The sequence below is a fragment of the Rutidosis leptorrhynchoides genome, chromosome 7, assembly GCF_046630445.1.
Source record: "Rutidosis leptorrhynchoides isolate AG116_Rl617_1_P2 chromosome 7, CSIRO_AGI_Rlap_v1, whole genome shotgun sequence".
In the NCBI taxonomy this organism is placed as follows: Eukaryota; Viridiplantae; Streptophyta; class Magnoliopsida; order Asterales; family Asteraceae; genus Rutidosis; species Rutidosis leptorrhynchoides.
In genome coordinates, this window is record NC_092339.1 from 340,109,274 (window position 1) to 340,181,362 (window position 72,089).

Here is a 72,089-nt window from a genome sequence, read left to right on the forward strand (position 1 = left end):
TAGCAAACTTGAAAGTATTCTTGATTTTATGAAACTAGAACTTTTGGAATTTATGAAGAACACTTAGAACTTGAAGATAGAACTTGAGAGAGTTCAATTAGATGAAGAAAATTGAAGAATGAAAGTGTTTGTAGGTGTTTTTGGTCGTTGGTGTATGGATTAGATATAAAGGATATGTAATTTTGTTTTCATGTAAATAAGTCATGAATGATTACTCATATTTTTGTAATCTTATGAGATATTTCATGCTAGTTGCCAAATGATGGTTCCCACATGTGTTAGGTGACTCACATGGGCTGCTAAGAGCTGATCATTGGAGTGTATATACCAATAGTACATACATCTAAAAGCTGTGTATTGTACGAGTACGAATACGGGTGCATACGAGTAGAATTGTTGATGAAACTGAACGAGAATGTAATTGTAAGCATTTTTGTTAAGTAGAAGTATTTTGATAAGTGTATTGAAGTCTTTCAAAAGTGTATAAATACATATTAAAACACTACATGTATATACATTTTAACTGAGTCGTTAAGTCATCGTTAGTCGTTACATGTAAGTGTTGTTTTGAAACCTTTAGGTTAACGATCTTGTTAAATGTTGTTAACCCAATGTTTATAATATCAAAAGAGATTTTAAATTATTATATTATCATGATATTATGATGTACGATTATCTCTTAATATGATATATATACATTAAATGTCGTTACAACGATAAACGTTACATATATGTCTCGTTTCAAAATCATTAAGTTAGTAGTCTTGTTTTTACATATGTAGTTCATTGTTAATATAATTAATGATATGTTTACTTATCATAATATCATGTTAACTATATATATAACCATATATATGTCATCATATAGTTTTTTTTTTACAAGTTTTAACGTTCGTGAATCACCGGTCAACTTGGGTGGTCAATTGTCTATATGAAACCTATTTCAATTAATCAAGTCTTAACAAGTTTGATTGCTTAACATGTTGGAAACATTTAATCATGTAAACATAAATCTCAATTAATATATATAAACATGGAAAAGTTCGGGTCACTACAGTACCTACCCGTTAAATAAATTTCGTCCCGAAATTTTAAGCTGTTGAAGGTGTTGACGAATCTTCTGGAAATAGATGCGGGTATTTCTTCTTCATCTGATCTTCACACTCCCAGGTGAACTCGGGTCCTCTACGAGCATTCCATCGAACCTTAACAATTGGTATCATGTTTTGCTTAAGTCTTTTAACCTCACGATCCATTATTTCGACGGGTTCTTCGATGAATTGGAGTTTTTCGTTGATTTGGATTTCATCTAACGGAATAGTGAGATCTTCTTTAGCAAAACATTTCTTCAAATTCGAGACGTGGAAAGTGTTATGTACAGCCGCGAGTTGTTGAGGTAACTCAAGTCGGTAAGCTACTGGTCCGACACGATCAATAATCTTGAATGGTCCAATATACCTTGGATTTAATTTCCCTCGTTTACCAAATCGAACAACGCCTTTCCAAGGTGAAACTTTAAGCATGACCATCTCTCCAATTTCAAATTCTATATCTTTTCTTTTAATGTCAGCGTAGCTCTTTTGTCGACTTTGGGCGGTTTTCAACCGTTGTTGAATTTGGATGATCTTCTCGGTAGTTTCTTGTATAATCTCCGGACCCGTAATCTGTCTATCCCCCACCTCACTCCAACAAATCGGAGACCTGCACTTTCTACCATAAAGTGCTTCAAACGGCGCCATCTCAATGCTTGAATGGTAGCTGTTGTTGTAGGAAAATTCTGCTAACGGTAGATGTCGATCCCAACTGTTTCCGAAATCAATAACACATGCTCGTAGCATGTCTTCAAGCGTTTGTATCGTCCTTTCGCTCTGCCCATCAGTTTGTGGATGATAGGCAGTACTCATGTCTAGACGAGTTCCTAATGCTTGCTGTAATGTCTGCCAGAATCTTGAAATAAATCTGCCATCCCTATCAGAGATAATAGAGATTGGTATTCCATGTCTGGAGACGACTTCCTTCAAATACAGTCGTGCTAACTTCTCCATCTTGTCATCTTCTCTTATTGGTAGGAAGTGTGCTGATTTGGTGAGACGATCAACTATTACCCAAATAGTATCAAAACCACTTGCAGTCCTTGGCAATTTAGTGATGAAATCCATGGTAATGTTTTCCCATTTCCATTCCGGGATTTCGGGTTGTTGAAGTAGACCTGATGGTTTCTGATGCTCAGCTTTGACCTTAGAACACGTCAAACATTCTCCTACGTATTTAGCAACATCGGCTTTCATACCCGGCCACCAAAAATGTTTCTTGAGATCCTTGTACATCTTCCCCGTTCCAGGATGTATTGAGTATCTGGTTTTATGAGCTTCTCTAAGTACCATTTCTCTCATATCTCCAAATTTTGGTACCCAAATCCTTTCAGCCCTATACTGGGTTCCGTCTTCCCGAATATTAAGATGCTTCTCCGATCCTTTGGGTATTTCATCCTTTAAATTTCCCTCTTTTAAAACTCCTTGTTGCGCCTCCTTTATTTGAGTAGTAATGTTATTATGAATCATTATATTCATAGATTTTACTCGAATGGGTTCTCTATCCTTCCTGCTCAAGGCATCGGCTACCACATTTGCCTTCCCCGGGTGGTAACGAATCTCAAAATCGTAATCATTCAATAATTCAATCCACCTACGCTGCCTCATATTCAGTTGTTTCTGATTAAATATGTGTTGAAGACTTTTGTGGTCGGTATATATAATACTTTTGACCCCATATAAGTAGTGCCTCCAAGTCTTTAATGCAAAAACAACCGCGCCTAATTCCAAATCATGCGTCGTATAATTTTGTTCGTGAATCTTCAATTGTCTAGACGCATAAGCAATCACCTTCGTTCGTTGCATTAATACACAACCGAGACCTTGCTTTGATGCGTCACAATAAATCACAAAATCATCATTCCCTTCAGGCAATGACAATATAGGTGCCGTAGTTAGCTTTTTCTTCAATAACTGAAACGCTTTCTCTTGTTCATCATTCCATTCAAATTTCTTCCCTTTATGCGTTAATGCAGTCAAGGGTTTTGCTATTCTGGAAAAGTCTTGGATGAACCTTCTGTAGTAACCAGCTAGTCCTAAAAACTGGCGTATGTGTTTCGGAGTTTTCGGGGTTTCCCACTTTTCAACAGTTTCTATCTTTGCCGGATCCACCTTAATACCTTCTTTGTTCACTATGTGACCGAGGAATTGAACTTCTTCCAACCAAAATGCACACTTTGAAAACTTAGCGTACAATTCTTCCTTCCTCAATACTTCTAACACCTTTCTCAAATGTTCACCGTGTTCTTGGTCATTCTTTGAGTAAATAAGTATGTCATCAATGAAAACAATGACAAACTTGTCAAGGTATGGTCCACACACTCGGTTCATAAGGTCCATGAACACAGCTGGTGCATTAGTTAAACCAAACGGCATGACCATAAACTCGTAATGACCGTAACGTGTTCTGAAAGCAGTCTTTGGAATATCATCTTCTTTCACCCGCATTTGATGATACCCGGAACGTAAGTCAATCTTTGAATAAACAGACGAGCCTTGTAGTTGATCAAATAAGTCGTCGATTCTCGGTAGTGGGTAGCGGTTCTTGATGGTAAGTTTGTTCAACTCTTGGTAGTCGATACACAACCTGAATGTACCATCTTTCTTCTTGACAAACAAAACAGGAGCTCCCCACGGTGATGTGCTTGGTCGAATGAAACCACGCTCTAAAAGTTCTTGTAATTGGCTTTGCAGTTCTTTCATCTCGCTGGGTGCGAGTCTGTAAGGAGCACGAGCTATTGGTGCAGCTCCTGGTACAAGATCTATTTGAAATTCAACGGATCGATGTGGGGGTAATCCCGGTAATTCTTTCGGAAATACATCGGGAAATTCTTTTGCAATGGGAACATCATTGATGCTCTTTTCTTCAGTTTGTACTTTCTCGACGTGTGCTAGAACAGCATAGCAACCTTTTCTTATTAGTTTTTGTGCCTTCAAATTACTAATAAGATGTAGCTTCGTGTTGCCCTTTTCTCCGTACACCATTAAGGGTTTTCCTTTTTCTCGTATAATGCGAATTGCATTTTTGTAACAAACGATCTCCGCTTTCACTTCTTTCAACCAGTCCATACCGATTATCACATCAAAACTCCCTAACTCTACTGGTATCAAATCAATCTTAAATGTTTCGCTAACCAGTTTAATTTCTCGATTCCGACATATATTATCTGCTGAAATTAATTTACCATTTGCTAATTCGAGTAAAAATTTACTATCCAAAGGCGTCAATGGACAACTTAATTTAGCACAAAAATCTCTACTCATATAGCTTCTATCCGCACCCGAATCAAATAAAACGTAAGCAGATTTATTGTCAATAAGAAACGTACCCGTAACAAGCTCCGGGTCTTCCTGTGCCTCTACCGCATTAATATTGAAAACTCTTCCACGGCCTTGTCCATTCGTGTTCTCCTGGTTCGGGCAATTTCTAATAATGTGGCCTGGTTTTCCACATTTATAACAAACTACATTGGCATAACTTGCTCCGACACTACTTGCTCCGCCATTACTCGTTCCGACACCATTTGTTCCTTTCGTTCTATTAACCCCTGGTCCGTAGACCTCACACTTCGCCGCGCTATGACCATTTCTTTTACACTTGTTGCAAAATTTGGTGCAGAACCCCGAGTGATTCTTTTCACACCTTTGGCATAGTTGCTTCTGATTGTTGTTGTTGTTGCGGTTATTATTGTTGTTGGGATGATTGTTGTAGTTGCTGTTGTTGTTGTTGTTGTTGTTGTTGGGCCGTTTGTTGTAGTTGCGATTGATGTTGCGATTGTTGGGATAATTGTTGCGATTATTGTTGTAATTGCTGTTGTTGTTGTATTGGTGATTCTTATCACCGTTTTCCTCCCACTTTCTTTTGACTTGCTTCACATTGGCCTCTTCAGCAGTCTGTTCTTTAATTCTTTCTTCAATCTGGTTCACTAGTTTGTGAGCCATTCTACATGCCTGTTGTATGGAGGCGGGCTCGTGTGAACTTATATCTTCTTGGATTCTTTCCGGTAATCCTTTCACAAACGCGTCGATCTTCTCTTCCTCATCTTCGAATGCTCCCGGACACAATAGGCACAATTCTGTGAATCGTCTTTCGTACGTGGTAATATCAAATCCTTGGGTTCGTAACCCTCTAAGTTCTGTCTTGAGCTTATTGACCTCGGTTCTGGGACGGTACTTCTCATTCATCAAGTGCTTGAATGCTGACCACGGTAGTGCGTACGCATCATCTTGTCCCACTTGCTCTAGATAGGTATTCCACCATGTTAATGCAGAACCTGTGAAGGTATGCGTAGCGTACTTCACTTTGTCCTCTTCAGTACACTTACTTATGGCAAACACCAATTCAACCTTCTCGGTCCACCGTTTCAATCCGATCGGTCCTTCGGTTCCATCAAATTCCAAAGGTTTGCAGGCAGTGAATTCTTTGTAGGTGCATCCTACACGATTTCCTGTACTGCTAGATCCAAGGTTATTGTTGGTATGTAGTGCAGCCTGTACTGCGGCTATGTTTGAAGCTAGAAAAGTACGGAATTCCTCTTCATTCATATTCACGGTGTGTCGAGTAGTCGGTGCCATTTCCTTCAAAATAGTTAAATGGAACAAGTTAATCATACAGAATATTAAGAGTAGTTAATAGTATTTCGTAGCATAATATGAACTCATTTATAAAAGCTTTTTCTTCATATTAGCGTTTTATAAGTTTAAATTCGGGTAGTACCTACCCGTTAAGTTCATACTTAGTAGCTAATATACAATTCAACTACTACAATTCTATATGAAAAACTGATTATAATAATATTTCGCGTTCAAACTTTTATACAATATTTTACAAACTTACAATACCGCTTATTTTACATAAAGCATGAAATATAGCACACAATAACTTTGATACAAGATAGTTGTGAAGACAATTCTAGCTAGTACACAAGTCGTTCAGCAAAGGCAATAAAGACACGTAATTCATACGTCCAGAAACAAGTCATGCATTCTGGTTTTACTAGGACTACTTCCCATCCTTGGTCTTGTGCAACATAACCGTTATGGCCGTTGATAAGACAGCGTGTTGTAACGTCATCAAAGGGACGAGGGTTACGTAATGTCCAACAGTCCCGTAATAATCTAAAAACCTCATTTCTTACCCCAATTACCGACTCCGTCACTTGTGGAAACGTTTTGTTTAATAGTTGTAGCCCGATGTTCTTGTTCTCACTTTGGTGAGAAGCGAACATTACTAATCCGTAAGCATAACATGCTTCTTTATGTTGCATGTTAGCCGCTTTTTCTAAATCACGAAGTCCAATATTGGGATATATTGAGTCAAAATAATTTCTTAACCCGTTGCGTAAAATAGCATTTGGGTTCCCCGCAATATATGCGTCAAAGTAAACACATCGTAACTTATGGGTTTCCCAATGTGATATCCCCCATCTTTCAAACGAAAGTCTCTTATAAACCAAGACATTCTTGGAACGTTCTTCGAATGTCTTACAAACTGATCTCGCCTTAAATAGTTGTGCCGAAGAATTCTGGCCGACTCTAGACAAGATTTCATCAATCATGTCTCCGGGTAGGTCTCTTAAAATATTGGGTTGTCTATCCATTTTGTGTTTTTAAACTGTAAAATAGACAAGAGTTAGATTCATAAAAAAAATACTTATTAATACAAGCAATTTTTACATATATCATAAAGCATAAGAACACTATATTCCATATATTACACCACACGAATACAACTATCTTATTCCGACTCGCTCGTTTCTTCTTCTTCGGTTTTGGTTCGTTTTGCCAAGTTTCTAGGGATATATGATGTTCCCCTAATACGAGCCGTCGTTGTCCACATTGGTTTAGAAAAACCTGGTGGTTTAGAGGTTCCCGGGTCATTGTTACAACTTAAGGACTTCGGGGGTTGACGATACATATAAAGTTCATCGGGGTTGGAATTAGATTTCTCTATTTTTATGCCCTTTCCCTTATTATTTTCTTTTGCCTTTTTAAATTCAGTTGGGGTAATTTCTATAACATCATCGGAATTCTCGTCGGAATCCGATTCATCGGAGAATTGGTAATCCTCCCAATATTTTGCTTCCTTGGCGGAAACACCATTGACCATAATTAACTTTGGTCGGTTGGTTGAGGATTTTCTTTTACTTAACCGTTTTATTATTTCCCCCACCGGTTCTATTTCTTCATCCGGTTCCGATTCTTCTTCCGGTTCCGATTCTTCTTCCGGTTCCGACTCTTCTTCCGGTTCCTCTTCGGGAACTTGTGAATCAGTCCACAAATCATTCCAATTTACATTTGACTCTTCATTATTATTAGGTGAGTCAATGGGACTTGTTCTAGAGGTAGACATCTATCACATAATATCAAACACGTTAAGAGATTAATATATCACATAATATTCATATGTTAAAAATATATAGTTTCCAACAAAAATGTTAAGCAATCATTTTTAAAGAAAACACGGTCGAAGTCCAGACTCACTAATGCATCCTAACAAACTCGATAAGACACACTAATGCAAATTTTCTGGTTCTCTAAGACCAACGCTCGGATACCAACTGAAATGTCCCGTTCTTATTGATTAAAAACGTTCCATATTAATTGATTTCGTTGCGAGGTTTTGACCTCTATATGAGATGTTTTTCAAAGACTGCATTCATTTTTAAACAAACCATAACCTTTATTTCATCAATAAAGGTTTAAAAAGCTTTACGTAGATTATCAAATAATGATAATCTAAAATATCCTGTTTACACACGACCATTACATAATGGTTTACAATACAAATATGTTACAACAAAATAAGTTTCTTGAATGCAGTTTTTACACAATATCATACAAGCATGGACTCCAAATCTTGTCCTTATTTAAGTATGCGACAGCGGAAGCTCTTAATAATCACCTGAGAATAAACATGCTTAAAACGTCAACAAAAATGTTGGTGAGTTATAGGTTTAACCTATATATATCAAATCGTAACAATAGACCACAAGATTTCATATTTCAATACACATCCCATACATAGAGATAAAAATCATTCATATGGTGAACACCTGGTAACCGACAATAACAAGATGCATATATAAGAATATCCCCATCATTCCGGGACACCCTTCGGATATGATATAAATTTCGAAGTACTAAAGCATCCGGTACTTTGGATGGGGTTTGTTAGGCCCAATAGATCTATCTTTAGGATTCGCGTCAATTAGGGTGTCTGTTCCCTAATTCTTAGATTACCAGACTTAATAAAAAGGGGCATATTCGATTTCGATAATTCAACCATAGAATGTAGTTTCACGTACTTGTGTCTATTTTATAAATCATTTATAAAACCTGCATGTATTCTCATCCCAAAAATATTAGATTTTAAAAGTGGGACTATAACTCACTTTCACAGATTTTTACTTCGTCGGGAAGTAAGACTTGGCCACTGGTTGATTCACGAACCTATAACAATATATACATATATATCAAAGTATGTTCAAAATATATTTACAACACTTTTAATATATTTTGATGTTTTAAGTTTATTAAGTCAGCTGTCCTCGTTAGTAACCTACAACTAGTTGTCCACAGTTAGATGTACAGAAATAAATCGATAAATATTATCTTGAATCAATCCACGACCCAGTGTATACGTATCTCAGTATTGATCACAACTCAAACTATATATATTTTGGAATCAACCTCAACCCTGTATAGCTAACTCCAACATTCACATATAGAGTGTCTATGGTTGTTCCGAAATATATATAGATGTGTCGACATGATAGGTCGAAACATTGTATACGTGTCTATGGTATCTCAAGATTACATAATATATAATACAAGTTGATTAAGTTATGGTTGGAATAGATTTGTTACCAATTTTCACGTAGCTAAAATGAGAAAAATTATCCAATCTTGTTTTACCCATAACTTCTTCATTTTAAATCCGTTTTGAGTGAATCAAATTGCTATTGTTTCATATTGAACTCTATTTTATGAATCTAAACAAAAAAAGTATAGGTTTCTAGTCGGAAAAATAAGTTACAAGTCGTTTTTGTAAAGGTAGTCATTTCAGTCGAAAGAACGACGTCTAGATGACCATTTTAGAAAACATACTTCCACTTTGAGTTTAACCATAATTTTTGGATATAGTTTCATGTTCATAATAAAAATCATTTTCTCAGAATAACAACTTTTAAATCAAAGTTTATCATAGTTTTTAATTAACTAACCCAAAACAGCCCGCGGTGTTACTACGACGGCGTAAATCCGGTTTTACGGTGTTTTTCGTGTTTCCAGGTTTTAAATCATTAAGTTAGCATATCATATAGATATAGAACATGTGTTTAGTTGATTTTAAAAGTCAAGTTAGAAGGATTAACTTTTGTTTGCGAACAAGTTTAGAATTAACTAAACTATGTTCTAGTGATTACAAGTTTAAACCTTCGAATAAGATAGCTTTATATGTATGAATCGAATGATGTTATGAACATCATTACTACCTTAAGTTCCTTGGATGAACCTACTGGAAAAGAGAAAAATGGATCTAGCTTCAATGGATCCTTGGATGGCTCAAAGTTCTTGAAGCAAAATCATGACACGAAAACAAGTTCAAGTAAGATCATCACTTGAAATAAGATTGTTATAGTTATAGAAATTGAACCAAAGTTTGAATATGATTATTACCTTGTATTAGAATGATAACCTACTGTAAGAAACAAGGATTTCTTGAGGTTGGATGATCACCTTACAAGATTGGAAGTGAGCTAGCAAACTTGAAAGTATTCTTGATTTTATGAAACTAGAACTTTTGGAATTTATGAAGAACACTTAGAACTTGAAGATAGAACTTGAGAGAGTTCAATTAGATGAAGAAAATTGAAGAATGAAAGTGTTTGTAGGTGTTTTTGGTCGTTGGTGTATGGATTAGATATAAAGGATATGTAATTTTGTTTTCATGTAAATAAGTCATGAATGATTACTCATATTTTTGTAATCTTATGAGATATTTCATGCTAGTTGCCAAATGATGGTTCCCACATGTGTTAGGTGACTCACATGGGCTGCTAAGAGCTGATCATTGGAGTGTATATATCAATAGTACATACATCTAAAAGCTGTGTATTGTACGAGTACGAATACGGGTGCATACGAGTAGAATTGTTGATGAAACTGAACGAGAATGTAATTGTAAGCATTTTTGTTAAGTAGAAGTATTTTGATAAGTGTATTGAAGTCTTTCAAAAGTGTATAAATACATATTAAAACACTACATGTATATACATTTTAACTGAGTCGTTAAGTCATCGTTAGTCATTACATGTAAGTGTTGTTTTGAAACCTTTAGGTTAACGATCTTGTTAAATGTTGTTAACCCAATGTTTATAATATCAAAAGAGATTTTAAATTATTATATTATCATGATATTATGATGTACGAATATCTCTTAATATGATATATATACATTAAATGTCGTTACAACGATAAACGTTACATATATGTCTCGTTTCAAAATCATTAAGTTAGTAGTCTTGTTTTTACATATGTAGTTCATTGTTAATATAATTAATGATATGTTTACTTATCATAATATCATGTTAACTATATATATAACCATATATATGTCATCATATAGTTTTTTTTTTACAAGTTTTAACGTTCGTGAATCACCGGTCAACTTGGGTGGTCAATTGTCTATATGAAACCTATTTCAATTAATCAAGTCTTAACAAGTTTGATTGCTTAACATGTTGGAAACATTTAATCATGTAAACATAAATCTCAATTAATATATATATAAACATGGAAAAGTTCGGGTCACTACATAAATACCTTGCAAAATCGTCTATGCCGGTCCATTTCCACGCCGCGATCAATAACCGTCATCCCGCGGGATAACACTTGAACTGGGATTCCTTTTAAACCACTTCTGATCTTGAAACACGGCAAACTCCGCGCCGCGGTGAAGACATGTCGCGCCGCGCCCCAAAACTGCATCTGAAACATTGTTTAACCCCTATTCTGATGACGAATCACGTTGATCTCCGCGCCGCGACTTAGGGCATCGCGCCGCGACCTTAAGTGTAACCTGACATCTCGTTTATTTTGCTCTTTTTCCTCACTTAAGCTAACTCAAGACCATGATACCCAATATGTACTTTACACTTCCAACCTCGATGCACCAATAATAATAATCGATTACATAATACCTCAAAAAACGCCATAAAACGCAACTCCTCTATATTTAGCTCTTTAAACTCGAATGTTTTCATTATTATCAAAATAACCACCAAATCGCATCCGAAAGGACAAAAATGTGATTGATATCGCTAAGGAAAACATATATAAAATATGCGATATCAGAGACACCAACGTGTCTTCATCACCTACACAAGCTCCCTTAATGGCACGAGATTCGACTTTCTCTTTGAGATTCAAGTGTAACCCTTCTTTTATAAATAAGAACAAAAAAGGTCTCAATGGATCTCCCTCTCTCAAAGCTCTTCTCAAAATGAATTCACTTTTTAGGCTTCCGTAAACAATCACTGATGTTGTCGCACACATCGATATCCATTCATGCCAAATCTGACTGAAACCCATCTTTGACATCGTGGCGTCCAAATAATCCAAACAAACAGAATCGTACGCCTTTTCAAAATTGATTAAAAATCATCAAATTTTTTATTCTTCTTCTTGTACCATTCCAATGTCTCGGAATAAATCAACAGACCTCCTTAATTTGACGACCCATAAATCCGTAATAAAAGCAAATAGTTCCTCGCTAATGATTTTACTAATCACTTTCGTCAACCACTTAGTCATGATCTACGTGATAATCTTATTTTGGACATAATAACATAAATCGGTCGAAAATCTTTGACCAACGTTGGGTTAGCTACCTTCAGAATTAGAGAAATAAATGTGGCAGAAGCACCTTAATACTATTAAAAGTTATAGATTGTTATAAATATATAATTACCTAAAAATAAGTTGTTACGTATATAACCTACATGCTCTATATTACTTAAAACTTGTGTGTATATATATACAGATATACGAGCTAACGACAAAACATAAACAAAGTATATATCAAAATATGATCATCGGATATATTGACTGAAATATCGATAAAATATGGATGGAAATATATCCCGCCATTAAGAATAAGAAATATTAAAAAACTAATGCAATTAAAAGATGAAATTGTAAAAGTAAATGTCATTTGTTGAAAAGAAATACTATATCTAATGAAATAGTACGATATATAACTAAGAGTATATTATACTTCTATATTTAATTAAGTATTTCGGGTGAAATCGAGTATATGAATGGTCTATAATTTGTCATTTATATCCGATCCACTAAACATGCATTTAGATCATTTATACGCGCTCTAAGTGGACCGTGTCGAATGAATATCCATCAGATCAGATATTAATTGCCATCCTTACTAGATATGCATGTACAAAAACTTGAAAATAGTAGTGGTAAACTTAATTATGAAATCACCACTACTTTTTTTCATGTCTTATGACTTATTTGCTTCAATTTCAGTAAAGATGAGAAAATGAAATAGCAAAACAATAATTTTCCGTTACCTCTTACCACAAGGGATGTGAGCGGAGTGAGAGCAGGTCCTCGTCCAAAGACGACATGTGTTTGTCCTTAATACGTAGGATATTTGGGAACTTTTCAAGATCTTTTTTTTAGAACGGAAACTCGCATACCTTAACACTTATAATTCACCAATATGTTCACGGCGAGGCTTGGACCCCAACCTCTTTGATTGAAAGACTCATCAAATAATGATAGGCTATAAGCTCTTTGATAGAATTTCGAAGATCTAGCCGATGATACCAAATTACTTTTCAAATAATCGAGCTAGTCAAACAATTTGTACTTAATTTCTTGTACTTATTTTTCTTGTACTAGCTTTTATTGATTTCTGACTTGTTTCACACCAGAACATTTTTGTTGCTGTATTGCAAACATTATAAAGAACTTGAGTTTTGCGCTTTAATATTGAACTTTTGATTGAGGGTTTAATAAAATCTTTATGTGTTAGTACATTATAACAAATGAAAGAAATTTAGAGATTAACTAGTTTTTGGTTTAGACTTTAGATGGAAGTGAATGCTTTCTGGGGTGTAACGATAAGTTTTGGGATTGACTGCTAATGCCACTAAAGAAGGTGAGCATATGACTAAAGTTAACAAGATATTTAAATAACGAGTATAGTTAAATAATAATTGAAATGACACTTTCACCCTCACATGTTTAGCATATGATTGAAGTAAACGAGATATATTAACGATTGTTAAACCACTATGAAGATGCAGTTAAGTAATATGGCCCAACCCAATCATATAGATGGACTTGAGTTCATTAGGGTAAATTAGGTTTGAATATATTGTTTTATACTTTACAAATATTGTATCTATGTATGTATGTATAATAGAGAATAACTTACGGGTTTTATTATTCTACATGGATACTCATTATCTAACAACTAAAACCACTATGGCGATGCACACAAAAAAGTTTAAAGATATCCTTATAATCTGAAATAAACTAATGTGACTATTTATGTAAATTTTTCTGTCAAAAAGTAAGTAGTATTTTTTTTAAGGTAAAATAGTTAAGTAAAAATAATAAAAGATTTATATGTTTAGCTACTCTCTCTTATCCATCGGCCACGTTTGTAATTGTAATGGTCCCTTCATTCCCAACTCCACAACACCTGAATATGATTGGCTACGTATATTTACAAATATTATTATTGTACTTTTAAGAATGATATTCAACGAATGCTAACACCTCTACTAATTATTATTTTATATTTTTGAAAAAATATACTCCGTATATAATCAATCATATCTATCTATCTTCTATAGTATCATATAAATTTCTAAAATAATAATGTTATAAATAAGGATTATTCAAGCTTAAAAGAAATTAAAAATAAATTGAAAAAAATCTAAGCCCGTTTATGATGTCATTAAAATAATTAATTATATTTAATAAAAATATTAGTAACATTTTAGTTGTATAAAAAATGAAACATTATGTACAACCTTAAAATAAAACACCCCTTGACCATATGTATAATATCTGAAGCATTATGTACAATCTTATGATAAAATACTCCATAACCATATGTACAATACTTGAAGCATTATGTATAACCTTATAATAAAACACCCCATGACCATATGTATAAACTTTAAAACAATTTGTACAATCTTTTACAAAACACATCATTAACACATGTACAAACTTTAAAGCAAAGCATATTGTACAACATTCATATAATAATTGTATTTTGCTTTTTGAAAAAATGTCAAGAGGCATTTGTTATTTACTAATAATTATTACTAAAAAAACAAATACTCATTTTTAAAGCAAATTTTATTATTATAATTATAATTATAATTATTATATTATTATTATTCAAACACGTATTCTCTTTACGGGATTAATTACGTTACATATGTATGCGAAATACATGTCTTAATAAAAGGTTGTAATGTAGGCTTTATAACAAGAAAAATAGTGATTGTGATGAAATTGGAAGAGGGTGGTGGAAAAATAAATGTAGTTCATTACAAAATAAATGTTTGTAAAAACAACGACAAGTTTCTTAGTCGGAACCCTTGGTTTCACGGTTCATTAAACTAAATGACTTTAGTATTTACATTCACTTAATACCTAAACATATTATTAAAATGTTTCGTTTAAACACACGCGTGATTCTGTGGGTCATTTCACTAGTCTATATATGTATGTGTAGTATTATTAACATTATTTTACATTAACACTTATATACTAAAATGTAAAGACCCGTCCTAATCCATAAGAACGAATACAATAACATATGATTACATCGCGAGGTATTTGACCTCTATATGATACATTTTACAAACATTGCATTCGTTTTAAAAGACAAACTTTCATTACATCGAAAGTTGACAGGCATGCATATCATTTCGTAATATCCATCTATAAATGACCTAATCTGTCATTTAATTAATCATAATCTTTACTGAACTCAATGACTTGAATGCAACGTCTTTTGAAATATGCCATGAATGATTCCAAGTAATATCTTTAAAATGAGCTAATGCACAGCGGAAGATTTCTTTAATACCTGAGAATAAACATGCTTTAAAGTGTCAACCAAAAGGTTGGTGAGTTCATTAGTTTATCATAATAATTCATTTCCATCATTTTAATAGACCACAAGAATTTCCTTTCCATTTCTCATAAATATACGTCCCATGCATATAGACAAAAATCATTCATATGAATTGAACACCTGCTAACCGACATTAACAAGATGCATATAAGAATATCCCCATCATTCCAGGACATCCATCGGACATGATATAAAAACTCGAAGTACTAAAGCATCCGGTAATTTGGATGGGGTTTGTTACGCCCGATAGATCTATCTTTAGGATTCGCGTCAATTAGGGGTGCACTAATTCTCAAAATTAGTGATGTTCCCTAATTCTTAGGCTACCAAGCAAAAGGGGCATATTCGGCTTCGATCATTCAACCATATAATGTAGTTTCGATTACTTGTGTCTATTAAAATGATGGAAATGAATGATTATGATAAACTAATGAACTCACCAACCTTTTGGCTGACACTTTAAAGCATGTTTATTCTCAGGTATTAAAGAAATTTTCCGCTGTGCATTAGCTCATTTTAAAGATATTACTTGGAATCATTCATGGCATATTTCAAAAGACGTTGCATTCAAGTCATTGAGTTCAGTAAAGATTATGATTAATTAAATGACAGATTAGGTCATTTATAGATGGATATTATGAAATGGTATGCATGCCTGTAAAATTTCGATATAATGAAAGTTTGTCTTTTAAAACGAATGCAATGTTTGTAAAATGTATCATATAGAGGTCAAATACCTCGCGATGTAATCATATGTTATTGTATTCGTTCTTATGGATTAGGACGGGTCTTTACATGTGGTATCAGAGCGGTGGTCTTAACGAACCAGGTCTGTATTAGTGTGTCTAACTGATAAGTCGTTAGAATGCATTAGTGAGTCTGGACTTCGACCGTGTCTGCATGTCAAAAGTTTGCTTATCATTTTCATCGGAAAATTACCTGTTTATTATTCTTAGTCTAGACACGTTTTGCTGCATTGATTGCATGAATAGTGTATAGACAAAAATTCATATCTTAGCGTATCTACTAAATCATATCTTATCGTATCTATTACTGTAAACTTTGCCTGACATATTCCGTAAATTCCTCCGTAATCTACGAAATCTTTTGTTCTATATATATGGATATTCTATGTAATTAGAATATCATTCGATAGCCAGAAAATCATTACATATCGAAAAATCCTTTATCCAATCGTACGAAATGGAATTCGTCATCAATTCAAGTCCCTCGGATTCCGAAATGGAATCCCACTCAAGCTCCGAAAGCAGTGTGACCGGAATGGATCAACCAATCAGTCATCATCTATTCTGGATGAATTGGGGATGGGTTCGTAGCCTCCTCAATCATTGGAGACAAGAAGAAGGTGATCCCTTCCATCCACCACATTGCCCTCTTGACTAAGAACCTGAAGCACTTACCGGCGAACCAATCCGAAACACCATTTTCTCTCTCATTTCCAGAGTATCTCGTCACGATTATATCCTACATAAAATTCTAGATTTTATTTATCCGCTCGTCCGAACCGATAATCACCCCGGTGTAATAGAAGAAGTCAACGAGCTTCGCGATCGGGTAGTGGCTTTGGAGAATATGGTGCAAAGATTACAAACACCAGCAGCAGCACCAGCAGCATAACCAATGCCACCATCATCAACGCCAAAAGTACCATTACCACCTCCAACCACAACCGCGTTGTAAACCTCAACTTCACAATCTGTCCCACGAGCATCAACGTCATACGCACCATAGATACCAAGGAGTACCAACAACAATAACTGACGAAGTATTAATTCATAACTTCATTGGAGAAACATTCCGCGACGATTATGTAATCTCTAAAGTCTTAGAGATTATCTAATCTAGCCCTAACCATAAATCAGTTAAGCGAATCAAAATGATAGAAGGAAGAGTAGAAACCCTAACAAAAATGGTGTGTGGTTAACAAGCTAAACTTGTTTTACCAACAGCATCAACAGTACCGTCAGCGTCACCAGCATCGTCGGTGCAGTCAACATCAGAATCAACAACACCTATAACACCACAAACTCCGTCAGTTCAAGAATCACTGTGGACATCATTACGAATCAATAACGCGTATATTGTATCAACGAGTTATGAAGAATTAACTCATTCCCTCTGAAGAAATTATATGTATATTTTATATCTATATATTTTGAAATAAAAATAAATCTTTCCGTGCTAAGCTATTGTGTGTGAATCTTAACTACTCGGTTAATTCATATTACAAATATGCAATAATGTACGTCCTTCGCCCGCAACTTAACCATCGTTAACTACGATCTCTGTCTCAATTCAACAAATTCCAAGTCAAAATAAATCAAGTATATATTTGATTTTACACTTTCAACTTCAATATATCCGAAACTTTTCAGATAACATCATTCGTACTTTACGAAGTTCACAAGAATTTAACAAAAACCAACATCACGCCTCAACAAATAACGAAGTATTGATTCATAATTTCAATATTATTGAAGAAATACTTATGTAATCTCTAAAGCCTTCAAGGGATTATTCAATTCTAGTTCCAACCGTAAATTGAATGAGTTTAATTTAGTATTAACTCATTAAAATCTATGTTACATCTGAAGAGAATATATACATATATATTTTCATAAAGACTGTAATAAAATTCTTTTGTACAAAATATTAATTGTGAATTTTTTTTACCGGGTAGGTAATACCCGAGAGATATATGTATATATTCACAATTAATATGTTACATTTTTCGAATCTGATTAAGCAAATTATCAACTATACTTCCTACTTTCACAATAATATACATTCTTTCATAGAAATCAAAACAATCATACTCATTCAAACTCAATTACATATTCTGATTTTGAAACCTCAGAATTCAATTCTAGATATAACCGGTACCATCACTTTTAGAATCCTACATCTTTCAAAGCTATACTTTGACTTCAAAACTGTGTTAGAACATCAAATGTATATTAACGATTACAATCTGTGTTCAAATCCTTCAAAAATTACTGAAGACACTTCAAATAATGAGCAATCGAGATGATGATCCAACCACATATTACCCACAGTTATGTACTTAAAAAGCTCTCGAAACCAAAGTCATAATTCAACACATATCTGTGTCAGATCCTTTGGCATTTATTAGCAAAAATAACTTTGTAATTCCTTTTCAAAGTAGCAAATTCTATCACAGCTCCAGTAAGACAAACTTCGATTTTTCATTCGGAGTAGCCTTATCATAATCTTGATATATATGATTACCCTTTTGTTACCGAAGAACCTTTCATATTCCACCACATTAGCAATAAACTTATTCACAACTTCACTGATCTTTGACCTTCCGAAGAATCATTATATTTATCGAAACCCCATCATTTACTCATTCGCATCTTGTAACAAGAATTGCCATACGAATCATCGGGAATTAGCAATCAGTATTTTGAAATCTCGCAGCATGCCTACGCCAACAGTTATATGTGTACATACAACGTCTATCTCCTGGATTTACATACTTTAAATGTGAAGTTTCTGAAAAACACCTTGAACTACGAACTAGTTCTTGAAATGCTGACGAAGCAGCAACAACTGTAAACGATCTTAACAAGTAAAAAGTTTGATGATAAAGAATAGTGTATTGGCAAAGCTCAGAAAAATAGAAGTTTTGGAACTGGAAAACGGATTGAGCAAAGTATGAAAGGGGCTGTGGACAAATCACAAGGACGAAACCTATATTCAAAGAATCCAAATGATTCAGTATCTGCTGAAGTCATTAAAAAATATCTTGCTCCTGATCAAAAACCCATGCGGACAATATTCTTCATCATTCTCTGATATTAGAAATCCTAAGACATCATCATATCTTTCATTATAAATATCCTCCATATTTCTAAAGATATTTTCATAATTATTCTTATCTGAAATTATTTACCTCTTCGCGCTATCTGTATTACATCATAAAAGAAACTATTTTAGTTTCTATATTCTGAAACATTCGAGTTTAAAATAGGAATATTTTTGAAGTAGTGTTGGGAGCTGAAACATCAGTTAGTATAATATAATGACACTTGATCAACGTGATTATATTACAGTAAGTCATGCTGAGTTTCTAAATAGAACGTGATGATTCACAGATCATAACATCATCATGTGCCATGTTATACGACTCTTGTATTCTATTTAACCTCTAAAATATCAAGAAAATATTTCTTGATGATTCGGCCTTTTTTGAGGTATTCTGGTAATTTGACAAGTCAAGATTGTGCCATTACGATTTTCTTCCTAGAACATTAACAATGTTTATTCCAAAATTTATATCTGCGAATTCTGAACCATTACAAACGATGCTTAATCGCAAGAATAAGAAACGAAAGGACAAAACTCCGAAATAAAAATTGGGGTATAAATCGCAGCAAATAAAAGAGAGCATTAACTGTGGATGACAATGATTATAGAAGACAGAAGCAGCGACTTTGAAATATAAGGGAAGATATAAAGCCCAACGACAAACCACAAATTATAAACCATATATATCGATGCATATGGCAATATAAAGGCACGGGAGAACTAAAAACACTATAAAACCAAGTGTATAGTAGAAGTAAATAGATTCTTCTGACGGTAGATGAAAAAGAAGAATGACCGATATGAAGGTTAGGAATATATCAAGAAGTAGAACTGGATGGAGCATATTGATGAATGCTTTAAAGTATGAGTTGAGAGAGAAATAATGGAAGGTGTGAGTTAAAAGGAAACGAAGAAGGTGGATTTATAGTAAAATATCTGACAGAGCAATCAAAACAGATGATCGCATTTAAAGCAGATCCTAATTCCCTTGATTATCGAAGAATCAATGAAATGTCCCGTTCTTATTGATTAAAAACGTTCCATATTAATTGATTTCGTTGCGAGGTTTTGACCTCTATATGAGACATTTTTCAAAGACAGCATTCATTTTTAAAACAAACCATAACCTTTATTTCATAAATAAATGTTTAAAAAGCTTTACGTAGATTATCAAATAATGATAATCTAAAATATCCTGTTTACACACGACCATTACATAATGGTTTACAATACAAATATGTTACATCGAAATCAGTTTCTTGAATGCAGTTTTTACACAATATCATACAAACATGGACTCCAAATCTTGTCCTTATTTTAGTATGCAACAGCGGAAGCTCTTAGTATTCACCTGAGAATAAACATGCTTTAAACGTCAACAAAAATGTTGGTGAGTTATAGGTTTAACCTATATATATCAAATCGTAACAATAGACCACAAGATTTCATATTTCAATACACATCCCATACATAGAGATAAAAATCATTCATATGGTGAACACCTGGTAACCGACATTAACAAGATGCATATATAAGAATATCCCCATCATTCCGGGACACCCTTCGGATATGATATAAATTTCGAAGTACTAAAGCATCCGGTACTTTGGATGGGGTTTGTTAGGCCCAATAGATCTATCTTTAGGATTTGCGTCAATTAGGGTGTCTGTTCCCTAATTCTTAGATTACCAGACTTAATAAAAAGGGGCATATTCGATTTCGATAATTCAACCATAGAATGTAGTTTCACGTACTTGTGTCTATTTTGTAAATCATTTATAAAACCTGCATGTATTCTCATCCCAAAAATATTAGATTTTAAAAGTGGGACTATAACTCACTTTCACAGATTTTTACTTCGTCGGGAAGTAAGACTTGGCCACTGGTTGATTCACGAACCTATAACAATATATACATATATATCAAAGTATGTTCAAAATATATTTACAACACTTTTAATATATTTTGATGTTTTAAGTTTATTAAGTCAGTTGTCCTCGTTAGTAACCTACAACTAGTTGTCCACAGTTATATGTACAGAAATAAATCGATAAATATTATCTTGAATCAATCCACGACCCAGTGTATATGTATCTCAGTATTGATCACAACTCAAACTATATATATTTTGGAATCAACCTCAACCCTGTATAGCTAACTCCAACATTCACATATAGAGTGTCTATGGTTGTTCCGAAATATATATAGATGTGTCGACATGATAGGTCGAAACATTGTATACGTGTCTATGGTATCTCAAGATTACATAATATACAATACAAATTGATTAAGTTATGGTTGGAATAGATTTGTTACCAATTTTCACGTAGCTAAAATGAGAAAAATTATCCAATCTTGTTTTACCCATAACTTCTTCATTTTAAATCCGTTTTGAGTGAATAAAATTGCTATGGTTTCATATTGAACTCTATTTTATGAATCTAAATAGAAAACATATAGGTTTATAGTCGGAAAAATAAGTTACAAGTCGTTTTTGTAAAGGTAGTCATTTCAGTCGAAAGAACGACGTCTAGATGACCATTTTAGAAAACATACTTCCACTTTGAGTTTAACCATAATTTTTGGATATAGTTTCATGTTCATAATAAAAATCATTTTCCCAGAATAACAACTTTTAAATCAAAGTTTATCATAGTTTTTAATTAACTAACCCAAAACAGCCCGTGGTGTTACTACGACGGCGTAAATCCGGTTTTATGGTGTTTTTCGTGTTTCCATGTTTTAAATCATTAAGTTATCATATCATATAGATATAGAACATGTGTTTAGTTGATTTTAAAAGTCAAGTTAGAAGGATTAACTTTTATTTGCGAACAAGTTTAGAATTAACTAAACTATGTTCTAGTGATTACAAGTTTAAACCTTCGAATAAGATAGCTTTATATGTATGAATCGAATGATGTTATGAACATCATTACTACCTCAAGTTCCTTGGATAAACCTAATGGAAATTAGAAAAATAGATCTAGCTTCAAAGGATCCTTGGATGGCTTGAAAGTTCTTGAAGCACAATCATGACACGAAAACAATTTCAAGTAAGATTTCTACTCGAAATAAGATTGTTATAGTTATAGAAATTGAATTAAAGTTTGAATATGATTATTACCTTGTATTAGAAAGATAACCTACTATAAGTAACAAAGGTTTCTTGATCTTGGATGATTACTTGGAATGGATTTAGAAAACTTGGAAGTAAACTTGCAATCTTGGAAGTATTCTTGATTTTATGAAACTAGAACTTTTGGAATTTATGAAGAACACTTAGAACTTGAAGATAGAACTTGAGAGAGATCAATTAGATGAAGAAAATTGAAGAATGGAAGTGTTTGTAGGTGTTTTTGGTCGTTGGTGTATGGATTAGATATAAAGGATATGTAATTTTGTTTTCATGTAAATAAGTCATGAATGATTACTCATATTTTTGTAATTTTATGAGATATTTCATGCTAGTTGCCAAATGATGGTTCCCACATGTGTTAGGTGACTCACATGGGCTGCTAAGAGCTGATCATTGGAGTGTATATACCAATAGTACATACATCTAAAAGCTGTGTATTGTACGAGTACGAATACGGGTGCATACGAGTAGAATTGTTGATGAAACTGAACGAGGATGTAATTGTAAGCATTTTTGTTAAGTAGAAATATTTTGATAAGTGTCTTGAAGTCTTTCAAAAGTGTATGAATACATATTAAAACACTACATGTATATACATTTTAACTGAGTCGTTAAGTCATCGTTAGTCGTTACATGTAAATGTTGTTTTGAAACCTTTAGGTTAACGATCTTGTTGAATGTTGTTAACCCATTATTTATTATAACAAATGAGATTTTAAATTGTTATATTATCATGATATTATGATATATAATATATCTTAGTATGATATATATACAGTTAAATGTCGTTACAACGATAATCGTTACATTTATGTCTCGTTTCGAAATCATTAAGTTAGTAGTCTTATTTTTACATATGTATTTCATTGTTAATACACTTAATAATATATTTACTTATCATTTAACATAATTAACCAAGTGTATCAATATCTTAATATGATTCATATGTACCTAGTAAGACGTTGTTATAACGATAATCGTTATATATATCGTTTTCGAGTTTCTTAAATTAATAGTCTCATTTTTTATGTATATAACTCATTGTTAAAATACCTGATGAGATACAAACTTATAATAAAATCATGTTAACTATATATATAACCATATATATGTCATCGTATAGTTTTTACAAGTTTTAACGTTCGTGAATCACCGGTCAACTTGGGTGGTCAATTGTCTATATGAAACCTATTTCAATTAATCAAGTCTTAACAAGTTTGATTGCTTAACATGTTGGAAACACTTAATCATGTAAATAACAATTTTATTTAATATATATATATATAAATATGGAAAAGTTCGGGTCACTACAGTACCTACCCGTTAAATAAATTTCGTCCCGAAATTTTAAGCAGTTGGAGGTGTTGACGTATCTTTGGAAATAAATGAAGGTATTTCTTCTTCATCTGATCTTCACGCTTCCAGGTAAACTCAGGTCCTCTACGAGCATTCCATCGAACCTTAACAATTGGTATCTTGTTTTGTTTAAGTCTCTTAACCTCACGATCCATTATTTCGACGGGTTCTTCAATGAATTGAAGTTTTTCATTGATTTGGATTTCGTCCAACAGAATAGTGAGATCTTCTTTAGCAAAACATTTCTTCAAATTTGAGACGTGGAAAGTGTTATGTACAGCCGCGAGTTGTTGAGGTAGCTCCAGTTGGTAAGCTACTGGTCCGACACGATCTATAATCTTGAATGGTCCAGTGTACCTTGGATTTAGTTTCCCCCGTTTACCAAATCGAACAACGCCTTTCCAAGGTGAAACCTTAAGCATGACCATTTCTCCAATTTCAAACTCTATATCTTTTCTTTTACTGTCCGCGTAGCTCTTTTGTCGACTCTGGGCGGTTTTCAATCTTTGTTGAATTTGGATGATTTTCTCGGTAGTTTCTTGTATTATCTCTGGACCCGTAATCTGTCTATCCCCCACTTCACTCTAACAAATCGGAGACCTGCACTTTCTACCATAAAGTGCTTCAAACGGTGCCATGTCAATGCTTGAATGGTAGCTGTTGTTGTAGGAAAATTCTGCTAACGGTAGATGTCGATCCCAACTGTTTCCGAAATCAATAACACAAGCTCGTAGCATGTCTTCAAGCGTTTGTATCGTCCTTTTGCTCTGCCCATCAGTTTGTGGATGATAGGCAGTACTCATGTCTAGACGAGTTCCCAATGCTTGCTGTAATGTCTGCCAGAATCTTGAAATAAATCTGCCATCCCTATCAGAGATAATAGAGATTGGTATTCCATGTCTGGAGACGACTTCCTTCAAATACAGTCGTGCTAACTTCTCCATCTTGTCATCTTCTCTTATTGGCAGGAAGTGTGCTGACTTGGTGAGACGATAAACTATTATCCAAATAGTATCATAACCACTTGCAGTCCTTGGCAATTTAGTAATGAAATCCATGGTAATGTTTTCCCATTTCCATTCCGGGATTTCAGGTTGTTGTAGTAGACCTGATGGTTTCTGATGTTCAGCTTTGACCTTAGAACACGTCAAACATTCTCCTACATATTTAGCAATATCGGCTTTCATACCTGGCCACCAAAAATGTTTCTTAAGATCCTTGTACATCTTCCCCGTTCCAGGATGTATTGAGTATCTGGTTTTATGAGCTTCTCTAAGTACCATTTCTCTCATATCTCCAAATTTTGGTACCCAAATTCTTTCAGCCCTATACCGGGTTCCGTCTTCCCGAATATTAAGATGCTTCTCCGATCCTTTGGGTATTTCATCCTTTAAATTTCCCTCTTTTAAAACTCCTTGTTGCGCCTCCTTTATTTGAGTAGTAAGGTTAGTGTGAATCATTATATTCATAGATTTTACTCGAATGGGTTCTCTGTCCTTTCTGCTCAAGGCGTCGGCTACCACATTTGCCTTCCCCGGGTGGTAACGAATCTCAAAGTCGTAATCATTCAACAATTCAATCCACCTACGCTGCCTCATATTCAGTTGTTTCTGATTAAATATGTGTTGAAGACTTTTGTGGTCGGTATATATAATACTTTTGTCCCCATATAAGTAGTGCCTCCAAGTCTTTAATGCAAAAACAACTGCGCCTAATTCCAAATCATGCGTCGTATAATTTTGCTCATCTTCAATTGTCTAGACGCATAAGCAATCACCTTCGTCCGTTGCATTAATACACAACCGAGACCTTGCTTTGATGCGTCACAATAAATCACAAAATCATCATTCCCTTCAGGCAATGACAATATAGGTGCCGTAGTTAGCTTTTTCTTCAATAATTGAAATGCCTTCTCTTGTTCATCCTTCCATTCAAATTTCTTCCCTTTATGTGTTAATGCAGACAAGGGTTTTGCTATTTTGGAGAAATCTTGGATGAATCTTCTGTAGTAACCAGCCAATCCTAAAAATTGACGTATATGCTTCGGAGTTTTTGGGGTTTCCCACTTTTCAACGGTTTCGATCTTTGCCGGGTCCACCTGGATACCTTCTTTGTTCACTATGTGACCGAGGAATTGAACTTCTTCCAACCAAAATGAACACTTTGAAAACTTAGCGTACAATTTTCTTTCCTCAATACTTCTAGCACTTTTCTCAAATGTTCTTCGTTCTCTTGATCATTCTTTAAGTAAATAAGTATGTCATCGATTAAAACAATGACAAACTGATGTTTCGCAAGGTGTATATAAAATAGCTTTATATTTTAGCAGAAAATACTATTAAATACGATACAATTTTACACAAGATATTTATTTATTTATAGAATGGATATACTTAAACCTTGCTACAACACTTATAGGCAGTGTACCTAATCGTACAGTAGTGTAGTTTTTAGTAAGTCCGGTTCGTTCCACAGGGAAAATCTTTAAACAAAGCTTAACGCTATATTAGTTTACTTTTATAAAAATACAAATATATATATAAGTAATATTATTATTATAAAGGGGGGTTTTTACCATTTAATGACCGGTTTGTCGATTTTAAAACTTTAGTCGCAGTTAAAACCAAATGTAAAATATTAAAAATAAATACAAGACTTAAATTAAAGCGTAAAGTAAATAACGATAATGAAATTGCGAATAATAAAAGTGCGATAAAATGAACTTGCGATAATTAAAAAGTACGATAATTAAAAGTGCAATTAAATACAATAACAATAAATAAAAATGCGATAATTAGAAGTGCAATTAAATATAAAATAAAGGAAATTAAATATGAAATAAAAGAATTATGCTTATTTAAACTTCCGTAATCATGATGTTTGACGTGTTGATTTTAGTTTTATGCCCATGGGTTAATTGTTCTTTGTCCTGGATTATTTAATATGTCCGTCTAGTTTTTGTCCATAACAGTCCATCAGTCATAAATTTAAAGTGCGAGTGTCCTCGTCAAATTATCCTTATACCCGGAGTTAAATATTCCAACTAATTGGGGACTTAAACTGTAACAAGATTTTAATACTTTGTTTAATAATTACACCAGGATGTCGACTGAGTGTAACCCAAGGTTTTAATATTTTGTTATCAATTATACCAAGTGTCCTTGTACATAATTTCACCCCTGTTTTAATTATTCTAGTGGCTATTAATTCATTCCCGTGTCCGGTTAAATGAACGATTATTCGTACATATAAATACCCCGCCAATCGTGTCCGATCGAGTGTATATGGTAATTTATAGGGACGCCCAATTGTAAATCTTTATATTAACATTAACAAACTATCATTTAGTTAAACAAATATAAAGCCCATTAATAGCCCATAGTCTAATTTCCACAAGTGTCGTTCTTTTGTCCAAACCCCAATTATGGTACAAAGCCCAATTACCTAATTTTAGTAATTAGCCCAACATCATGATTACTTCGTTTTAAATAAGCATAATAATAACTTAGCTACGAGACATTAAATTAAAAAGGTTGAACATAACTTACAATGATTAAAAATAGCGTAGCGTTACACGGACAGAATTTTGACTTACACCCTTACAATATTCGCTAACATACCCTTATTATTAGAATTTAAAATTAAAATTAAAATTAAAATATAAATTATATATATAATACGTTTTTGAGAGAAGAAGAAAAAGGATGATAAAGATGATCAGAATTCGGTTGGCTTTATAGGGAGTTTCAGAACTTGGGGCTCCGCGACTCGCGGCATTTTTTGCCTTCAAACTCCGCGAGTCACGGAGTTTGAAATTACAGCTCACAAACTTTGGAGTCTTTCTTGCCGACGAATTTATAAATAAATATAATATATTAAATAATTATAAGAATTATTTAAATATTATATTATATTTATGTGCATAGTTGACTTGTAATTTTTAGTCCGTTGCGTCGAGCGTTGAGAGTTGACTCATGTCCCGGTTCCGGATTTTCGAACGTCCTTGCGTACAATTTAATATCTTGTACTTTGCGTTTTGAATCTTGTACTATTGTAATTTCGAGACGTTTCTTATCAATAATTGGAACCTCTTTGATTGTCTTTTGTTCTTTTGAGCTTTTTGGTCGTTTGCGTCTTCAATTCGTCGAATCTGTCTTTTATCTTCACCTTTTATTATTTAAACGAATATCACTTGTAAATAGAACAATTGCAACTAAAAGCTTGTCTTTCTTGAGGAATAATGCTATGAAATATATGTTCGTTTTTAGCATTATCAAATATTCCCACACTTGAGCGTTGCTTGTCCTCAAGCAATATCATCTTGAAATACTAGAATCACTTCTTTATTCTTCACACTTTGTACATCAGTGATTTCTATACGGCGGTATAAACAATGGTAGTAACGATATGGTTTACAGTCCCACATGACTATAAAAATTTAGATCCATTAAGGAAATTGGATCTTTATGAAAACATTTGATCTTTTGAAAATTAAATCTAGCTTTTACCCTAGAAGTTTTCCGGAATAACCCTTTACCGGTGTTTGTAAAATATTTTTGTGGGTTTGGTGGGTTTCAGATTTGAAAATTTTAGCTCAAAACTTGCGGTTTTGTGTCACCCACTTGCTAACCTTGTATTTGGAAAGCAACACGTCCAGTTTACTTGTCCTGTATATTACCTTTCGGTAAACTACCGTCCGATTGTAAAGGAAAGCGTTGAACAAGCAACTGTTAAGGCAATGTCCCCTGACATGCTTTTAATTATGGTCTATAACGTGTCAGACGCAATTACTATCCTTGGTAGGAGCAATAGTAAAGCTCACCCTTATAATTTGTAGGTTTGGCACAAGGTCCTGTCTTTGACCACTATGCAAGCACCGTTCTTACGGTTGACACCCGATTTAGTTCAGGTGACCTAATGAATTCCAGGTGAATTCCTAGGATTTTACGTTCAATGGAAATGAACGCATTAAAAATAGGGTTTTCAGAAAATAAATCGGTTTGTAATTTTGATCAAAATATTTTCTCGTTCAAGCTCGAGTTTAGATATCATCGAATTCCATGAGTTTGAATTCTCAATCTTTAAGGTCAATGATGTGGTAGCGGAGTGGTATAAAATAGTTATTAATTTACTACGAAAATACTATTAAATACGATACAATTTTACACAAGATATTTATTTATTTATAGAATGGATATACTTAAACCTTGCTACAACACTTATAGGCAGTGTACCTAATCGTACAGTAGTGTAGTTTTTAGTAAGTCCGGTTCGTTCCACAGGGAATCTTTTTTAAACAAAGCTCAACGCTATATTAGTTTACTTTTATAAAAATACAAACATATATATAAGTAATATTATTATTATAAAGGGGGGTTTTTACCGTTTAATGACCGGTTTGTCGATTTTAAAACTTTAGTCGCAGTTAAAACCAAATGTAAAATAATAAATAAATACAAGACTTAATTTTAAGCGTAAAGTAAATAACGATAATGAAATTGCGAATAATAAAAGTGCGATAAAATAAACTTGCGATAATTAAAAAGGACGATAATTAAAAGTGCAATTAAATAACAATAAATAAAAGTGCGATAATTAGAAGTGCAATTAAATATAAAATAAAGGAAATTAAATATGAAATAAAAGAATTATGCTTATTTAAACTTCCGTAATCATGATGTTTGACGTGTTGATTTTAGTTTTATGCCCATGGGTTAATTGTCCTTTGTCCTGGATTATTTAATATGTCCGTCTGGTTTTTGTCCATAACAGTCCATCAGTCATAAATATAAAGTGCGAGTGTCCTCGTCAAATTATTCTTATACCCGAAGTTAAATATTCCAACTAATTGGGGATTTAAACTGTAACAAGATTTTAATACTTTGTTTAATAATTACACCAGGTTGTCGACTGAGTGTAACCCAAGGTTTTAATATTTTGTTATCAATTATACCAAGTGTCCTTTGTACATAATTTCACCCCTGTTTTAATTATTCTAGTGGCTATTAATCCATTCCCGTGTCCGGTTAAATGAACGATTATTCGTACATATAAATACCCCGCTCATCGTGTCCGATTGAGTGTATATGGTAATTTATAGGGACGCCCAATTGTAAATCTTTATATTAACATTAACAAACTATCATTTAGTTAAACAAATATAAAGCCCATTAATAGCTCATAGTCTAATTTCCACAAGTGTCGTTCTTTTGTCCAAACCCCAATTATGGTACAAAGCCCAATTACTCAATTTTAGTAATTAGCCCAACATCATGATTACTTCGGATTAAATAAGCATAATAATAACTTAGCTACGAGACATTAATGTAAAAAGGTTGAACATAACTTACAATGATTAAAAATAGCGTAGCGTTACACGGACAGAATTTCGACTTACACCCTTACAACATTCGCTAACATACCCTTATTATTAGAATTATAATTAAAATTAAAATATAAATTATAAATATATATATATATTTTACGTATGAGGAGAAGAAGAAAAAGATGATGATTACGATCAGAATGCGCGAGCTTTATAGGGAGTTTCTGAAATTGGGGCTCCGCGACTCGCGGCATTTTTGCCTTCAAACTCCGCGAGTCGCGGAGAATGAAATTACAGCTCACAACTTTGGAGTCTTTCTCTGCCGACGGTTTTTATTTATAAATATAATATATATATATATAATTAATATAATTAATTATATATTATATTATATTTATATACATAGTTAACTTGTAATTTTTAGTCCGTTGCGTCGAGCGTTAAGAGTTGACTCTGGTCCCGGTTCCGGATTTTCGAACGTCCTTGCGTACAATTTAATATCTTGTACTTTGCGTTTTGAATCTTGTACTCTTGTAATTTCGAGACGTTTCTTATCAATAATTGGAACTTCTTTGATTGTCTTTTGTACTTTTGAGCTTTTTGGTCGTTTGCGTCTTCAATTCGTCGAATCTGTCTTTTGTCTTCACCTTTTATTATTTAAACGAATATCACTTGTAAATAGAACAATTGCAACTAAAAGCTTGTCTTTCTTGAGGAATAATGCTATGAAATATATGTTCGTTTTTAGCATTATCAAATATTCCCACACTTGAGCGTTGCTTGTCCTCAAGCAATATCGTCTTGAAATACTAGAATCACTTCTTTATTCTTCACACTATGTACATCAGTGATTTCTATACGGCGGTATAAACAATGGTAGTAACGATATGGTTTACAGTCCCACATGACTATAAAAATTTAGATCCATTAAGGAAATTGGATCTTTATGAAAACATTTGATCTTTTGAAAATTAAATCTAGCTTTTACCCTAGATAAGTTTTCCGGAATAACCCTTTACCGGTGTTTGCAAAATATTTTTGTGGGTTTGGTGGGTTTCAGATTTGAAAATTTTAGCTCAAAACTTGCGGTTTTGTGTCACCCACTTGCTAACCTTGTATTTGGAAAGCAACACGTCCAGTTTACTTGTCCTGTATATTACCTTTCGGTAAACTACCGTCCGGTTGTAAAGGAAAGCGTTGAACAAGCAACTGTTAAGACAATGTCCCCTGACATGCTTTTAATTATGGTCTATAACGTGTCGGACGCAATTACTATCCTTGGTAGGAGCAATAGTAAAGCTCACCCTTATAATTTTTCGGTATGGCACAAGGTCCTGTCTTTGACCACTATGCAACCACCGTTCTTACGGTTGACACCCGTTTTAGTTCAGGTGACCTAATGAATTCCAGGTGAATTCCTAGGATTTTACGTTCAATGGTAATGAACGCATTGAAAATAGGGTTTTCAGAAAACAAATCGGTTTGTAATTTTGATCAAAATATTTTCTCGTTCAAGCTCGAGTTTAGATATCATTGAATTCCATGAGTTTGAATTCTCAATCTTTAAGGTCAATCTCTAGGATTGAGTAATATCAGTCTTAAAAGCTGATTTTTAATCTTTAAGGAGATTATCCTTTCTGGGGATCTGATTCATTAGTCTTATCCAGCTAATTTGCATGGTGCCCCCCCATTGTACGAGATAAATCCTTCTCATGGTTAGGATAAATCTGACCACTTGGTGACCCTGTTTAATGCTGAGGTCCGTGGATTTCCTGCTGATTTTAGTGATGACTTTTCTGGATTTTTCGTCAACCTACAGCTGGTCTGGACGACAACTTCATGACCTAAATCAAGAAGCGCGTTTCTTTTTCGGAAGATCTTACTTCCTTTTAATGATGGAATTGATTCATCGTGTAGATCCATCTTTTGTTTTCTTTCATCGGGTAAAACAGTTTAGTTTAGTCCAAAGCAAAAGTATTTTCAGTTATTTGTTACAGATATATGTGACATATGTTTAAGATAACTTGGTAAATTTTCCCACACTTGGCTTTTATTTTCCTTTTTATCGTCCTCTATTCCATTTTAAATGAATTTTAACATTTTGGTTTGTTTCTCAATTTATGTCCTTTTTGAGGTAACAATAATTTCGGTGTTAAAACCTAATTTTATCGTTCATAAATATGTATAAACATGATTTTGAGTTCATTTAATTGAAAATTTTGAAAAATTTTACTAGAATTGGGTAGTCAGTATATAAGACTAGGGCTGTTCTTTATTATCAGAGAGCACTAGATTCTAATACAACTACTACTTTACTAGTATTTTTAATGGTAACTAAGTGTATAAAGTAAAAAATTTTAAAATCCGAAAGAATTTAACCCCTTCCCACACTTAAGATCTTGCAATGCCCTCATTTGCAAGAAATCAGTAATAATTTAAATTATTGAGGGTGATTTGTGTGAAAATGATTAAATTTTTACCAAAGTTTTCAAATATATTGGCGTTTGTTTGCTGAATGATAAATGGTGCACATCATTTGTTCATTCCGTCTTGTTGTTATTTCACATATATTTTGCATCTTGTCGTCAAAATTAGTTGCTTTTGCTGAACTTAATGCCTGTCTTTGAAAATGCGTTGTTTTACCCTGTTGTGTACATAAGATAAACTGCAAACATATATACATATTTTTGAAGTTTGGTATATTACCCCACATTCAAAAATTATTAAAATCTAAGAATAAAAGTTAGACAATTATAAAAATGATTACAATATTAACAAAAGTATTAAACGTATCAATCATTACAAATTACAAAATAAAAAAAATTAAGTATACTAGGGATGATACTGGTACCAAAAGGGGTTCCAGGCATAACCATAGGTGCTATAGAATGCTTCGGCAGGGTTATACGTAGGATACGGTGGTTGCATCTCTATAGACCAGGGAGGGAAGATGGGTTTCGGTGTAGGAATATAGTTTCTACCTATATGTTGGCAATGAGCTATGATTTGGTTCTGATGAACTTGCCAATCTTCAAATGCTCTCTGTCTAGCATTTTCGTACTCCTGAGAAGCTATAAACCTTTGCATTTCTTGCATCTCATTCCCCCCTCCTACATTACCTTGCTGTTGGTTTCTCTCAACCTGTGGATGTCTACCATGGTATGGTACTGCGGCGTTATTTCGCCTTTTCAAAACTTTCGCACCATGGTATACATTTAAACCTATAGTATCGCGGGGTTCTGGTTCTTCAACTAATAATCCCCCCCGACTTATATCCACACCGAGATATTCACCAATCAAAGTAATAAAAATACCACCTCCTATTATGCTATGCGATCGCATCCCCCGAACCATAGCTGATAAATAATAACCCACACAATACGGTATACTTACAGCGCTTTGTGGGTCTCGAATACACATATGGTAAAACAAATCCTGTTCATTTACCTTTTCCTTGTTTTTACCCCTTTGTGTAATCGAATTAGCTAAAAACCTATGAATCACTCTTAATTCGGCTCTATCTATATCCAAATAAGAGTAATTTCCCCCTTTGAAACGGTGATGGCTTGTCATTTGACTCCACACGCCGTGTGTATCAAAATTTTCATCTATCTTTCTACCGTTTAGTATCAACCCTCTACAATCGGCAGATGCTAACTCCTCAGGCGTATATATACGTAAAGCCTGAGCCATGTCCAGTAAAGACATGTGGCGCATCGAACCGCCTAACAAAAATCTAATAAAAGAACGATCGGTTAAACTAGCTACCCGATCATTCAACTCTATACTACATAACAATTCTTCACACCATACTTTATATACAGGTCTACGCATGGTGAATAAACGTACCCAGTCATTAAAAGTAGAATTACCATACCTCTGTACAAGTAATTCCCTAATTGGCCCGGCCAATTCTACAGCTTCTAAGGGTCCCCATTCTATGACTCTCGGTACCTCAACAACCTTAGAATGAAGAGTATGCAAACCCCTTTGATATTTTGGATAATCTATCCAAAGTCTGTCAAATCTCAGGTTCGGGTGCAACTTTTCCAAGTGCATATCAGAAAAGGTCATGACTGGATGAGGTATATCCTGCTTGTAGTAGTTATCCACCTCCTGTTGTTCCGCATTCTCAGCAGGAGCATTGCGAGCTTGGGATGAAGATTCACCCCTTTCAGTCTGCAAAACACATCAAACACAATTTTTGTGCATCCAAATATGCATTAGTGTCAGCAAAATCATCAATAAAATAATTACAATGGCATTATCAACTTATATTAAACTTAAGCTTATTTTCACATTTTTATCAAATCTACACTTTTTCAAATAAGCATATATGAAAATGTTCGCCAAGTTCATAAGCATTCAATTCAAATAACATGTCAAAATAATCATTACTAGCAATTAAACAAGTCTCAAATGGCATTATCTCTCAAAAATCAAGTTCATGAATTTTAGACTTGAAAAAGTCCACTTTAATTCTCAAAATCATGTTTAGGCTCAAAGTTTGAATCATTTAACTACCTAGACATGTTACACTACTTAATTTAGCAACAATTCATGACAAAAATCGGCCATAACCTGTTTATATCAAAAAGCCCCAAATTTGCTCAAGAACACAAACCCTAGATTACTCAAAATTTGAAGTTTAAAGCTTCTAATCATGTTAAACAGCATCAATCTAGGTTATACAAGCATAATACATAAACAATTTAAGCCTAATTACACTAAAAAGCATCAAAATCAAATTGGGGAAAAAATTGCTCAAGAACACCAAATTTCGGATTAAATGGTGTTTAGGTGTAGAAATTTACCGTTTTTCTTGAGTAATTCCTAGATAGCATCCTTCTCAACATGATTTTAGTAAAAAATTTGGTGATTAACGGTTAAAAATTGTGATTTTGGGGTGTATTTTTCGGGTATTTTCGAACAGTTTTTGCAGTGTTTGTGTGTTTTGTGGGTTGGGACTGATCTGTTTCAGCTATATTTTTTTTTCTGTAATCCGACCCCTCCGCGAGTCGCGGCATTTAAGCCTTCAAACTCCGCGACTCGCGGAGTTTGCTTTTTTTTTTTTTTTTTTTATAATCATTAACTTATAAAACAATTAAGTAATTAATTTTAAAATTTTGTTTCCTTTGTTATTTAGGACGAGGTCATTTCGGATCGATGTCCTAGTCCGTCCTTCGACAAAATTTTAAAATTTGTCTTTTTTAGCGATTGTTTTAAAAGCTAAGATTTTTGGGGTTTTTTAATGTTTTTGGCATACTTTAATTCAATGAGATTAAAAATAATGATAATAAAAGTTCTCGTCCCTCCCTCGGGTAAAGAAATTTCGGTTCAAAGACCTAGTCTTCAACTTACGACGAATTTTAAAAATCATATTTTTAACTTAATGAGATAAAGTAAATTTTTGTTTTTAAATTCACACAACTTAAATATAAAATTCAAAATTAATATTAAAAATTCACACCAAACTTAAAATTTGAAATGCATAAAATTAAAAATTCATATTATAAATTCACACCAAACTTATATTAATTTTTCAAATATTTACAATTTTAAATATATTGTTTTTACAAAGTTTACAATATTAATTTAAGATTTAAATATTAATTTTAAAAACATGGTAAAAATAAAATTAAAAATCTTTTTGTCTTTTTATCCCACTTTAATCAATCAAATATTATCAAAAATATGCGCCCCTCTTTTCGGTAAAGTAATTTCGGTTCAAAACCTAATTTAACTCATGACGAATTTTTGAAATATTTTGGGTTGATTGTTTAAAGATATTTATACCTTAAGAATAAACGTTAAATTTCGCAGTGATGTAATAAATTTTTGAATGATATCAATAATTTCGGTCGCCAAACCTAATTTTATTCAATACGAATTTAATACTTTTTAGCGAACAAATTAGCGTTTATTATCAAAAGGTTAAAAATAAAAATAAAAATAAAAACTGTACAGACATACCTGTGAAATAGATTTCTTAGTTATATGATCTATCCCATTCATAAGATAGTCGGTTTAATTGGTTTTCCATGGCTACATAGGCGTAACCTCCAGCATTCAGTGTCTTTTCTTCTAAACATATGAACGGTCCGTCTCTGCATAAAGTAAAAAATTCAGTGTTTGAATAGGTTTGATTATTTGAACATTTACCTCCATGTGACCATTTTCCGCATTTGTGACATCGTTCTAGGTGTCGTGCTCTTCTTTTCGCTGCGGATTTTGATTTTCCTTTACCAAATTGTAACTTATTATCTTCGCATCTGGATCCTTTTCTAACTCCGTCCATTCTTTCTCTGATTACTGATACTAATTCACTCGGTAGTATGTCATTATTACGTTTAGTGATCAAAGCGTGTAGCATTAGACCATGGTTTAGTTCACAGGCAGTCTTCATTTCGTAAAAACCTAAAAAAAAATAAAAATTCAGAATGGGGGGAGAAGACTAGTTCTTTAGGGTCTGCTAGGGAAAGACCATTCGGGTTCCATTTTTGAGAACTACACGAAAACAGACAATCTAACTCTAACAGAAATACATATTATCCTTTAAAGACTTGATTCTCCCCACACTTAGTTAGCTGTGGTGTCGAAATTGTGATTAACTTCGTTGTCGACTTCCATCGGACCATGTATGTAATGTTTAACTCTGTGACCATTAACTTTAAATTCAATCCCATTTGAATTTATCAATTCTATCGTTCCGTATGGGAAAACTCTTTTGACTATAAATGGTCCAGACCATCTTGATTTCAATTTTCCAGGAAATAGCTTGAATCGTGAATTGAAAAGAAGAACTCTGTCTCCTTCTTTAAATTCTTTTGAACTTCTGATTCTTTTATCATGCCATTTCTTCGTTCTTTCTTTATAGATTAACGAATTATCGTATGCTTCATGTCTTAATTCTTCTAATTTGTTTAGTTGACTTAATCGTAGACGTCCGGCTTCATGTAAATCAAGATTACATGTCTTCAAAGCCCAAAATGCTTTGTGTTCAATTTCTACTGGAAGATGACATGCTTTTCCATAAACAAGTCTAAAAGGTGTGGTTCCAATTGGAGTTTTGTAGGCTGTTCTAAAAGCCCAGAGTGCATCCTCCAATTTAATGGACCATTCCTTCGGATTTGATCCTACGGTTTTCTCTAGAATACGTTTTAAAGCTCGGTTGGTATTTTCAACTTGTCCACTTGTTTGTGGATGATATGCGGTGGAGATTTTATGAGTTACTCCATATCTTTTAAGAACTTTCTCAAGTTGATTATTACAGAAATGAGTACCCCGATCACTTATTAAAGCTTTCGGTGTTCCAAACCTTGCAAAAAGACGTTTTAAAAAGTTGACTACAACTCGTGCATCGTTAGTTGGGAGAGCTTGTGCTTCCGCCCATTTAGATACATAATCAATGGCTACGAGTATATATAGATTATTATGAGATTTTGGAAATGGACCCATAAAGTCAATACCCCAAATGTCAAATACTTCACATACTTGGATGACATTTTGTGGCATTTCATCACGTTGACTTATTTTTTCGGCCCTTTGACATGCATCACATGATTTGCAAAGAAGGTGTGCATCTTTGTAAATTGTAGGCCAATAGAATCCAGCATCATAAACTTTTCTTGCTGTTAGTTGAGGCCCATAATGCCCTCCAGCTGGTCCTGTGTGACAATGGTTTAATATTTTACTAGCTTCATCTCCAAATACACATCGGCGTATTATTCCATCGGGACAACTTTTAAACAGATGTGGATCTTCCCAGAAATAGTGTTTTATATCACTAAAGAATTTCTTTCGTCTTTGGTACGATAATCCTTTTTCAAGGAATCCACATACTAAATAATTTGCATAGTCTGCAAACCATGGGATTTCTTTATAATCTATCTTCAATAGATATTCATCAGGAAAGTTGTCTTGTATGGCTGATTCATTTAGAACCTCTAATTCGGGATTTTCAAGACGAGAAAGATGATCAGCGGCGAGATTTTCTGCTCCTCTTTTATCTCAGATTTCAATATCAAATTCTTGTAAGAGTAAGATCCAACGGATTAATCTTGGTTTAGCATCTTGTTTCGAAAATAGGTATCTAAGAGCAGAATGGTCGGTATAGACCACCGTTTTTGCTAGAACGAGATATGATCGAAATTTGTCAAAAGCAAAGACAATAGCAAGGAGTTCTTTTTCAGTAGTTGTATAGTTCGTTTGTGCTCCTTGTAACGTCTTACTAGCATAATATATAGGTTGAAATCGTTTTTCAATCCTTTGTCCTAAAACGGCTCCCATTGCAAAATCACTTGCATCGCACATTAGTTCAAATGGTAGATTCCAATTTGGTGTTATCATGATCGGTGCATTAGTGAGTTTATCTTTAAGAATATTAAAAGATTTGATACACTCATCTGAAAAGATGAATGGAGCATCCTTTTCTAGGAGTTTATTCATAGGAGTGGCAATTTTAGAAAAATCTTTTATGAAACGTCGGTAAAAACCGGCATGCCCTAGAAAACTCCTAACTCCTCTAACATTTGTGGGATATGGAAGTTTAGCAATTACATCTACTTTAGCTCTATCCACTTCAATTCCTTCTTTTGAAATTTTATGTCCAAGAACGATGCCTTCTTTAACCATGAAATGGCATTTCTCCCAATTAAGTACTAGATTTGATTGTTCGCATCTAAGAAGCATTCGTTCCAGATTAACTAGACATGATTCAAATGTATCACCGAAGACCGAAAAGTCATCCATGAAAACTTCCATGCATTCTTCTATCATGTCATGAAAAATTGCCATCATACACCTTTGAAAGGTTGCAGGGGCGTTACAAAGTCCAAATGGCATGCGTTTGTAAGCAAAAGTACCATAAGGGCACGTGAATGTGGTTTTCTCTTGGTCCTCGGGTGCTATTGGAATTTGAAAATATCCGGAAAATCCATCTAGAAAACAATAGTAACTATTTCCGGCTAATCTTTCCAACATTTGATCTATGAAAGGTAAGGGAAAGTGATCTTTTCTGGTGGCGTCATTTAATTTTCTATAATCAATACACACACGCCATCCTGTTACAGTTCTAGTAGGAATAAGCTCATTTTTTTCATTTGTAATGACAGTCATGCCACCCTTCTTAGGCACGCATTGAACTGGGCTTACCCATGGACTATCATAGATTAGATAAATTAGACCTGCATCTAGCAGTTTAATAATCTCTTTCTTAACTACATCTTGCATATTAGGATTTAGTCTTCGTTGGCGTTGCACATACGTTTTATGACCTTCTTCCATAAGGATTTTATGTGTGCAATACGAAGGACTTATTCCTTTAATATCATGAAACTTCCATGCAATGGCTGGTTTATGAGCTTTCAACACAGAAATGAGTTGTGATTTCTCATTTTCAGTAAGAGAAGACGATATTATTACAGGTAATTCAGATTCACCATGTAAATAAGCGTATTCCAAATGGTTTGGAAGTGGCTTTAACTCTAATTTCGGAGGTTCTTCTATCGATGATTTGTATCGATATCTGTCTTCTTCTTTTAGCATTTGAATTTCTTCTGTTGTTGGTTCATATCCATTAGCTATAAGTGTAGCTAACATTTCAGCTTCATCAATTGGTTCATTACCTTCTCCTAAAGAACATTCTCCTGTTCCTTGTAATTCTGGAAATTCTTCTAATAATTCTGCATGTGCATCTATAGTTTGAATATAATAACATGTATCATCTGCAGATTGTGGTTGTTGCATTGCTCTATCAACTGAAAAGGTAACACTCTCATCCTCTATACTTAGGGTCAGTTTCTTACCGAACACGTCTATCATTGCTTTAGCCGTGTTTAAGAATGGTCTTCCTAATATGAGAGGAACTTGAGAATCTTCTTCCATGTCCAGAACAACAAAATCTACTGGAAATACTAAAGTACCAACTTTAACTAGCATGTTCTCCATTATCCCTCTAGGATATTTTATTGATCTATCGGCTAGTTGTATGCTTATTCTGGTTGGTTTCAATTCTCCAAGGTCTAGTTTAGTGTATAGTGAATACGGCATTAGATTTATACTAGCACCTAAGTCTGCCAATGCTTCTATTGAACTAAGACTACCCAGAAAACATGGAATTGTGAAACTTCCTGGATCAGATAGTTTTTCTGGTATCTTATTCAACAGCACTGCTGAACAATTAGCATTCATAGTAACAGCCGAGAGTTCTTCCATTTTCTTTCTATTTGAGATTAGATCTTTCAAGAATTTAGCATATCTAGGCATTCCTGAAATCACATCAATGAAAGGAAGATTTACATTTATCTGTTTAAACATATCCAAGAATTTGGATTGCTCGGCTTCAAGTTTCTCTTTCTTCATTTTACTCGGGTAAGGAAGTGGTGGTTGGTATGGTTTAACATAAGGTTTAGCCTTAACTGTGTTATCTTCATTAACCTTTTCAACTACCGGTTCTTTTTCCTTATCTTGATCAGGTTGTGGTTCTTGTGGAGTAGGAATAGTTTCATCAGAAGTTACAGGTATTTCCGGTGGTTTAAGTGTTGTACCACTTCTTGTGGTAATGGCTTTAGCTGTTTCATTCCGGGGGTTAGCATTTATATCACTAGGTAGATTTCCTGGTTTTCTTTCACCTATTAACCTTGCTAGGTTACTCACTTCTTGTTCCAGATTTTGAATAGAAGCTTGTTGATTTCTAAATGCTTGAGCATTTTGTTCATTGGTTTGTTTCTGAGATGTGAAAAACTGCGTTTGAGTTTCAACTAGCTTTGTCATCATATCTTCTAAATTCGGCTTTTTATCATCGGTTTTTTGTGGTGGTTTGTTTTGAAAATTCGGTCTTTGCTGATTGTAATTATTATTGGATACTTGTTGATTGCTAGGACTTTGTTGGTTGTTGTATGGAATATTTCGGTTATAATTCTGGTTTTGATTGTAAATTGGTCTTGGCGGTTGATAATTATTCTGATAATTATTTCCAGGCCTTTGGTTTATGTATGAAATATTCTCTCTTTGTTCCATTGTTAATTCAATACTGAGACAATCTTTTGTCAAATGTGGTCCTCCACACTGCTCACAACTAATTCGTATTGAGTGAATATCCTTAGTCATCTTTTCCATTCGTCTCTCGACAGCATCTATCTTTGCGGAAATGGAATCTAAGTCATGGCTAGAATCGGCTCTAGCTGCTTTAGATGATCTAACGATGTCTTTTTCTTGGTGCCACTCATGTGAGTGGGAAGCAGTGTTATCAATAATTTTGTAAGCATCAGTTTCGGTTTTCTTCATAATAGAACCACCAGCTGCTATATCTATGTCTTTCCCTGTAGTGATGTCGCATCCTTGGTAGAATATTTGTACTATTTGACAGGTGTCTAAACCATGTTGCGGACATCCTCTTAACAACTTTCCATATCTTGTCCATGCCTCATATAGAGTTTCATTCGGTTTTTGTGTGAACGTAACAATTTCTGCTTGAAGTCTTACGGCTTTAGATGCAGGAAAGAATTGTTTAAGAAACTTGTCAACTAAAATATCCCATGTATCAATCGCCCCTTCAGGTAACGATTCTAACCAATCTTTGGCTTCTCCCTTTAAAGTCCAGGGAAATAACATGAGATATATCTGTTCATCCTCCACTTCTCGGATTTTAAATAGTGTGCAGATCCTATTAAAGGTACGTAGATGTTCATTTGGATCTTCCTTCGGCGCACCACTAAATTGGCATTGATTAGTCACCATGTGTAGAATTTGTCCTTTGATTTCATAATCTGGCGCATTAATGTCTGGATGAGTAATTGCGTGACCTTGGCCAGTGCGTTTAGCTCTCATTCGGTCTTCCATACTTAAAGGTTCCAGATTCTCCATAATTGAATTTGTTGAATCGGAATCACTAGAGGATTCTGATTTAATGGTTCGTTCCTCAACAATCTCTGTTTGAATGATTGGTGGTTCCGGAGGAAAGTTTAATGGTTCGGGATCTACGAACCGTTCCTGAATATTCTCCGGATTCTCAATTGTGAGGTCGGGTTCAAAAAATGGATTATCGGAAATTTGAACTGAAGTACTTGGTCGACTGGATGACGATTCTAAAGAAAAATCAACGGCGGTTATATTTGCTAAATGTCTTGATCTAGTTACAGTTGGTGAACGTACAAAAGGTGGTGAACGTCTTGCTCGGTGCATTCACTGAATATCCTATTAGTTTTTAAAAGGAAAGAAAAATTATAATAAGTTATCCAATTAATAGACTTTTTCTGATTTTGCCCACGTTTCGAATAGCCAAAAGATGCAGCAGAGGGGCAGGATTCGTTTGGTCTCAATATAATTGAGGACTGTTTGGCTCCAATAAACCGGTCCACGTACAAATCCAACTATTACTACGAACCAGAAAATTTTGATGTCTATTAATTTAACCACTTAAAATAAATTTTCGTAATTTTAAGAAATTTAGATAAGAAGTAGAATAAAAATCTATGTCCTAAAACTAGAATAGCGAGAAATAAGAAAGTAAAAGAGTTCGTCGGAAAAAAAATTGAAAAAGAAAAATGGTTGAAAAATAAAAGGTGACGGAAAAATAAAAGAAACTTATAAAAACTTAAAAATACTTGACTAACCTAATCTTATTACTACAACTAACTTAAAATTATAATCGCAAATTGAGATTACTAATTGGAATGATAATTGATACATAGGTAAAAGTCGTCTAAAAATATTAAAGCTTACAAGAAAAACTAAATCCCAAATGGAATTAACTTAAAAAGAAACTAAAACTTAAAAAGGCGTTGCAAAATTCTAAAGTACCTAAATCTTAGTCTAAAGAAAAAGCACTTAAGGAATTCTACGGCAAAGCCTAAAAATCTAGAAGTAAAAATAACTATGGCAAAATCTAAGTTTAAAACTAAATATGAGCTAAAAATACAAATATTACGCTAAAACAATTAAAAAGGGACAAAATATAAAAATATACAAAAAGTTGTAAAAAGTACAATTTTTATAAAAATATTATTTTTATATTATTTATTTATTAAAACTACTAATTTTATAATTTAATTAAACTAATTAAACTAAATAATACAAATTAATTAAAACTTAAATTAACTACTAAATTAATTAATTATTTAACCCTAATACAATTTAATTAATAATAATTAATAATACTCCGTAATAAATGCAGGATTAGGGCTTCTGTCGTGTGTCAGGTCCCCTCCGCGAGTCGCGGTATTTAAAACAGCAAACCCCGCGAGTCGCGGGGTTCAGAAATTCAGATGACAGCTTACTTTAAATTCGACGCGTTTTTCTTTATTTATATTTTCGAATATTTAAAACGTTTTTTTACAAAAACGAATTTTAATAAAAGTAAACTAAAAATCTTTTTTTTTTTTATATTAGCGTTGCGCTTCCGGCGTTTAGAAAGTTCCCCGGCAGCGGCGCCAAAAATACTTGATGTGGTAGCGGAGTGGTATAAAATAGTTATTAATTTACTACGAAAATACTATTAAATACGATACAATTTTACACAAGATATTTATTTATTTATAGAATGGATATACTTAAACCTTGCTACAACACTTATAGGCAGTGTACCTAATCGTACAGTAGTGTAGTTTTTAGTAAGTCCGGTTCGTTCCACAGGGAATCTTTTTTAAACAAAGCTCAACGCTATATTAGTTTACTTTTATAAAAATACAAACATATATATAAGTAATATTATTATTATAAAGGGGGATTTTTACCGTTTAATGACCGGTTTGTCGATTTTAAAACTTTAGTCGCAGTTAAAACCAAATGTAAAATAATAAATAAATACAAGACTTAATTTTAAGCGTAAAGTAAATAACGATAATGAAATTGCGAATAATAAAAGTGCGATAAAATAAACTTGCGATAATTAAAAAGGACGATAATTAAAAGTGCAATTAAATAACAATAAATAAAAGTGCGATAATTAGAAGTGCAATTAAATATAAAATAAAGGAAATTAAATATGAAATAAAAGAATTATGCTTATTTAAACTTCCGTAATCATGATGTTTGACGTGTTGATTTTAGTTTTATGCCCATGGGTTAATTGTCCTTTGTCCTGGATTATTTAATATGTCCGTCTGGTTTTTGTCCATAACAGTCCATCAGTCATAAATATAAAGTGCGAGTGTCCTCGTCAAATTATTCTTATACCCGAAGTTAAATATTCCAACTAATTGGGGATTTAAACTGTAACAAGATTTTAATACTTTGTTTAATAATTACACCAGGTTGTCGACTGAGTGCAACCCAAGGTTTTAATATTTTGTTATCAATTATACCAAGTGTCCTTTGTACATAATTTCACCCCTGTTTTAATTATTCTAGTGGCTATTAATCCATTCCCGTGTCCGGTTAAATGAACGATTATTCGTACATATAAATACCCCGCTCATCGTGTCCGATTGAGTGTATATGGTAATTTATAGGGACGCCCAATTGTAAATCTTTATATTAACATTAACAAACTATCATTTAGTTAAACAAATATAAAGCCCATTAATAGCTCATAGTCTAATTTCACAAGTGTCGTTCTTTTGTCCAAACCCCAATTATGGTACAAAGCCCAATTACCCAATTTTAGTAATTAGCCCAACATCATGATTACTTCGGATTAAATAAGCATAATAATAACTTAGCTACGAGACATTAATGTAAAAAGGTTGAACATAACTTACAATGATTAATAATAGCGTAGCGTTACACGGACAGAATTTCGACTTACACCCTTACAACATTCGCTAACATACCCTTATTATTAGAATTATAATTAAAATTAAAATATAAATTATAAATATATATATATATATATATTTTACGTATGAGGAGAAGAAGAAAAAGATGATGATTACGATCAGAATGCGCGAGCTTTATAGGGAGTTTCTGAAATTGGGGCTCCGCGACTCGCGGCATTTTTGCCTTCAAACTCCGCGAGTCGCGGAGAATGAAATTACAGCTCACAACTTTGGAGTCTTTCTCTGCCGACGGTTTTTATTTATAAATATAATATATATATAATTAATATAATTAATTATATATTATATTATATTTATATACATAGTTAACTTGTAATTTTTAGTCCGTTGCGTCGAGCGTTAAGAGTTGACTCTGGTCCCGGTTCTGGATTTTCGAACGTCCTTGCGTACAATTTAATATCTTGTACTTTGCGTTTTGAATCTTGTACTCTTGTAATTTCGAGACGTTTCTTATCAATAATTGGAACCTCTTTGATTGTCTTTTGTACTTTTGAGCTTTTTGGTCGTTTGCGTCTTCAATTCGTCGAATCTGTCTTTTGTCTTCACCTTTTATTATTTAAACGAATATCACTTGTAAATAGAACAATTGCAACTAAAAGCTTGTCTTTCTTGAGGAATAATGCTATGAAATATATGTTCGTTTTTAGCATTATCAGTCAATCTCTAGGATTGAGTAATATCAGGCTTAAAAGCTGATTTTTGATCTTTTAAGGAGATTATCCTTTCTGGGGATCTGATTCATTAGTCTTATCCAGCTAATTTGCATGGTGCCCCCCCATTGTACGAGATAAATCCTTCTCATGGTTAGGATAAATCTGACCACTTGGCGACCCTGTTTAATGCTGAGGTCCGTGGATTTCCTGCTGATTTTAGTGATGACTTTTCTAGATTTTTCGTCAACCTACAGCTGGTCTGGACGACAACTTCATGACCTAAATCAAGAAGCGCGTTTCTTTTTCGGAAGACTTTACTTCCTTTTAATGATGGAATTGATTCATCGTGTAGATCCATCTTTCTTACAGTAAATCAGGTAAAACTTTTTAGTTTAGTCCAAAGCAAAAGTATTTTCAGTTATTTGTACAAAAATATGTGATATATGTTTTGAATAACTTGGAGAATTTTCCCACACTTGGTTTTTATTTTCCTTTTTATTGTCCTCTATTCCATTTTAAATGAATTTTAACATTTTGATTTGTTTCTCAATTTATGTCCTTTCCGAGGTTACAATAATTTCGGTGTTAAAACCTAGTTTTATCGTTCATAAATATGTATAAACATGATTTTGAGTTCATTTAATTGAAAATTTTGAAAATTTTTACTAGAATTAGGTAGTCAGTATATAAGACTAGGGCTGTTCTTTATTATCAGAGAGCACTAGATTCTAATACAACTACTGCTTTACTAGTATTTTTAATGGTAAACTAGTTTTTAAGATAAAAATTTTAAAATCCGAAAGAATTTAACCCCTTCCCACACTTAAGATCTTGCAATGCCCTCATTTGCAAGAAATCAGTAACAATTTAAATTATTCAGGGTGATTTGTGTGAAAATGATTAAATTTTACCAAAGTTTCCAAATATATTGGCGTTTGTTTGCTGAATGATAAATGGTGCACATCATTTGTTCATTCCGTCTTGTTGTTATTTCACATATATTTTGTATCTTGTCGTCAAAATTAGTTGCTTTTGCTGAACTTAATGCCAGTCTTTGAAAATGCGTTGTTTTACCCTGTTGTGTACATAAGATAAACTGCAAACATATATACATATTTTTGAAGTTTGGTATATTACCCCACATTCAAAAATTATTAAAATCTAAGAATAAAAGTTAGAAAATTATAACAACTATTACAATATTAACATAAGTATTAAACGTACCAATAGGGGTTCCAAGCATAACCATAGGTGCTATAGAATGCTTCGGCAGGGTTATACGTAGGATACGGTGGTTGCATCTCTATATACCAGGGAGGGAATATGGGTTTCGGAGTAGGAATATAGTTTCTACCTATATGTTGGCAATAAGCTATGATTTGGTTTTGATGAACTTGCCAATCTTCAAATGCTCTCTGTCTAGCATTTTCGTACTCCTGTGCAGCTATAAACCTTTGCATTTCTTGCATCTCATTTCCCCCTCCTACATTACCTTGCTGTTGGTTTCTCTCAACCTGTGGATGTCTACCATGGTATTGTACTGCGGCGTTATTTCGCCTCTTCAAAACTTTCGCACCATGGTATACATTTAAACCTATAGTATCGCGGGGTTCTGGTTCTTCGACTAATAATCCCCCCCAACTTATATCCACACCGAGATATTCAGCAATCAAAGTAATAAAAATACCACCTCCTATTATGCTATGCGGTCTCATCCCCCTAACCATAGCTGATAAATAATAACCCACACAATAAGGTATACTTACAGCGCTTTGTGGGTCTGAATACACATATGGTAAAACAAATCCTGTTCATTTACCTTTACCTTGTTCTTACCTCTTTGTGTAATCGAATTAGCTAAAAACCTATGAATCACTCTTAATTCAGCTCTATCTATATCCAAATAAGAGTAATTTCCCCCTTTGAATCGGTGATGGCTTGTCATTTGACTCCATACACAGTGTGTATCAAAATTTTCATCTATCTTTCTACCATTTAGTATCAACCCTCTAAATCGACAGATGCTAACTCCTCAGGCGTATATATACGTAAAGCCTGAGCCATGTCTAGTAAAGACATGTCTCGCATCGAACCTCCTAACAAAAATCTAATAAAAGATCGATCGGTTAAACTAGCTACCCGATCATTTAATTCTATACTACACAACAATTCTTCACACCATACTTTATATACAGGTCTACGCATGGTGAATAAACGTACCCAGTCATTAAAAGTAGAATTACCATACCTCTGTGCAAGTAATTCCCTAATTGGCCCGGCCAATTCTACAGCTTCTAAGGGTCCCCATTCTATGACCCTAGGTACCTTAACAACTTTAGAATGAAGAGTATGCAAACCCCTTTGATATTTTGGATAATCTATCCAAAGTCTGTCAAATCTCAGGTTCGGGTGCAAATCTTCCAAGTGCATATCAGAAAATGTCATGACTGGATGAGGTATATCTTGCTTGTAGTAGTTATCTACCTCCTGTTGTTCCGCATTCTCAGCAGAAGCATTGCGAGCTTGGGATGAAGATTCACCCCTTTCAGTCTGCAAAACACATCAAACACAATTTTTGTGCATCCAAATATGCATTAGTGTCAGCAAAATCATCAATCAAAATAATTACAATGACATGATCAATTTATATCAAACTTAAGCTCATTTTCACATTTTTATCAAATCTACACTTTTTCAAATAAGCATATACGAAAATGTTCGCCAAGTTCATAAGCATTTAACTCAAATAACATGTCAAAATAATCATTACTAGCAATTAAACAAGTTTCAAATGGCATTATCTTTCAAAAATCAAGTTCATGAATTTTTAGACTTGAAAAAGTCCACTTTAATTCTCAAAATCATGTTTAGGCTCAAAGTTTGGATCATTTAACTACCTAAACATGTTACACTACTTAATTTAGCAACAATTCATGACAAAAATCGGCCATAACCTGTTTATATCAAAAAGCCCCAAATTTGCTCAAGAACACAAACCCTAGATTACTCAAAATTTGAAGTTTAAGGCTTCTAATCATGTTAAATAGCATCAATCTAGGTTATACAAGCATAATACATAAACAATTTAAGCATAATTACACTAAAAAGCATCAAAATCAAATTGGGGAAAAAATTGCTCAAGAACACTAATTTTCAGATTAAATGGTGTTTAGGTGTAGAAATTTACCGTTTTTCTTGAGTAATTCCTTGATAGCATCCTTCTCAACATGATTTTAGTAAAAGATTTGATGTTTAACGGTTAAAAATTGTGATTTTGGGGGTGTTTTTGTGGGTTTTTTCGGCAGTTTTTTCGCTGTGTTTTGTGTTGTGGGTTGTGAACTGAGCTGTTCTGCGTTTTTATTTTTTTCTGTATTTTGGTCCTCCCGCGACTCGCGGGGTTTATAGCTTCAAACTCCGCGAGTCGCGGAGTTTGTTATTTTTTTTTTTTTATATATCTTATACTAATTAAAACATTTAAGTAATTAATTTTAAAATTTTGTTTCCCTTGTTATTTAGGACGAGGTCGTTTCGGATCGATGTCCTAGTCCGTTCCTCGACAAAATTTTAAAATTTGTCTTTTTGTAGCGATTGTTTTAAAAATTAAGATTTTTGGGTTTTTTAATATTTTTGGCATACTTTAAATCAATAAGATTAAAAATAATGATAATAAAAGTTCTCGTCCCTCCCTCGGGTAAAGCAATTTCGGTTCAATGACCTAGTCTTCAACTTACGACAAAATTTAAAAATCATTTTTTTAACTTAATGAGATAAAGTAAATTTTTGTTTTTAAATTCACACAATTTAAATACAAAATTCAAAATTAATATTAAAAATTCACACCAAACTTAAAATTTGAAATGCATAAAATTAAAAATTCATATTTTAAAAATTAAAAATCCACATCAAACTTAATTTAAAAATGCATATTATAAATTCACACCCAACTTATATTAATTTTTCAAATATTTACAATTTTAAATATATTGTTTTTACAAAGTTTACAATATTAATTTAAGATTTATATATTAATTTTAAAAACATGGTAAAAATAAAATTAAAAATCTTTTTGGCTTTTTATCCCACTTTAATCAATCAAATATTATCAAAAATATGCGCCCCTCTTTTCGGTAAAATAATTTCGGTTCCAAGACCTAATTTAACTCATGACGAATTTTTGAAATATTTTGGGTTGATTGATTAAAGATATTTATACCTTAAGAATAAACGTTAAATTTCGCAGTGATGTAATAAATTTTTGAATGATATCAATAATTTCGGTCGCCAAACCTAATTTTATTCAATACCAATTTAATACTTTATAGCGAACAAATTAGCGTTTATTATCAAAAGGTTAAAAAAAAAAAAAAAAAAAAAACCTGTACAAACATACCTGTGAAATAGATTTCTTAGTTATATGATCTATCCCATTCATAAGATAGTCGGTTTAATTGGTTTTCCATAGCTACATAGGCGTAACCTCGAGCATTCAGCGTCTTTTCTTCTAAACATATGAACGGTCCGTCTCTGCATAAAGTAACAAATTCGGTGTTTGAATAGGTTTGATTATTTGAACATTTACCTCCATGTGACCATTTTCCGCATTTGTGACATCTTTCTAGGTGTCGTGCTCTTCTTTTCGCTGCGGATTTTGATTTTCCTTTACCAAATTGTAACTTATTATCTTCGCATCTGGATTCTTTTCTAACTCCGTCCATTCTTTCTCTGATTACTGATACTATTTCACTCGGAAGTGTGTCATTATTACGTTTAGTGATCAAAGCGTGTAGCATTAGACCATGGTTTAGTTCACATGCAGTCTTCATTTTGTAAAAACCTAAAAAAATAAAAATTCAGAATGGGGGGGAGAAGACTAGTTCTTTAGGGTCTGCTAGGGAAAGACCATTCGGGTTCCATTTTCGAGAACTACACGAAAACAGACAATCTAACTCTAACATAAATACATATTATCCTTTAAAGACTTGATTCTCCCCACACTTAGTTAGCTGTGGTGTCGAAATTGTGTTTAACTTCGTTGTCGACTTCCATCGGACTATCTATATAATGTTTAACTCTGTGACCATTAACTTTAAATTCAATCCCATTTGAATTTATTAATTCTATCGTTCCGTATGGGAAAACTCTTTTGACTATGAATGGTCCAGACCATCTTGATTTCAATTTTCCAGGAAATAGCTTGAATCGTGAATTGAAAAGAAGAACTCTGTCTCCTTCTTTAAATTCTTTTGAACTTCTGATTCTTTTATCATGCCATTTCTTCGTTCTTTCCTTATAGATTAACGAATTATCGTATGCTTCATGTCTTAATTCTTCTAATTCGTTTAGTTGACTTAATCGTAGACGTCCGGCTTCATGTAAATCAAGATTACATGTCTTCAAAGCCCAAAATGCTTTGTGTTCAATTTCTACTGGAAGATGACATGCTTTTCCATAAACAAGTCTAAAAGGTGTGGTTCCAATTGGAGTTTTGTAGGCTGTTCTAAAAGCCCAGAGTGCATCCTCCAATTTAATGGACCATTCCTTCGGATTTAATCCTACGGTTTTCTCTAGAATACGTTTTAAAGCTCGGTTGGTATTTTCAACTTGTCCACTTGTTTGTGGATGATATGCGGTGGAGATTTTATGAGTTACTCCATATCTTTTAAGAACTTTCTCAAGTTGATTATTACAGAAATGAGTACCCCGATCACTTATTAAAGCTTTCGGTGTTTCAAACCTTGCAAAAAGACGTTTTAAAAAGTTGACTACAACTCGTGCATCGTTAGTTGGGAGAGCTTGTGCTTCCGCCCATTTAGATACATAATCAATGGCTACGAGTATATATAGATTATTATGAGATTTTGGAAATGGACCCATAAAGTCAATACCCCAAATGTCAAATACTTCACATACTTGTATGACATTTTGTGGCATTTCATCACGTTGACTTATTTTTCCGGCCCTTTGACAAGCATCACAGGATTTGCAAAGAAGGTGTGCGTCTTTGTAAATTGTAGGCCAATAGAATCTAGCATCATAAACTTTTCTTGCTGTTAGTTGAGGCCCATAATGCCCTCCTGTTGGTCCTGTGTGACAATGGTTTAATATTTTACTAGCTTCATCTCCAAATACACATCGGCGTATTATTCCATCGGGACAACTTTTAAACAGATGTGGATCTTCCCAAAAATAGTGTTTTATATCACTGAAGAATTTCTTTCGTCTTTGGTACGATAATCCTTTTTCAAGGAATCCATAAACTAAGTAGTTTGCATAGTCTGCAAACCATGGAATTTCTTTATAATCTATCTTCAATAGATATTCATCAGGAAAGTTGTCTTGTATGGCCGATTCATTTAGAACTTCTAATTCGGGATTTTCAAGACGAGAAAGATGATCAGCGGCGAGATTTTCTGCTCCTCTTTTATCTCGGATTTCAATATCAAACTCTCGTAAGAGTAAGATCCAACGGATTAATCTTGGTTTAGCATCTTGTTTTGAAAATAGGTATCTAAGAGCAGAATGGTCGGTATAGACCACCGTTTTTGCTAGAACGAGATATGATCGAAATTTGTCAAAAGCAAAGACAATAGCAAGGAGTTCTTTTTCAGTAGTTGTATAGTTCGTTTGTGCTCCTTGTAACGTCTTACTAGCATAATATATAGGTTGAAATAGTTTTTCAATCCTTTGTCCTAAAACGGCTCCCATTGCAAAATCACTTGCATCGCACATTAGTTCAAATGGTAGATTCTAATTTGGTGTTATCATGATCGGCGCATTAGTGAGTTTCTCTTTAAGAATATTAAAAGATTTGATACATTCATCTGAAAAGATGAATGGAGCATCTTTTTCTAAGAGTTTATTCATAGGAGTGGCAATTTTAGAAAAATCTTTTATGAAACGTCGGTAAAAACCGGCATGCCCTAGAAAACTCCTAACTCCTCTAACATTGGTGGGATGTGGAAGTTTAGCAATTACATCTACTTTAGCTCTATCCACTTCAATTCCTTCTTTTGAAATTTTATGACCAAGAACGATGCCTTCTTTAACCATGAAATGGCATTTCTCCCAATTAAGAACTAGATTTGATTGTTCGCATCTAATAAGCATTCGTTCCAGATTAACTAGACATGATTCAAATGTATCACCGAAGACTGAAAAATCATCCATGAAAACTTCCATGCATTCTTCTATCATGTCATGAAAAATCGCCATCATACACCTTTGAAAGGTTGCAGGGGCGTTGCAAAGTCCAAATGGCATGCGTTTGTAAGCAAAAGTACCATAAGGGCACGTGAACGTGGTTTTCTCTTGATCTTCGGGTGCTATTGGAATTTGAAAATATCCGGAAAATCCATCTAGAAAACAATAGTAACTATTTTCGGCTAATCTTTCCAACATTTGATCAATGAAAGGTAAGGGAAAGTGATCTTTTCTGGTGGCGTCATTTAATTTTCTATAATCAATACACACACGCCATCCTGTTATAGTCCTAGTAGGAATAAGCTCATTTTTCTCATTTGTAATGACAGTCATGCCACCCTTCTTAGGCACGCATTGAACTGGGCTTACCCATGGACTATCAGAGATTGGATAAATTAGACATGCATCTAGCAGTTTAATAATCTCTTTCTTAACTACATCTTGCATATTAGGATTTAGTCTTCGTTGGCGTTGCACATACGTTTTATGACCTTCTTCCATAAGGATTTTATGTGTGCAATACGAAGGACTTATTCCTTTAATATCATGAATCTTCCATGCAATGGCTGGTTTATGGGCTTTCAACACAGAAATGAGTTGTGATTTCTCATTTTCAGTAAGAAAAGACGATATTATTACAGGTAATTCAGATTCACCATGTAAATAAGCGTATTCCAAATGGTTTGGAAGTGGCTTTAACTCTAATTTTGGAGGTTCTTCTATCGATGATTTATATCGATATCTGTCTTCTTCTTTTAGCATTTGAATTTCTTCTGTTGTTGGTTCATATCCATTAGCTATAAGTGTAGCTAACATTTCAGCTTCATCAATTGGTTCATTACCTTCTCCTAAAGAACATTCTCCTGTTCCTTGTAATTCTGGAAATTCTTCTAATAATTCTGCATGTGCATCTATAGTTTGAATATAATAACATGTATCATCTGCAGATTGTGGTTGTTGCATTGCTCTATCAACTGAAAAGGTAACACTCTCATCCTCTATACTTAGGGTCAGTTTCTTACCAAACACGTCTATCATTGCTTTAGCCGTATTTAAGAATGGTCTTCCTAATATGAGAGGAACTTGAGAATCTTCTTCCATGTCCAGAACAACAAAATCTACTGGAAATACTAAAGTACCAACTTTAACTAGCATGTTCTCCATTATCCCTCTAGGATATTTTATTGATCTATCGGCTAGTTGTATGCTTATTCTAGTTGGTTTCAATTCTCCAAGGTCTAGTTTAGCGTATAGTGAATACGGCATTAGATTTATACTAGCACCTAAGTCTGTCAATGCTTCTATTGAACTAAGACTACCCAGAAAACATGGAATTGTGAAACTTCCTGGATCAGATAGTTTTTCTGGTATCTTATTCAACAGCACTGCTGAACAATTAGCATTCATGGTAACAGCCGAGAGTTCTTCCATTTTCTTTCTATTTGAGATTAGATCTTTCAAGAATTTAGCATATCTAGGCATTCCTGAAATCACATCAATGAAAGGAAGATTTACATTTATCTGTTTAAACATATCCAAGAATTTGGATTGCTCGGCTTCAAGTTTCTTTTTCTTCATTTTACTCGGGTAAGGAAGTGGTGGTTGGTATGGTTTAACATAAGGTTTAGCCTTAACTGTGTTATCTTCATTAACCTTTTCAACTACCGGTTCTTTTTCCTTATCTTGATCAGGTTGTGGTTCTTGTGGAGTAGGAATAGCTTCATCAGAAGTTACAGGTATTTCAGGGGGTTTAAGTGTTGTACCACTTCTTGTGGTAATAGCTTTAGCTGTTTCATTCCGGGGGTTAGCATTTGTATCACTAGGTAGACTTCCCGGTTTTCTTTCACCTATTAACCTTGCTAGGTTACTTACTTCTTGTTCCAGATTTTGAATAGAAGCTTGTTGATTTCTAAATGCTTGAGCATTTTGTTGATTGGTTTGTTTTTGAGACGTGAAAAACTGCGTTTGAGTTTCAACTAGCTTCGTCATCATATCTTCTAAATTCGGCTTTTTATCATCGGTTTGTTGTGGTGGTTTGTTTTGAAAATTAGGTCTTTGCTGATTGTAAGTATTATTGGATACTTGTTGATTGCTAGGACCTTGTTGGTTGTTGTATGGAATATTTCGGTTATAATTCTGGTTTTGATTGTAAATCGGTCTTGGCGGTTGATAATTATTCTGATAATTATTTCCAGGCCTTTGGTTTATGTATGAAATATTCTCTCTTTGTTCCATTGTTAATTCAATACTGAGACAATCTTTTGTCAAATGTGGTCCTCTACACTGCTCACAACTAATTCGTATTGAGTGAATATCCTTAGTCATCTTTTCCATTCGTCTCTCGACAGCATCTATCTTTGAGGAAATGGAATCTAAGTCATGGCTAGAATCGGCTCTAGCTGCTTTAGATGATCTAACGATATCTTTTTCTTGGTGCCACTCATGTGAGTGGGAAGAAGTGTTATCAATAATTTTGTAAGCATCAGTTTCGGTTTTCTTCATAATAGAACCACCAGCTGCTATATCTATGTCTTTCCTTGTAGTGATGTCGCATCCTTGGTAGAATATTTGTACTATTTGACAGGTGTCTAAACCATGTTGCGGACATCCTCTTAATAACTTTCCATATCTAGTCCACGCCTCATATAGAGTTTCATTTGGCTTCTGTGTAAACGTAACAATTTCTGCTTGAAGTCTTACGGCTTTAGATGCAGGAAAGAATTGTTTAAGAAATTTTTCAACTAAAACGTCCCATGTATCAATCGCCCCTTCAGGTAACGATTCCAACCAATCTTTGGCTTCTCCCTTTAAAGTCCAGGGAAATAACATGAGATATATCTGTTCATCCTCCACTTCTCGGATTTTAAATAGTGTACAGATCCTATTAAAGGTACGTAGATGTTCATTTGGATCTTCCTTCGGCGCACCACTAAATTGGCATTGATTAGTCACCATGTGTAGAATTTGTCCTTTGATTTCATAATCTGGCGCATTAATGTCTGGATGAGTAATTGCGTGACCTTGGCCAGTGCGTTTAGCTCTCATTCGGTCTTCCATACTTAAAGGTTCCAGATTCTCCATAATTGAATTTGTTGAATCTGAATCACTAGAGGATTCTGATTTAATGGTTCGTTCCTCAACAATCTCTGTTTGAATGATTGGTGGTTCCGGAGGAAAGTTTAGTGGTTCAGGATCTACGAATCGTCCCTGAATATTCTCTGGATTCTCAATTGTGAGGTCGGGTTCAAAAAATGGATTATCGGAAATTTGAACTGGAGTACTTGGTCGACTGGATGACGATTCTAAAGAAAAATCAACGGTGGTAATATTTGCTAAATGTCTTGATCTAGTTACAGGTGGTGAACGTACAAAAGGTGGTGAACGTCTTGCTCGGTGCATTCACTGAATATCCTATTAGTTTTTAAAAGGAAAGAAAAATTATAATAAGTTATCCAATCAATATACTTTTCTTATTTTGCCCACGTTTCGAATAGCCAAAAGATGCAGCAGAGGGGCAGGATTCGTTTGGTCTCAATATAATTGAGGACTGTTTGGCTCCAATAACCCGGTCCACGTACAAATCCAACTATTACTACGAACCAGAAAATTTTGATGTCTATCAATTTAACCACTTAAAATAAATTTTCGTAATTTTAAGAAATTTAGATAAGAAGTAGAATAAAAATCTATGTCCTAAAACTAGAATAGCGAGAAATAAGAAAGAAAAAGAGCGTGTCGAAAAAGGTCGAAAAAGAAAAATGGTTGAAAAATAAAAGGTGACGGAAAAATAAAAGAAACTTATAAAACTTAAAACACTTGACTAACCAAACCTTATTACTACAACTAACTTAAAATTATAATCGCAAATTGAGATTACTAATTGGAATGATAATTGATACATAGGTAAAAGGTGTCTAAAATATTAAAGCTTACAGGAAAAACTAAATCCCAAATGGAGATAACTTAAAAAGAAACTAAAACTTAAAAAGGCGTCGCAAAATTCTAAAGCACCTAAATCTTAGTCTAAAGAAAAAGCACTTAAGGAATTCTACGGCAAAGCCTAAAAATCTAGAAGTAAAAATAACTATGGCAAAAACTAAGTTTAAAACTAAATATGAGCTAAAAATACAAATATTACGCTAAAACGATTGAAAAGGGACAAAATATAAAAATACACTAAAAGTTGTAAAAAGTACAATTTTTATAAAAATATTATTTTTATATTATTTATTTATTAAAACTATTAATTTTACAATTTAATTAAACTAATTTAACTAATTAAACAAAATAATAATAAAAACTAAAATAAATAATTAATTAAAACCTAATTAGGGTTTTATATTAATAATTATAATAATTACCCGTAATTAATGCTTGATTAGGGTTCTGTGTACCCGTGTGAGAGTGACTCCGCGAGTCGCGGTATTTCAAGCAGCAAAACTCCGCGAGTCGCGGGGTTCCAAAAATCAACTCAGGTACGTTTTTTTTTTATTCGACGTTTTTTTTTTTTAATTTTTATTTTCTGTTTTTATATTTTCTGTTTATATTGTATAATAAAAACTTATAATTAAAAACTTAAATAAAAATAGAACTTCTTTATAAATTTAAAAATATCTTAAAAATAGATTTATATATATTAAATTTTTTTTTTTATATATTAGCGTTGCGCTTCCGGCTTTTAAGAGATTCCCCGGCAGCGGCGCAAAAAATAACTTTGATGTTTCGCGAGGTGTATATAAAATAGCTTTATATTTTAGCAGAAAATACTATTAAATACGATACAATTTTACACAAGATATTTATTTATTTATAGAATGGATATACTTAAACTTTGCTACAACACTTATAGGCAGTGTACCTAATCGTACAGTAGTGTAGTTTTTAGTAAGTCCGGTTCGTTCCACAGGGAAAATCTTTAAACAAAGCTTAACGCTATATTAGTTTACTTTTATAAAAATACAAATATATATATAAGTAATATTATTATTATAAAGGGGGGTTTTTACCATTTAATGACCGGTTTGTCGATTTTAAAACTTTAGTCGCAGTTAAAACCAAATGTAAAATATTAAAAATAAATACAAGACTTAAATTAAAGCGTAAAGTAAATAACGATAATGAAATTGCGAATAATAAAAGTGCGATAAAATGAACTTGCGATAATTAAAAAGTACGATAATTAAAAGTGCAATTAAATACAATAACAATAAATAAAAATGCGATAATTAGAAGTGCAATTAAATATAAAATAAAGGAAATTAAATATGAAATAAAAGAATTATGCTTATTTAAACTTCCGTAATCATGATGTTTGACGTGTTGATTTTAGTTTTATGCCCATGGGTTAATTGTTCTTTGTCCTGGATTATTTAATATGTCCGTCTGGTTTTTGTCCATAACAGTTCATCAGTCATAAATTTAAAGTGCGAGTGTCCTCGTCAAATTATCCTTATACCCGGAGTTAAATATTCCAACTAATTGGGGACTTAAACTGTAACAAGATTTTAATACTTTGTTTAATAATTACACCAGGATGTCGACTGAGTGTAACCCAAGGTTTTAATATTTTGTTATCAATTATACCAAGTGTCCTTGTACATAATTTCACCCCTGTTTTAATTATTCTAGTGGCTATTAATTCATTCCCGTGTCCGGTTAAATGAACGATTATTCGTATATATAAATACCCCGCCCATCGTGTCCGATCGAGTGTATATGGTAATTTATAGGGACGCCCAATTGTAAATCTTTATATTAACATTAACAAACTATCATTTAGTTAAACAAATATAAAACCCATTAATAGCCCATAGTCTAATTTCCACAAGTGTCGTTCTTTTGTCCAAACCCCAATTATGGTACAAAGCCCAATTACCCAATTTTAGTAATTAGCCCAACATCATGATTACTTCGTTTTAAATAAGCATAATAATAACTTAGCTACGAGACATTAAATTAAAAAGGTTAAACATAACTTACAATGATTAAAAATAGCGTAGCGTTACACGGACAGAATTTCGACTTACACCCTTACAATATTCGCTAACATACCCTTATTATTAGAATTTAAAATTAAAATTAAAATTAAAATATAAATTATATATATAATACGTTTTTGAGAGAAGAAGAAAAAGGATGATAAAAATGATCAGAATTCGGTTGGCTTTATAGGGAGTTTCAGAACTTGGGGCTCCGCGACTCGCGGCATTTTTTGCCTTCAAACTCCGCGAGTCGCGGAGTTTGAAATTACAGCTCACAAACTTTGGAGTCTTTCTTGCCGACGGATTTATAAATAAATATAATATATTAAATAATTATAAGAATTATTTAAATATTATATTATATTTATGTGCATAGTTGACTTGTAATTTTTAGTCCGTTGCGTCGAGCGTTGAGAGTTGACTCATGTCCCGGTTCCGGATTTTCGAACGTCCTTGCGTACAATTTAATATCTTGTACTTTGCGTTTTGAATCTTGTACTATTGTAATTTCGAGACGTTTCTTATCAATAATTGGAACCTCTTTGATTGTCTTTTGTTCTTTTGAGCTTTTTGGTCGTTTGCGTCTTCAATTCGTCGAATCTGTCTTTTGTCTTCACCTTTTATTATTTAAACGAATATCACTTGTAAATAGAACAATTGCAACTAAAAGCTTGTCTTTCTTGGGGAATAATGCTATGAAATATATGTTCGTTTTTAGCATTATCACAAACTTGTCAAGATATGGCCCACACACTCGGTTCATAAAGTCCATGAACACAGCTGGTGCGTTAGTCAATCCAAACGGCATAACCATAAACTCGTAATGACCATAACGCGTCCTAAAAGCAGTTTTTGGAATATCATCCTCCTTTACTCGCATTTGATGATATCCAGAACGTAAATCGATCTTCGAATAAACTGACGAGCCTTGTAGTTGATCAAATAAGTCGTCAATTCTCGGCAGTGGATAACGGTTTTTGATGGTAAGTTTGTTCAACTCTCTGTAGTCAATACACAACCTAAATGTACCATCCTTCTTCTTGACAAACAAAACAGGAGCTCCCCATGGTGATGTGCTTGGTCGAATGAAACCATGTTCTAATAGTTCTTGCAGTTGGCTTTGCAGTTCTTTCATCTTGCTGGGTGCGAGTCTATAAGGAGCACGAGCTATTGGTGCAGCTCCTGGTACAAGATCTATTTGAAATTCAACAGATCGATATGGAGGTAGTCCCGGTAATTCTTTCGGAAATACATCGGGAAATTCTTTTGCGACGGGAACATCATTGATGCTCTTTTCTTCAGTTTGTACTTTCTCGATGTGTGCTAGAACAGCATAGCAACCTTTTCTTATTAGTTTTTGTGCCTTCAAATTACTAATAAGATGTAGCTTCATGTTGCCCTTTTCTCCGTACACCATTAAGGGTTCTCCTTCTTCTCGTATAATGCGAATTGCATTTTTATAACATACGATCTCTGCTTTCACCTTCTTCAGCCAGTCCATGCCAACTATTACATCAAAACTCCCTAACTCTACTGGTATCAAATCAATCTTAAATATTTCGCTACCCAGTTTAATTTCTCGATTCCGGCATATATTATCTGCTGATATTAATTTACCGTTTGCTAATTCGAGTAAAAATTTACTATCCAACGGCGTCAATGGACAACTTAATTTAGCACAAAAATCTCTACTCATATAGCTTCTATCCGCACCCGAATCAAATAAAACGTAAGCAGATTTATAGTCAATAAGAAACGTACCCGTAACAAGCTCTGGGTCTTCCTGTGCCTCTGCCGCATTAATATTGAAAACTCTTCCGCGGCCTTGTCCATTCGTGTTCTCCTGGTTCGGGCAATTTCTAATAATGTGGCCCGGTTTTCCACATTTATAACAAACTACATTGGCATAACTTGCTCCGACACTACTTGCTCCGCCATTACTCGTTCCGACACCATTTGTTCCTTTCGTTATGTTAACCCCTGGTCCGTAGACCTCACACTTCGCCGAGCTATGACCATTTCTTTTACACTTGTTACAAAATTTGGTGTAGAACCCCGAGTGATACTTTTCACACCTTTGGCATAGCTGCTTCTGATTGTTGTTGTTGTTGTTGTTGCGGTTGTTATTGTTGTTGGGATGATTGTTGTAGTTGCTGTTGTTATTGTTGTTGTTGTTGTTGTTGTTGTTGTTGTTGTTATTGGGCCGTTTGTTGTAGTTGAGATTGATGTTGCGATTGTTGGGATAATTGTTGCGATTATTATTGTAATTGCTGTTGTTGTATTGGTGATTCTTATCACCGTTTTCCTCCCACTTTCTTTTGACTTGCTTCACATTGGCCTCTTCAGCCGTCTGTTCTTTAATTCTTTCCTCAATCTGGTTCACTAGTTTGTGAGCCATTCTACATGCCTGTTGTATGGAGGCGGGCTCGCGTGAACTTATATCTTCTTGGATTCTTTCCGGTAATCCTTTCACAAACGCGTCGATCTTCTCTTCCTCATCTTCGAACGCTCCCGGACACAATAGGCACAATTCTGTGAATCGTATTTCGTACGTGGTAATATCAAATCCTTGGGTTCATAACCCTCTAAGTTCTGTCTTGAGCTTATTGACCTCGGTTCTGGGACGGTACTTCTCGTTCATCAAGTGCTTGAATGCTGACCACGGTAGTGCGTACGCATCATCTTGTCCCACTTGCTCTAGATAGGTATTCCACCATGTTAACGCAGAACCTGTGAAGGTATGCGTAGCGTACTTCACTTTGTCCTCTTCAGTACACTTACTTATGGCAAACACCGATTCGACCTTCTCGGTCCACCGTTTCAATCCGATTGGTCCTTTGGTTCCATCAAATTCCAAAGGTTTGAAGGCAGTGAATTCTTTGTAGGTGCATCCTACACGATTTCCTGTACTGCTAGATCCAAGGTTATTGTTGGTATGTAGCGCAGCCTGTACTGCGGCTATGTTTGAAGCTAGAAAAGTACGGAATTCCTCTTCATTCATATTCACGGTGTGTCAAGTAGTCGGTGCCATTTCCTTCAAAATAGTCAAATGGAACAAGTTAATCATACAGAATATTAAGAGTAGTTAATAGTATTTCGTAGCATAATATGAACTCATTTATAAAAGCTTTTTCTTCATATTAGCATTTTATAAGTTTAAATTCGGGTAGTACCTACCCGTTAAGTTCATACTTAGTAGCTAATATACAATTCAACTACTACAATTCTATATGAAAAACTGATTATAATAATATTTCGCGTTCAAACTTTTATACAATATTTTACAAACTTACAATACCGCTTATTTTACATAAAGCATGAAATATAGCATACAATAACTTTGATACAAGATAGTTGTGAAGATAATTCTAGCTAGTACACAAGTCGTTCAACAAAGGCAATAAAGACACGTAATTCATACGTCCAGAAACAAGTCATGCATTCTGGTTTTACTAGGACTACTTCACATCCTTGGTCTTGTGGAACATAACCGTTATGGCCGTTGATAAGACAGCGTGTTGTAACGTCGTCAAAGGGACGAGGGTTACGTAATGACCAACAGTCTCGTAATAACCTAAAAACCTCATTTCTTACCCCAATTACCGACTCCGTCACTTGTGGGAACGTTTTGTTTAATAGTTGTAGCCCGATGTTCTTTTTCTCACTTTGGTGAGAAGCGAACATTACTAACCCGTAAGCATAGCATGCTTCTTTATGTTGCATGTTAGCCGCTTTTTCTAAATCATGAAGTCCTATATTCGGATACATTGAGTCAAAATAATTTCTTAACCCGTTGCGTAAAATAGCATTTGGGTTCCCCGCAATATATGCGTCAAAGTAAACACATCGTAACTTATGAGTTTCCCAATGTGATATCCCCCATCTTTCAAACGAAAGTCTCTTATAAACCAAGACATTCTTGGAACGTTCTTCGAATGTCTTACAAACTGATTTCGCCGTAAATAGTTGTGCCGAAGAATTCTGACCGACTCTAGACAAGATTTCATCAATCATGTCTCCGGGTAGGTCTCTTAAAATATTGGGTTATCTATCCATTTTGTGTTTTTATACTGTAAAATAGACAAGAGTTAGATTCATAAAAAAAATACTTATTAATACAAGCAATTTTTACATATATCATAAAGCATAAGCACACTATATTACATATATTACACCACACGAATACAACTATCTTATTCCTACTCGCTCGTTTCTTCTTCTTCAGTTTTGGTTCATTTTGCCAAGTTTCTAGGGATATATGATGTTCCCCTAATACGAGCTGTCGTTTTCCACAATGGTTTAGAAAAACCTGGTGGTTTAGAGGTTCCCGGGTCATTGTTACAACTTAAGGGCTTCGGGGGTTGACGATACATATAAAGTTCATCGGGGTTGGAATTAGATTTCTCTATTTTTATGCCCTTTCCCTTATTATTTTCTTTTTCCTTTTTAATTTCAGTTGGGGTAATTTCTATAACATCATCGGAATTCTCGTCGGAATCCGATTCATTGGAGAATTGGTAATCCTCCCAATATTTTGCTTCCTTGGCGGAAACACCATTGACCATAATTAACCTTGGTCGGTTGGTTGAGGATTTTCTTTTACTTAACCGTTTTATTATTTCCCCCATCGGTTCTATTTCCTCCTCCGGTTCCTCCTCTTCCGGTTCTGATTCTTCTTCCGGTTCTTCTTCGGGAACTTGTGAATCAGTCCAATATATATTCGGCTCTTCGTTATTATTAGGTGAGTCAATGGGATTTGTGCTAGAGTTAGACATCTATCACACAATATCAAACATGTTAAGAGATTAATATATCACATAATATATACATGTTAATAATATATAGTTTCCAACAAAAATGTTAAGCAATCATTTTTAAAGAAAACACGGTCGAAGTCCAGACTCACTAATGCATCCTAACAAACTCGATAAGATACACTAATGTAAATTTTCTGGTTCTCTAAGACCAACGCTCGGATACCAACTGAAATGTCCCGTTCTTATTGATTAAAAACGTTCCATATTAATTGATTTCGTTGCGAGGTTTTGACCTCTATATGAGACGTTTTTCATAGACTGCATTCATTTTTAAAACAAACCATAACCTTTATTTCATAAATAAAGGTTTAAAAAGCTTTACGTAGATTATCAAATAATGATAATCTAAAATATCCTGTTTACACACGACCATTACATAATGGTTTACAATACAAATATGTTACATCGAAATCAGTTTCTTGAATGCAGTTTTTACACAATATCATACAAACATGGACTCCAAATCTTGTCCTTATTTTAGTATGCAACAGCGGAAGCTCTTAGTATTCACCTGAGAATAAACATGCTTTAAACGTCAACAAAAATGTTGGTGAGTTATAGGTTTAACCTATATATATCAAATCGTAACAATAGACCACAAGATTTCATATTTCAATACACATCCCATACATAGAGATAAAAATCATTCATATGGTGAACACCTGGTAACCGACATTAATAAGATGCATATATAAGAATATCCCCATCATTCCGGGACACCCTTCGGATATGATATAAATTTCGAAGTACTAAAGCATCCGGTACTTTGGATGGGGTTTGTTAGGCCCAATAGATCTATCTTTAGGATTCGCGTCAATTAGGGTGTCTGTTCCCTAATTCTTAGATTACCAGATTTAGTAAAAAGGGGCATATTCGATTTCGATAATTCAACCATAGAATGTAGTTTCACGTACTTGTGTCTATTTTGTAAATCATTTATAAAACCTGCATATATTCTCATCCCAAAAATATTAGATTTTAAAAGTGGGACTATAACTCACTTTCACAGATTTTTACTTCGTCGGGAAGTAAGACTTGGCCACTGGTTGATTCATGAACCTATAACAATATATACATATATATCAAAGTATGTTCAAAATATATTTACAACACTTTTAATATATTTTGATGTTTTAAGTTTATTAAGTCAGTTGTCCTCGTTAGTAACCTACAACTAGTTGTCCACAGTTAGATGTACAGAAATAAATCGATAAATATTATCTTGAATCAATCCACGACCCAGTGTATACGTATCTCAGTATTGATCACAACTCAAACTATATATATTTTGGAATCAACCTCAACCCTGTATAGCTAACTCCAACATTCACATATAGAGTGTCTATGGTTGTTCCGAAATATATATAGATGTGTCGACATGATAGGTCAAAACATTGTATACGTGTCTATGGTATCTCAAGATTACATAATATACAATACAAGTTGATTAAGTTATGGTTGGAATAGATTTGTTACCAATTTTCACGTAGCTAAAATGAGAAAAATTATCCAATCTTGTTTTACCCATAACTTCTTCATTTTAAATCCGTTTTGAGTGAATAAAATTGCTATGGTTTTATATTGAACTCTATTTTATGAATCTAAACAGAAAAAGTATAGGTTTATAGTCAGAAAAATAAGTTACAAGTCGTTTTTGTAAAGGTAGTCATTTCAGTCGAAAGAACGGCGTCTAGATGACCATTTTAGAAAACATACTTCCACTTTGAGTTTAACCATAATTTTTGGATATAGTTTCATGTTCATAATCAAAATCATTTTCCCAGAATAACAACTTTTAAATCAAAGTTTATCATAGTTTTTAATTAACTAACCCAAAACAGCCCGCAGTGTTACTACGACGGCGTAAATCCGGTTTTACGGTGTTTTTTGTGTTTCCAGGTTTTAAATCATTAAGTTAGCATATCATATAGATATAGAACATGTGTTTAGTTGATTTTAAAAGTCAAGTTAGAAGGATTAACTTTTATTTGCGAACAAGTTTAGAATTAACTAAACTATGTTCTAGTGATTACAAGTTTAAACCTTCGAATAAGATAGCTTTATATGTATGAATCGAATGATGTTATGAACATCATTACTACCTCAAGTTTCTTGGATAAATATACTAGAAATGAGAAAAATAGATCTAGCTTCAAAGGATCCTTGGATGGCTTGAAAGTTCTTGAAGCAGAATCATGACACGAAAACAATTTCAAGTAAGATTTCCACTCGAAATAAGATTGTTATAGTTATAGAAATTGAATTAAAGTTTGAATATGATTACCTTGTATTAGAAAGATAACCTACTGTAAGTAACAAAGGTTTCTTGATCTTAGATGATTACTTGGAATGGATTTAGAAAACTTGGAAGTAAACTTGCAATCTTGGAAGTATTCTTGATTTTATGAAACTAGAACTTTTGGAATTTATGAAGAACACTTAGAACTTGAAGATAGAACTTGAGAGAGATCAATTAGATGAAGAAAATTGAAGAATGGAAGTGTTTGTAGGTGTTTTTGGTCGTTGGTGTATGGAATAGATATAAAGGATATGTAATTTTGTTTTCATGTAAATAAGTCATGAATGATTACTCATATTTTTATAATTTTATGAGATATTTCATGCTAGTTGCCAAATGATGGTTCCCACATGTATTAGGTGACTCACATGGGCTGCTAAGAGCTGATCATTGGAGTGTATATACCAATAGTACATACATCTAAAAGCTGTGTATTGTACGAGTACGAATACGGGTGCATACGAGTAGAATTGTTGATGAAACTGAACGAGGATGTAATTGTAAGCATTTTTGTTAAGTAGAAGTATTTTGATAAGTGTCTTGAAGTCTTTCAAAAGTGTATGAATACATATTAAAACACTACATGTATATACATTTTAACTGAGTCGTTAAGTCATCGTTAGTCGTTACATGTAAATGTTGTTTTGAAACCTTTAGGTTAACGATCTTGTTGAATGTTGTTAACCCGTTGTTTATTATAACAAATGAGATGTTAAATTGTTATATTATCATGATATTATGATATATAATATATCTTAGTATGATATATATACAGTTAAATGTCGTTACAACGATAATCGTTACATATATGTCTCGTTTCGAAATCATTAAGTTAGTAGTCTTATTTTTACATATGTATTTCATTGTTAATACACTTAATAATATATTTACTTATCATTTAACATAATTAACCAAGTGTATCAATAACTTAATATGATTCATATGTACCTAGTAAGACGTTGTTATAACGATAATCGTTATATATATCATTTTCGAGTTTCTTAAATTAATAGTCTCATTTTTTATGTATATAACTCATTGTTAAAATACCTAATGAGATACATACTTATAATAAAATCATGTAAACTATATATATAACCATATATATGTCATCGTATAGTTTTTACAAGTTTTAACGTTCGTGAATCACCAGTCAACTTGGGTGGTCAATTGTCTATATGAAACCTATTTCAATTAATCAAGTCTTAACAAGTTTAATTGCTTAACATGTTGGAAACACTTAATCATGTAAATAACAATTTCATTAAATATATATATAAAAATGGAAAAGTTCGGGTCACTACAATCAAATCCTATTACGAAGATTTTCTCCAAATCTATTGAACTTGGAAATCCACCCTATCTACGTCAAAAGATATGACGAATCACTATTATATTATTTCATTCATTTACGATAACTTCACTTATATGCTTCGAGAAATTGAATTATTTTATCCGTATTTCTTAATCATGATAAAACTCTATGTATCAGTTTACATACGTCATAATAACATTCGCATTGTTAGCCATGACGACCTCTATCAAATTTCGGGGACGAAATTTCTTTAACGGATAGGTACTGTGACAACCCGGAAATTTCCGAACAAATTTAAACTTTAATCTTTATATATTCCCGACACGATAAGCAAAGTTTTTTAAGTTGAATCTCAAAAATTTTAAACTGTGTTCATACATTCATTTAACCTCGACCAAATTCCAAAGATTCACGAACCATTATAGGAACGGATATGATTATATATGTATATATGTATATATTATAACTTGAAAACGTTAACAAAGTATTAGACGTATAATACTTTACATGAACGTATTTGTTTTAAAATATATTTAAAATAGTTATCGACGGAATTAAAAGATAATATCAAATGATTGAATTATCAGATACATTGAATTATGGCTACGACTCTCTATTAGGAGGTCCACTTTGATTTAGGAAACCTTTCTTTTTTAACCATATTCGGAAAATGGTAAAGTGATTTTACAAATAAGAACAAAGTGTCAACTAACGAGAACTAGACAAGAGTTAGTGAAGATTCTTATTTAATTTTCAATTCATACCTTACAACATTTTCCTCGTGATATTAATAAGATAACTATTATGATTATCATTTTAAAGTTGGAATGTGGAATGTAAATAACTTAGACATTGGGTATCGACATTTTACATTAAGGTGATTTCATACGTTTATCTAACCTTTAGACTTTATATCACGTTGCACCAACAAACGTTAAGAACTTGAAACCTATGAAAAGTATATTTAATTTTATTTCTCTAAAATGTTTTACGACATAACAACCTCTACTAATATAATTTTTTAGTAAAATGATTCTTAAAAAATACTTAGTTTTGGAAAATAAAGTTTTCATATTTATTTAATATTGTTTCAAACGTACAAAAACAATTTTTAAAGAACTTTATTAGTGAAACGTTTTATAAGATAAATTGTTCATAAGTTTTAAAGAACTAATTAAAGCTTGTATTATAAATTATATATATATATATATATATATATATATATATATATATATATTGTTTCAAAAACGTAAAACGTGATACGACATGATATTTTCTATTACTTAAACGTTTTGAACTTTGAAATATAATTAGATAGATATCTCAATTATATATAAGATATACAAAATTATATTTTGAAGTAAGAATATATATATATTTTACAAACGCGTTAATGTATAATTTAAAACGTTTCGATATTATTAAACGTATTTTAATAAACAGCGAGCCCCTGATTTATAGAAGCAAATGACCACAACACTCAAATATATAAGTTACATTTATTATAATATGATTCACCGACGTTAAAGTCTAATTTTTGTAAAAGGTACACGTCGCGTAACGTAAAAGGCTAGTTTTCTAAACGGACGAAAGTGCGCTCGAAAAACCGAAAGTGGTACATGAGTCGAGTGACAACGTCCAAGTCATTTGAGTAAAAATTACATTTTTACCATGAGCGTATATATTATATAATATATAATTAATTATATAGATTAAATAATTATTTATAATTAATATATATTAAATATAAGTGTCGGCAACATTGTAAAACAAATAAGTGCTTGTGACTAGCTTCATGCGACCGCATGAATTAACTCTCACATCCCCATGCGATCGTATGGGGAGTTTGGTGAGGTGAAGTCCTTAAAGTCTCGCTCGATCTGGATTCATTTTCATTTTTCATCATCCATCTATCTCGTACTCTATATCTATATATATATTTATATTATTATTATTATTATTATTATTATTATTATTATTATTATTATTATTATTATTATTATTATTATTATTATTATTATTAATTAGAAGTATTGAGTGTTATTATTCTTAGTAATTATACATAAAATACTACGACGAGGTTCTGCTCGCGTGATTTCAAAATGTGTTTTTTCAAGTGGGATAGGACTAAGGAAATTATGAGTTATAGCTATGAAGGTTATGGGTATGGATCATGGGTATGCTCGTGAGGTCAACCTAGTGTTTATCGTCTCCGTTGTGTCTACGTACCTTTCCTGCAATATTGAATCTCAATATTGATACGTGAGTACTCATAATTTAATTTTTACATATAAATAGTGTATCCCTGACTAGTGCTCGAGTATATAGGATTATGCATGCTTGTACTTTTTATATTGCCATTAGATAGGTTATGTTAAATCCTAAATTAATTACATATGCGGTTGAGATAACGTATAAGATATGCATGTCGTTGGAAAGCTAGCGAAAAATTAAGAAATTTTCATTTAGATATCGAATGGTTTTGATGAACGGATTTGAAGTTATAGTCAATTGAAATTTGGTATTATTATTAAAAATGATTATTATTATCGTCGTTATAGTTTTTATCTAATTATTATTATTATTATTATTGTTATTATTATTATTATCATTATCAATAAAAAGTATTATCATTAAAAATTGTTACTATTACTATCGTTATTATCGTTAAAGTTTTAATTAGTTTTATCATTATCATAATATCTATTATCATTAGTATTATTATAATTAAAAAATAAAATTAGTAACACCTAATTATTATGATTACTATCATTATCATTAACACGAACGCGATATAAAAGACGATTAAAAGTTATTAAACAAACCGATTAGGAAATAATGAGTATGAGTATCATGATGAAATTTAAATTATTGTAAGATATTAATTTATATAAAACTATCGTTTTTTCATTATTTTTATCACTATTATTATTAAAAGTATTATTAATATTAAAACTATCATTTTTACAAAATTATTATTTTAATAAGAATATCATTGTTAATATAAAATTTCATTATTTTTATTAATAGGAATTACCATTTTATCATAATATCATTTTAGCAAATATAAATATTGTTATTATTATTAATAGAATAATAATAATAATTATTATAAAATAATATAACTTTTACTTACTATTATTATTATCGATATTATTTTATCAAATAAATATGTAATACAAAGATGTTTTACTACGTGTAACATAATTACATTAATACTACCTATCATATTATTTTTATGATGTTAAATGAACTTTATAAATTTTATTACTTAAGTATATTTTATATAAAATTTTATTTATTAATAAATGAATTAGATTATTTACTCTATTAGATATTTTAAAAATATTTAAAAATATATAACGACGATATTTAAAATATATATTAATCATGTATAGATTTTGGAAATCATTTTGAGTCAAATTGACTTTTGTTGACCTTTGCATATTAGTCTCAAGCATTAGGATTGTGACACACTATGACTTGACCTAATTTGTTAGACAAATATTGACCAACACATAAATATATATAATTAATTTAGGTTCGTGAATCCGAGGCCAACCTTGCACTTGTTCAATGACGTTATATGTATTTTTACTACGAAATACAGTATGGTGAGTTTCATTTGCCTTTTTACCCTTTATATTTTTGGGCTGAGAATACATGCGCAATTTTTATAAATGTTTTACGAAATAGACACAAGTAATCGAAACTACATTATATGGTTGAATGATCGAAGCCGAATATGCCCATTTTGCTTGGTAGCCTAAGAATTAGGGAACATCACTAATTTTGAGAATTAGTGCACCCCTAATTGACGCAAATCCTAAAGATAGATCTATCGGGCCTAACAAACCCCATCCAAAGTACCAGATGCTTTAGTACTTCAAGTTTTTATATCATGTCCAATGGATGTCCCGGAATAATGGGGATATTCTTATATGCATCTTGTTAATGTCGGTTACCAGGTGTTCAATCCATATGAATGATTTTTGTCTCTATGCATGGGACGTATATTTATGAGAAATGGAAATGAAATTCTTGTGGTCTATTAAAATGATGGAAATGAATGATTATGATAAACTAATGAACTCACCAACCTTTTGGTTGACACTTAAAAGCATGTTGATTCTCAGGTGTTAAAGAAATCTTCCGCTGTGCATTAGCTAATTTTAAAGATATTACTTGGAATCATTCATGGCATATTTCAAAAGACGTTGCATTCAAGTCATTGAGTTCAGTAAAGATTATGATTAATTAAATGACAGATTAGGTCATTTATAGATGGATATTACGAAATGGTATGCATGCCTGTCAACTTTCGATGTAATGAAAGTTTGTCTTTTAAAACGAATGCAATGTTTGTAAAATGTATTATATAGAGGTCAAATACCTCGCGATGTAATCATATGTTATTGTATTCGTTCTTATGGATTAGGACGGGTCTTTACATAAAAGTGGTGGCGAATGTCGTCGTTTCAGTTATATCGGATTGTCGTTTGTAGTTTGCGTTCACATTACAAACGGTCCCTCAACTTCGACTATATTTACACAACGGCCCCTCAAATTTACACTTTTCCAGAGGTAAAAGCGTAAATATATAATTTTATTAAAATAAAAGAAACTAATTCCACCCGAATTTATAACGGACTCTATCTTCTCGCTCGGTGCGAGTTAAATTTTTCAGAGATCACCTTTCAGCTCGAAAAAATCTTACGAACCCAACGGGACTAAATATACAAACGGACACTTCTCAAAAAACGCTAACATAACGACAACCCGTATCTTCCCTCTCGCTACGAGTTAAAATTTTTTTGACGGCAGAGTCAGACTCGAAATAATTTTATGAACAAAACGAAACTAACCGCGTTCGAAACGAACACTTTTAAAAAATGCTAAACACAACGACAGCCAGTATCTTTCTGTACGCCGGGAGTTAAATTTTTCCGACGGCACCGTCACACTCGAAAAAATTTATTGAACAAAACAAAACTAACTACGTTCAAAACAGATACTTTTTATAAAACGCTTAACACAACGACATCTAAAACGGCACTTAACACATAGGCCGTGTTTCCCTCTGTAAATACACAACG